Source organism: Motacilla alba, chromosome 13, assembly GCF_015832195.1.
Source record: "Motacilla alba alba isolate MOTALB_02 chromosome 13, Motacilla_alba_V1.0_pri, whole genome shotgun sequence".
NCBI classification, from domain to species: Eukaryota; Metazoa; Chordata; class Aves; order Passeriformes; family Motacillidae; genus Motacilla; species Motacilla alba.
This window is the reverse complement of record NC_052028.1, coordinates 15,976,614-16,035,609: the sequence shown is the minus strand read 5'-3', so window position 1 is coordinate 16,035,609 and position 58,996 is coordinate 15,976,614. Positions and strand designations below refer to the sequence as shown.

General features: G+C 50.0%; 3 protein-coding genes across 5 annotated transcripts; 2 read left to right on the top strand and 1 right to left on the bottom strand.

Moving 5' to 3' along the window:
• Window positions 1-1,180: 1,180 nt before the first annotated feature.
• CREBRF (CREB3 regulatory factor) lies at window positions 1,181-27,870 on the top strand. 3 transcript variants are annotated; one of them, XR_005258507.1, is made up of 10 exons: window positions 1,181-1,330; window positions 10,527-10,704; window positions 11,628-11,753; window positions 12,619-13,702; window positions 17,769-17,963; window positions 19,646-19,835; window positions 20,301-20,374; window positions 20,754-20,876; window positions 21,947-25,924; window positions 26,397-27,870. XR_005258507.1 is itself a non-coding variant. In XM_038149829.1 (9 exons), the coding sequence occupies exons 2-9, from the start codon at window positions 10,696-10,698 to the stop codon at window positions 22,060-22,062; spliced, it is 1,917 nt and encodes a 638-aa protein (XP_038005757.1). In that variant the 5' UTR covers window positions 1,181-1,330; window positions 10,527-10,695; the 3' UTR covers window positions 22,063-27,534. The 3 variants fall into 3 exon arrangements, 2 of the variants coding, with proteins under 2 accessions (XP_038005757.1, XP_038005758.1); XM_038149829.1 differs by having other exon boundaries at window positions 21,947-27,534; XM_038149830.1 differs by having other exon boundaries at window positions 1,204-1,330; window positions 10,530-10,704; window positions 21,947-27,534.
• Window positions 27,871-29,870: 2,000 nt separating this feature from the next.
• Window positions 29,871-34,673, top strand: BNIP1 (BCL2 interacting protein 1). Its single transcript, XM_038149831.1, has 6 exons — window positions 29,871-30,029; window positions 30,110-30,202; window positions 30,507-30,598; window positions 31,400-31,501; window positions 32,179-32,297; window positions 34,010-34,673. Exons 1-6 carry the CDS (start codon window positions 29,943-29,945, stop codon window positions 34,204-34,206), a joined length of 690 nt encoding a protein of 229 aa, XP_038005759.1. The 5' UTR covers window positions 29,871-29,942; the 3' UTR covers window positions 34,207-34,673.
• Window positions 34,674-52,037: 17,364 nt separating this feature from the next.
• NKX2-5 (NK2 homeobox 5) lies at window positions 52,038-54,699 on the bottom strand. The gene is made up of 2 exons (XM_038150648.1): window positions 54,006-54,699; window positions 52,038-53,340 (listed from the first exon to the last, which is right to left on the bottom strand). The coding sequence occupies exons 1-2, from the start codon at window positions 54,310-54,312 to the stop codon at window positions 52,733-52,735; spliced, it is 915 nt and encodes a 304-aa protein (XP_038006576.1). The 5' UTR covers window positions 54,313-54,699; the 3' UTR covers window positions 52,038-52,732.
• Window positions 54,700-58,996: the final 4,297 nt, after the last annotated feature.

Below are 58,996 nucleotides of genomic sequence, written 5' to 3'. Positions count from 1 at the left end.
ATGGAAAGAGCTATTCCAAGCCAGGACAAAGCAATTTTCACCTAGATGCTTCCCAGAAAGACATTCCCCTTTTCCAGAGGGGTTGATATTTCCTCTGAAGGAGATGCCAGGTGGTGGCATGACTGAAGAAGCTGAAAGAATAATGTTTTGTGTGTGTTCTGCTGGGGAGTGGTCTGCTCCTTGTGTGCCAGGAATTGACACTGCTTGGGATCATTTCTCTTTTTTTGCATGACTGCAGGAAATAAGAATGGAGGGATTCAGCCACTGGTGCTGAGCAAACTGCAGGCACCAGAGCATTTATCACACATCCCTCTTGTCTGACAGCAGAAGAGAACGCAGAATGTTCAAGTATAAAAGAAAGAAGTTTGTGCTTGCAGTGGAAAACCTGTGCCTGTGCTGAAAGATATTGGGGTAAAAAGTGAGGAAGGTGAAGGAAGCTGACTCCACAGTCAAGTTGGGAAGACTTTCAAGTCATAAACTCTGGCAATGTATAGAGAGAATTCAGGTCAGGGTAATTTCAAATGCTGCTAACTGCTTTTGTTCATATTGTTTAGGAAATGCAAATATCTGCATCTCTGCCCCTCACAGGAAATTGTTCTGCGGAGTTTATGAAGTTTCCTTTTCCTCTAGTGGAAATCATGGAAGCATTTTACTCCTGTGGAGGGCTGAGTTATCAGAGGTGGGTGGCTGCTCCCTTGTTTCCAGAATTAAATGCCATGGACTCTCTGAGGCAAAAATAGAATAAATGGGGTGAAATACAAAAACTTCTTTAAAGAGTAGAAGACATTCTTTACAAATATCCAGATAAGAACAGGTAGATCTATTTTTTATTATATATATTACTAATAATTTCTCCAGTTGAGTCTGAACCAGTCCAGGCCAGCCAGCTATCACTGTGAAAGGTGGCTAGGCATGTAGCTGAAGACAGTAGGAAAAATACAGAGCTGCAGGGAGCTGGACGGACGGATGAAGGGGGGTAAGTGCGTGAGGAGAGCAGCAGGACGGGGCTGTGGGACGCGAACTGAACACAGCCTGAAGAGCACCGGCCGCGCCTCCGCCCCGCCGCGCTCTGCCCGCGGGCACCCGCCTCCCCGCCTTAAATACCCCCCGCGCGCCGCGCCGCCCTCACGTGGCAGCGACAGCCTCCTGCTATTGGACGGCGCGGCCCTCTTCCCCCCGCCCCCCGCGCGCGCCCGCCCCCTCGGGCCACGTGAGGGTCGAGTCACGCGATTTCCGGGAACCCGTCAGGAAGGGACATAAACAAACAAACCCGGGGCCGCATGGAGGGGCCGGGCCGGGCCGCGCGGGGCTGCGGCCCCCGCTGAGCGCCGTGAGTCGGGGGCTCGGGGCGGCCGCGGGGCTCCGGGGGGCTGCGCGGCACCGAGGGCGCCGGGGGTCGGGGGGCCCGGGTGGTCCGGTGGGAGGAGGCGGTGCCGCCGGGCAGGGGGCTGCAGGGAGGGAGGGAGAGCGGGACGGAGGTGTCTGCCCGGCTGCCGGGGGCAGCGGGACGGGGATGGTGCCAGCGGCCCCTCCGCTCCGCTCGCCCGCCGGGGGGGTGTGGCTGCCGGGGCCCCGGGAGAGCAGCGGTGCGCGGGGGGTGTCCGCTCCCGGAGCGGGGCTCTGGGGCCCGGGGCAGGGCTGGGGATGGTGAGGAGGGGCTGCGGGGACGGAGCGCGGGCTGAGCGGAGAGTTGTCGGCGTTGTCCCCTCCAGCCTCCGCCCGGCGGGAGCGGCCCGTGCCTTTACAAGGAAAGCGAGTCTGGCAGCGAGCGCCCGGGAGAGGAAAGCGCCGTCCTGCCGGGGGAGCCCGGCCGCTCTGGGCGTGCGGGCAGAAGGGCTGCCCGGGAAGGGAGGGAAGGCTTCGGCAGCTCCTGCCCTCCTGCCTTTCGGGCTCGTAGTCGCCTCCTCCGTTTGCGACCTGTTTGAATGCCCGGGATGGCCGGGGGTGACCCGTGGCCGTGCGGGGTCTCCGTGCCCGGCTGTGTTGGTGCCCGACGGGCGGCCCCGCTGCGGAGCAGAGCTGGCAGAGAGGGGTCACCGCTCTGCGAGTGCGGGGCAGGGCAGGACGGGACCGTCCCGGCTCCGGCGCGGCGTTTATGTAACGCCGGAGCGGCGGGACGGCTGTTCGCTGCGAGCCGCGGCCCCGGGAAGGCGCTTCTCCCGGGCGGCGCGGCTGCGCTCCGGCTGCCCGCAGCCCTGGCGGGGGTCGCCGGGCGGGGGCCGCCCCCCGCGGGACGCGGCTCCCCGGGCGGTGTGTCCGGCGCGGCGGGGCCGGGGGCGGCCGGGCGGGTCCCCGGAGCGGCGGGCGCGGCTCGGGGGTCGCGGGGCCGCGGCCGGGGCGGCGGGAGGGGGTTTGTTTACATGTCGCCTCACCCTAGCTTGAAAGGGCCGCTGGGCGGGTGAGCGGCGGGCGCGGCGGCCAATGGGAGCGCGCGCGGCGGGGCAGCCGGCCAATGAGCGGGCGCGGAGGGCGGGGCGGCGGCGGCCGGGGTAGGCTGCGCTGGGCGGCGGGGCGGCCATGTTGGCCGGAGGTGTGTTAGTGGGTCAGGGCCGGGCCGGGGGACGCCGGGGGGACGCGGGCTCCGCGCGGGGCCGAGGCCGCGGGGGTCACCCGCTCCGCCCGTCCCTCCGCAGCGCTTTGCCTCGGGGGGGCTGTCCCGCCTAGGCGTCGGGACCGGCCCGGGGCGGTGCCCGCGCTCAGGGGGTCCCGTTCCCCGCGCTCAGGGCAGGACGCGCCGCGGTCCCGTCCCCGCAGGTTTGGGTTATAAAGCACCCGCCGGTTCCCCGGGCCGCCTCAGGAGCCGCCCGCGGCTCCCAGCGTGTCCCCACACGGGTGTCGGACACCTCTCCGTGTCTGCCGTGAGCTCGCACCGGTTCCTAGCCGGGAACACCTTGATTAAAGCCCCTTGTGCCCCCGAGGGCTCAAAGCCAGTCTTTATTATTTATTATTCACCTTTGTCCCCAGGGTCCCCGCCCTGGGCGTCATTCCCCACCCGCGGCATCGCTGCCGTGCCTCCCTCGCCCCTGGCAGCCCACGGCATTTCTGGGCCGGAGGGATCCGGTGTCCGGGGTAATTCCGCTGCCGCACTCGCTGTCAGACACTCGGTGTTTGTTCGGTGTTTGTTCAGGCTTCCCCGTGCAACAGGCTGAGCTCGGAGCGCTCGGCGCTGCCAGCCCAAATGTGCGATTCTCACTTAAAGCGATCGTGATCTTTCTGTGGCTGCCACTCCAGGGGTAACTTGTTGAAATCAGGCTCTTCATAACAGAATAGAATCAGATACTCCTGTTGTCTTTTATACACTCTAAACGTTTTAAAGATTGTGTTTAAAACGCCTCTAAGGTTGCTTCTGAGCATCCTTGTGGGGAAGGCTAATTATTATTATTAAATGTGTTTTCATAGTAAAAATTACAGAGAGGCAGATGCAGGTGCTTTAGAAACGTGGTCGGTTTCTGTAGTTGGCTGTTTAAATGAGATGTCAGAGTTTCTGTGGAAAATAAATCATAGAATCCCAGAATGGTTTATGTTGGAAGGGACCTTAAGGATTATTTAATTTCAACCCCCTGCCATGGCAGGGACACCTTCCACTGTCCCAGGTGCTCCCAGCCCCATCCAGCCCGGCCTTGGGCACTGCCATGGATCCAGGGGCAGCCCCAGCTGCTCTGGGTGTGATCCTTCTGCAAGAAACCTTTCCTGCCAAAATAATCTCGGTGAGATTCCTTTTGAAATGCACAAATCACAGTAGCTCAGAGACCTCAGGCATGTGCACAGCCAGCAGTCCACCTGAGCCGAGAAGGAATTATCCTGAATTGATGGAAGCGTTCCCTGAGAAGAGCAATCTGCAGCAGAGGCAGCAGCCCCCTGAGCATCCTCCCCAGGTGGTTTTTAAATGATGAGAGAGGCAAACAGCCTGTGAAGGACAGAGACTGAAGTCAGCATTAGCAGGAATTCATTGGGGAGAACCAGAAGCTTTTGTCCCCCTGATCGACTGATGGGATGAGTAAGGGAGCCCAGGGTTTACACGCCCGTGGGCTGCAGGTCTGTGCCCTGCGGTTTGGGGAGTTCAGCTGGATGTTTAACAGCAAACCTTGGTCAGGAGATTTGGCACTGCATAAGAAGTGCTCGAGAGTCTGCACTGGCATGAAAGTCAAACCAAAAGTTTTGTTAAAATTGTAAATTTAAGACCTGCCTATAAAAATATACCTGATTTTTTTTAATCCTTCTGGTTTTAAACTCTCAAGCCACAGGGTTTTTTACTTTTCGGACAATTTTGGCTGATGCATTTTTTGAATTTTCTGCTGGCTTTGAAGTATTTGGTACAGATGCCTCGTTTCTAACAAGAGTACAACAATTGTAATTTCACAGTATGAAGAGTAGACCAGACTGTACCGTTCCCTTCATCATAAGACTTGTGTTGCTTTTTGTTTTTTCCTGGAAACTACAGAAATAATTTTTCTCTTAGTCTGAAAGACTGTCAGAAAAAAATGTAGGAGCAGCCGTCCTGTCAGGATGTAGAATATTACTGGAGATTGGAAGCTGAATCCTTGTTTAATTTGGCTTTTGTTTTTTGCCTTTGCTTTCAACCCCACTCTGATTCAGGGGAAAACTAGAGCTAAAAAAAAACCTTAAATGTTAGTTTTACTACTAATTCTCATGCAAACAACTGTCCTAACTCTGCAGTGTTATTTTAATAAGGTTTATACTACGACTGTTTTAAATTTAACCATTTTTAAAAATTAATTTCAGTCTGTTAATAGAGTTCTAATAAGTTTAACATGCTGCACATCCCACTCTTGGCACTAAAATAAGAATAAAATCTCAGTCTTTGTTCCAGAACATACAGAAAAGTGTTTCTAGTAGGAATATATTAATCTGGGCATATTTGTTATAAAACACGTGGATGCAGAATGTTTGTTAGTATAAAAAGTCATCACTTTTGTTTTTGCTTCTGCCTCTTGCCTGATGGCATCAGTGCAGGCTGGGATACAAACACGGGCTGGGGATGCACAGATGGAGCAGCCCTGGAGAAGGGTCTGGGGGTGCTGCTGGCCAAGAGCTGGACCTGCCTTGGCCCCAGGAGCCCCCCACGGCCTGGGCTGATCCCAGGGGGCAGCAGCAGGGGCTGGGATTGTGCCCCCTCAGCTGAGACCCCACCTGCAGAGCTGCCCAGCCCAGCAAGGAGCTGGGGCTGCTGGAGAGAGCCCAGAGGAGGCACCAGGATGGCAGGAAAGGCTGGGAGAGCTGGGATTGTTCACCTGGACAGGAGAAGCTTTGGGGTGACACAATTGTGGCCTCGCAGTGCCTGAAGGGAACCTACAGGACAGATGGAGAGAGACTTGACAAGGGACAGGACAAGGGGAAATGGCTTCAACTGACAGAGCAGGGTTAGATGGGATACTGGGAGGAAACCCTTCCCTGGCAGGGTGGGCACAGGGTACCCAGAGCAGCTGGGGCTGCCCCTGGATCCCTGAAAGTGTTCCAGGCCAAGCTGGACAGGGCTGGGAGCCACCTGGGACAGTGGAAGGTGTCCCTGCCATGGCAGATGACCTTTATCTCCTTTCCAGCCCAAACAGACTCCATGATTCCATCAGATCCTGGGATCTGCCTGTTTGCTGACAGCTGGGCCCCCCCAGAGCTGGAACTGGCGTTGGCACGGGGGCTCCGTGAGTTCTGTGCTCTGCTGGGGGCTCTGCTGCCTGGGGTGCTGATTGTGTGATTGCAGACCAGAGCTTCTCTTTGGAGCTGTCGCTTCCAGGTCTTGAACTCTGGCTGCTGTGGGTGAGTAGGATTGGAAAAATACCACTGGAGGGGGAAGGGATGGCCAGTGGAGGAACAGGAACAGAGACAGTGAAGTAACAGTTTCCCTCTCCTGAAGGGAAGAGGCTTAGAAGAAGTGAAACAATCTGAGTATCTTTAGTTCTTTCAAGTGGCAATGCTCCATCAGACTCAGGTCTGGGGGTTTTAAGCAGGTGTTGTTTTCTCTCCAGGACCAAACAGCAAAGAGCATAATGCCTTAGATGCTTGTGGTGGCATTTTAATAGAAATCCGTCACCAGCAATCCTTCATCAACGAGGGGGACTTGGCTGCTTTTGTGAGTCCAGGAATGAGACTGCAGTGGGTGGAAATACAGGAAGACATTTTAAAAGAGTGTCTTTGCTCACTGCTATGAAATAATAATAATAGTACTAATAAACTTAATGTCTTTGTTGTGGGGGAGAAAAATAAAAGAATGTTTTTAAGTCTAGATAATCACTGAGGAATCATGTAGAAAGAAAAAAACCAGGAACATTGTTCAGAAACAAAAGTAAGAAACATAAACATTGATTGAGGTTGGAGAAGTCCTCCAAAGCCATTGAGCCTGACCTGTGAATGATTGCCACCTTGTCACCCACACCAGAGCCTGGGGTGCCATTTCCAGATGCTGCCTGACACCCCAGGGATGGACTCTCCTCCCCAGGCAGTCTGCATGTTCTCAGCTTGAAGACTGCCCTGAGCAGAGGGTGTTCTGCAACACAAAACAAGTTGGCACAGACTGTGGAAGGAAAAAAATGTTTTTAAGAGACGTGCAGGAGAACTTCTTGCATCTCCACCTCCAGTGTTTCATAAAATATCCAGATACCACAAACAGTGCACGGTACGTGATGGTTCTTCCCAAGCACACGGGGTAGTTTCCGTGCTTTCTCTGAAATTCAGAGCTGGCCGTGAATGTTTCAGCCTGAGCTTTTAGGTTTAGTGCTTGCAGGCTCTCATGGTTTTTTATACCTGCATCAAAACTGTGACTTTGACGAGCTGTGCTGTGTGATGCAGTCACCGTCGTGAAAGTGTAATTGTTCCTGTAATGCACTTACAGCAGGCATTTAGCTGCTGGGATAATGAGCACTGTGCAGCCAGCAAAACAGCACAGCCACGCTGCGTGTGCCTTTCCAGTGGTGCAAAATACACAGCTGAGCTGGGCCAGAAATAGCAGCTTTAGTTACAGCCGTGGTACAGATGATTCACGCAGGTGACCGAGGAAGACTCTCAGAGGTGCTAAGCTAAAAGCTGAATTTTTGGGTTTTCTCTTCTTGGGGCTTCTTTGGAGGTGCTGTTTTGTGGCAGGAGGGTGTTTTAGTGGCCCGCATGCACAGGAGCTGCACTGTGTGTCCTAAGTGCTGCATGTTTGGAGTTAGGCTCCTGCTGTGGGCTGGGTTACACCAGTAATCCCAGGTAATGCACCTGCTGCTCCCCTGTGGGGAATTCAGGCTTCCTGGGCATCCTGGAACCACTGCTCCTCTTCAGAAAGTAGATATTAAATACAGGGGATTGTTTTTATTTAGGATTTGTCATTAGATTAATTAGGTGTTACTCCACAGAACGGGCTTTGGTTCCTTGTTGATGACTGATGGGATTTTAACCAATGTACATGTGCATGCCTCCATCAGTAGCCCAGATTCTTAAATGTTGGAGGAACACAGTTGTTCCCAAGATCACAGAATCATGGAATGGTTTGGCCTGGATGGGACCTTAAAGATTATTTCATTTTAACCCCTTGCCATGGGACACCTTCCACTGTCCCAGCTTGCTCCAAGCCCCATCCAGCCCAGCCTGGATCACTTTCATGGATGGGGCAGCCACAGCATCTCTGGGCACCCTGTGCCAGGGCCTCCCCACCCTCACAGGGAGGAATTCCTTCCCAATCTCCCATCTAACCCTGCTCTCTGGCAGTTTGAAGCCATTCCCCTTGTCCTGTCACCCCATCCCTTGCAGAGTCCCTCTCCATGTGTGTTGCAGGCTCCCCTCAGGTGTCCTGCCCTTCCTCAGGCCCCAGTGAAGGCAGGAGCCTCCTCCCAGGAGCAGAGCTGGGCACTGATGTGACTCTGCAGACACAGAACCAGCTCCAGGCCTGGCTCCTTAATCACTTTAATCTGATTTCCTTGCAGGCTGTTTGTTGCCAGAGGAGCAGGCACCCTGCCCGCTGTTCGGGCTCTGTATTCCACCTGTGTCTGCATTTGGGAAGGGCTGATGGAAGGCATTAATGGAAATTGTCCTGAAGTAGAAATTCCTGCTATATTTGTCTTCAGTAATTCTTCGTGCTGCTTACTTGAGCTCTGCCACAGCTCTTTCAGTTCATTCAGAACTGCATTCATTATGGATAACACAACAGCTGGACTATTCTTTCCTAACTCAGTCTTGGGCTGAAAGTGCCACTAATGATAAATTCTGGAAGAATGGGACTTGAACTGCAGTCTACAAATTACTTTCCTTCACAGCAACTTCTGATTTGACACCTGTGCTCCCATATGTGTCATTGACTTGTGCCATACATCTTTATTTACCAGTTCATGAGGAAGCTCTGCTAGTTAGGTGTAAACAGCAGGAGGCTTTTAATGGTGACCTTGATCTTTCTGGGAAACTTGGAAGGCAGTTGGAAGCAGGGCTGCTTTTTGGGAGCGTGAAGGATATCTGGATTGTGCAGCTCCCTGAGGCAATGTCTTTCTTTTCATGGCCTCACTGTGTTTTCCACCTCCACAAAGCTACTAAGAAAAATCCTACATTGTGGAATGGTTGACTAGGTGCTGCTGGGATTCAAGTCCCATTTAAATATTAATATTATAAAATGTCAATAATTAAATATAAAGAGAATTATGGGAATAATTGGGTTAGCTGATACACTGCTTTGACCTGAGAGGACATGCACTGGCATTCTTAAATAGTGCAAGAAGTTTATCACTCCAGTCTTGGAGATGGTCAAAGTATTCTGAGCCTTGAATGTTTGCTTTGAGGATTTGGAGGTGATCTGAAAGCTGGCCCCTGGAAGTGTTGGTTGGTAGGTACTGAAATCAGTGACAGTAGAGATGAAGTTTCTCCCCCTTTGCTGGCTGTGTGGAGCAGCTTGAGGCCCATGTTCTGACAAAAAACACAACAAAGAATGGCCAGTGAAGAAGCAGCAAATGTTTCCTTTCTGTGCCCTTTGTGTCATGGAGAACTCTGGTGATGTCCTTGTGAATGCAGGAGGTGGTTTGGTGGTGATGAGGAAGCATTCATCTGATGTGCTGATGAAAAAGGCATCAATCTGCATGCAAAGAAAGTGTTCAGGTATTTAGAATCATAACCTTGCCTCTCTCCGTGTGTCTGAGAGCATCCCTGTGTTTGTTGTGAAGAACAGACCCCTTCTCCTGGCCCAGGTGAGGCTGAGAAGTGACTCAGTCCTTCCTGCCACGTCCCCACCTGGGAAGGACCATCCTGCTGTGGTGTGGCCTTTGCTGGGTGAAGGGAGCTGGGGCTTGCTGAGGCACAGACTTCACTTTTAATGTCACTTTTAAATAAGTAAAGGGTTCCCTGGAGGTTGTGGAGCAGAAAGGAGCTTTTCTCCCAAGGAACTGGCTCGTTCACCACAGGGCTCTGTGGCAGGGGCAGCGAGGGTTCAGCTGAGAGCTCCTGTGTAACTGGACCTGGAGCTGTTGTTCTTTCTATTCCAGCTGCTCTTTGCAAAGCAGGCTGTTTTGAAAAGTAAAGACTTCTTTGCATAGTGTCTGTTTTTACCACAGTCTGATAGTCCATATGCTAAAGAGGACAAACTAGCTGAGATACCATCTGAAAGTGGGAATAATCACGGGGAGGCTGTCATGTGCTGCTGGGGGAGGGTTCTGAGCTGTGGGAGAACACTTAGAGTTTACTATTTGTTTTTGAAAAGAGGAGAATAAACACAGCCTGAGCAGATTGCACCAAAGTCTGACTGAGGAGCAATGCTGAGGGAGGGTTTTCCTTGCACCGTTCAAAATGCTGGGTCAAGCTCACAAGAATCATTAGACAAACATCTGAAGTAGAGCTGGTCTGTAGAAACTCCTAAACTGGTAAAACTACCCGTAAATAAATCGCTCCAATTTCAACATATGCCTTACTTGAATGAATAGAAAAGATATTTCATTAGACAGCTGTGGATTTGGCAGTTTTTAATTTGTTCTCTTGGGGAAATCTGTCTCTTCTGCTCTGCTGCTGGATGGTTCCTGTGATCCTCTACCACTAGATGTTGCTGTGTGAGTGATTGATGTCATCTTATCTGATGCTGGATGGATTCATCCCTGAAGAAAAGGAGGAGATACCACTGAAACAGCTTTTCTGCCTGTTTTGAAATTGGTATTTTGAGACTTTTGCCTGAGACATTTTTAGAGTTTATTGGCTGTGTTACGTTAGTCATAGAGGTTGTGTCTCTCCTGGATACCCAGCAGTGTGCTGATTATTGTTCCCAATTTGGCAGGGTTTTCTCTTCAGGTGTGTCTGTAGAGCTGCTGGTCTCAGCAGAGAGGAAAAAAGGCAACAAAATGTAACTTGGCCAAAAATGGTTTTGCAGCAGCTCTGTTCTGTAGCATCTGTGGCTTTTCATTCAGTGAAAGATGGCAGGGGAAGAAAATTTCTATATATTCCAGCATGAGGGAAAAAAAAATCAAATTTCAGGGTAAATTCTTGCCTTTGACTGTTTTTTAAGCTTTCACCTCGTTGGTGAAGGATTACTCACCTCCTTGGGGGTTTGCTGTGTTTATTCTGCACAGAAGTCAACAAATAGAAAAGCTCCATCAGGGTGAACTGAAGTTATCCTAAGGAAAAATTTCATTGCATGGATAGTGTAAACTCCCTGAGACTGAAGTAAAGCTGGAAAGGAATCTACAAGTGAATAAAACAAGAAGTTTGGAATTGGATTTGGGGAATCTGGGCTTGGAAATGCCTCAGGTAAGTCTGGTAGGATTTTATTCGCTTCTGTAAATAATTTTTGCCTGTGTTTAAGAACAAATCTGACCAGCACTAGGAGGGAAGATGTGTAGGAGATTAAAGATGTGCATTTAGTAGGGTCCCTGTAGTGTCTGTGGTAGAAGCTGTGGTGCTGCTCTTGCTCCTGTGCTTGTTCAAGCTTCAGCCACATTGTGTCTGGGTGAGGGAGGATGCCTGGAGAGCAGAACAGCCTTTTATTGCTGCAGTGATTCACCCTCAGCACACTCAATGACTTTCAGCAGCACAGTGCCTCTGCCTTCCCAGCCCTCAGGGTGACAGCGTCTAGAAGAGAAATTGAGGTCTGGGATTAAATGTAGCAGAAGGCCTTGCTGCCCATTCCCTGCATGCCCAGTCATCCTGCATAATGCTTTTTTTGCCAAATTTCACTTCTTTCTTGAGAGAGAGGTAACAATCTAGATTTAGTTGTCATAAATTTTGCTTTCCTTACCGTTTTATATGGAATTTTTATGAGTTCTCGTGGCTCTAAACACAGTCAACACTGCTTTAGTACAAGATAATTTGTATTTTGAGAGAGAAGGATTTGTATTTTGATAGAGAGACTCCCAGATCTTGCCAGTACTGGCCCTCATCTTCTACAAATACCAACCTATTCCAAAACTTGGCTAACATAAGACTTTCAAAGCAGCAGGGAAGAATGAAGGAGCAGTGAATGCTCTTGCAGCTCTGTGGTGGATAGAAATGTGTCCTTTGATTGCTCCTGCATCTTGTCAGCTGCTCCTGCAGCGTTCTCTGGCTCTGGGGAATGATGTGCTTATCTGTGGTGACTTCTGAGGCTAGGAGGAAGGGTGATCCTCGTTGTGATGTTGAAGATGAAAATGTGCCTTTTCATTCTGTGTTTGAAATGTCTGCCTGCTGTGTTGTAGCCCAGTGTGAGTGGAATGGACCCTCCTTTTGGGGATGCCTTTCGGAGCCACCTGTTTTCAGAGCAGACCCTGATGAGCACGGATCTCCTGGCGAGCAGCTCGGATCCAGACTTCATGTATGAACTGGTAGGTCACCTGTGTGTGCCCAGAATTTCTTCTCCTCACCAGTTCCTGTAGGAATAAAGGGGTGTTGGTTCAAGAATGCTGGAAATGTATTTATTTATTATTGCTGGCTGCTGATTAGGGAAGAGCTGGACTGCTTGCCCGGCAAGTGTGATGCTTCCTCAGCAGGCACTTCTTCAAGCAGGCTCAAATCCCCCTTCCCCTAGTGCTCCAAGCCCCATCCAACCTGGCCTTGGGCTCTTCCAGGGATCCAGGTGCAGTCCCAGCTTCTCTGGGCACCCTGTGCCAGGCTGCCCACCCTCCCAGGGAAGGATTTCCCCCTGCTATGCTCTGCTTCACCCAAGCCGTGAATGCAGGGGGAAGGGAAGTACAAGTTGACTCACAAGCTACTTGTATGAGCATTCCCTTTTTCATTTTCTCCCCACATCAAAGGAGAAAGGTCACTCGTGGTCACTAAATGGTCGTGTTAGAATGAGGTTTTCCAGGAACTGCTAAACTCAAGTGTGTTCTGTGAAGCACACAGCAAAGATTGACCTAGATTATAGAGGTGCCTGTCATGTCTTTCATATTTTAAATCCATGGATATTGGCACTGGTTTAGTTCCTGATGAGCAGATGGATTTGCAGTAGCAGGAAAATACAGTGCTATAGGAAGAGCAGTGTCTTCAGAAAGACCTGTTGCTGAAGCACAGGAGCTGAACTTCATTCTGACCTCAAAAGAAGCTTTTAGTTGAAAGTTGAGGTCTCTTCCTAGGTCACCACTCTCTCATACTTTACCAGAATTGAGCTCTCCTTACCAGGTTAAGGAGAGGAAAGAGATGATGGATGCTTTTTTTGTATTAACTTTTAACTTACCTTACTGTGCCCAGGACAGAGAAATGGACTATCAGCAAAGCTCCAGGGACAACTTGCTTTTCATGGAGGACTGCAAAGACCTTGAGAACTTGGAGTCTTTTACAGACATCCTGGACAAAGAAGCTGCTTTCACCTCCAAGTGGGAGCAGTGGGATACCTACTGTGAAGACCTAACTAAGTACACTAAATTAACCAGCTGTGACATCTGGGGAACAAAAGAGGTGGATTACCTGGGCCTCGATGACTTTTCAAGCCCATACCAAGACGAAGAGGTGATAAGCAAAACACCCACACTGGCTCAGCTGAACAGCGAGGACTCCCAGCCTGTCTCAGATTCCCTCTATTACCCTGATTTGCTCTTTAGTGTAAAACAAAACCCTTTAAATCCTTTGTTACCTGGCAAAAAGATGGCGAGCAGAGCGGCGGCGCCGGTCTGTTCCTCCAAGAACGTGCAGGCCGAGGCCGCGCTGTCGGACTGTGCCCAGAAGGCCAGCAAGCCTGGCAGCCAGCCTGCTTCCAGTACCCAGATCATGGCCAAGAGCAACGCGTACGGCAGCGAAAAGGTGAACGTTCACGTTGAATGTAAAGACTATGTTAAAAAAGCAAAAGTAAAGATCAACCCCTTGCCGCAGAGCAGGCCCGTGCTGAGCCAGGCGCACGCCGACGCAGCCAAGGAAAACACCTGCTACTGCGGGGCTGTAGCAAAGAGACAGGAGAGAAAAGGACTCGAGTCCCCCCACGGTCACAGCACAACCCCTGGTTTGCCTTTTAAAGAGACTCAAGAGCTGCTCCTCAGCCCTCCCCAGGAGAGCCCGGGGCTGGCTGTGGGGGAGAGCAGCCTTTCCGCCAGCGCGTCCGTGTCGGACTCCTCGCAGAAGAAAGAAGAGCACAATTACTCTCTTTTTGTAACAGACACTTTGGGTGAGCAGTCGGCCAAAGCAGAGCCCGAGGAGGAGGAGGAGGATGAGGATGATATTGAAGATGAGGACCACGATGAAGGATTCGGCAGTGAGCACGAGCTGTCTGAGAACGATGATGAGGAGGAGGATTACGAGGACGATAAGGACGACGACATCAGCGATACCTTCTCAGAACCAGGTACCAGCGTGGCCGAGCTTTGGTGACGTGGGGGTTGCTGGCTTTGCCCTCTGAGTGGGAAGGAAAGCTTTTGAGCTCCTGGTAGTTACAGATGAGCAGCACTGATGTTAAGTTGTGAACTCTCCTCGAAGTGCTTTGCAAAATGCAATTTATTCAAAGTTTACGAAGTCTCTGTTGCCCTGTTTCATGAAAAACTGCACAAACTGTGGTCGTGCGACAAAAATAATAGAGAATACAGGAAGCCCAGCTGTAGCCTGAGGTTAGAGCAGCTGCCTGCAAGTGTGGCCTTCTTTTTTCTTGTAGCTCTCTGGTAGGATGTGCAGAGCTTTCTAGCACTTCTTGCAGCTGTGACTTCATCCAGAGTTGGGTCTGTCAGGATGAAATCACATCCTGAGTGAAATGATTTCATAATTACTGAAGTCCTACTTTCAGGTACAGTTTTTCCACAGAATGCAAAGAATGACTGAAATTAATAGAATAATTTCTAGGTGGTTTCAGCAGTAACACTTAGTGGGGCTTCAGAGAGTACTGAATTCCTCTCTCCTGCCTTTAAAAATGGAGCTCTAAGAGCAGGAATAAGAACTCACCTTCACCTCAAATGTAGCAGAACAGTAACATTGTATAGAAATAAAATCTTCACAGGATTGCACCCAAGTATTAATTTCATTTCAGAAAGTATTACAATATTCACATCTTATAAATGCCCTGTAGTAGAGAATAAGAATTAAAGCATTCAGCCATTTGGCAATTTGTAACTTCAGGGGGATAAAGCAGCTGAAATTTTTCCTTGTTGAGAGCAGCAGCTTCCCTAAAGCTTGTCAGTGTTTGTCATAATGAACTCTCAGATGAAATTATTTTCTAATTAGATTTCCTGTGCTGGCATTAAACTCGTTAAGCATTCTGCCCTTTATGCTACTTTCACATGCACACAACACATTTTTATTAACATTTTGCAGCCTTTTCCTCCCTTCTGGAGTGAACTCCCTCTGCTTTCTGGGGCCCTGAGCAGCTGTTCCAGCTCTGCAGCCCGTGGGGGATGTGTTGCACTGGGAGCTTGGGATCCCTGAAAAAGAGGGGTTGTGTTAAATGCTGTGGGTGGAATTAATTAATTAATGGTTTTATTGACCAGCAATCCACATTCTGCAGCAGTAGCTGAGGAGCTGGGCTTATCCAAGCTTGCCAAACCCTTCCATGAATGAAGCCCAAAACCATTCACCTCAAATGTGGTGATATTAAAAATGTTATCATCTATTTTGCCTGTTTTAGAAAATAACGTCTCCAGCTATTCTAATCATGCCACTTTTGTATTTTGTGTTGCTCTTTTACCTCTAAAGGTAAATACGATGGGTAAAGTATCTAAAAATAGGCACAGGAAAATTAAACCTTCCACGGGTCTGAAAGCAAAACCAGGTGGTATTTTGAATGAGGATGTAATTTACTGAAAGGACAAAAATATTCTAGTTATTGCTGACCCTCTAATGGTTTTTTTCTACATAATTTGCTTTTGGTTATTCTTCATATATGCTTTTAGAGTGAATGAAATGCTTTCTTTAAGTGTTATCTGAGGAAATATTTAGATATAGTGAAGGAAAAATAGCTAAAAATGTGACTGGCTCTCAGGCAGGTTTGGACAACAGTGTTTTTATTATCACCACGACACAGATTGAGCAATTTTGGTCTCCTGCAAAGGTAGTTTATTATGGGAATTACCAGCCCAGAGCTTTTCTAGCATTTAAACATGGTGGTTTTGCTTTTACTGAGTATATTTTTCATATCTCATTTAGTAGAGAGACTTTTAAATGACTGTTCCTGCCATGAAGTAGTCAGGAGGTTCCGGAAATGGGAAATGCAGCAATTTATTCAGCTGGCAGTAGCACTGGAGAAGAAATGAGTGAAAAAGTGCTCATGGAGACACAGAGATTGTTTTAAAAAGCTGCACTAGGTCAGCCTGAGCACCTGGACCATCAGCTGGGGGAAGAGCCCTGGGAAGGATTTGCCAGAAGCCTCGGTGGGGAAGGGCTGCAGAGCAGGAGTTCTCTGGGCTGCTTTCAGTGGGGCTATTTTTGGGTTTCACCTGCTGAGATGCAGGAGTCACGTGCACCCTGCTCTCTGTTCTGCTTCATTTAACCCTGGTGAATTTAAACCCAAAACCACAGCGAGGGATGTGAAGGAGAACTTCTGGGAGGGGGTTGTGAAGCGCTTCAGAGTTAAATGCAAGAACCCTTTCAGATTGTTAGAAGCCTGCCCTGCTGTGTGATCTGTGCTGAGGGGAGGAATAAATGCAGTGCAGAGCAGCTGAGCAAGTTTGTGTGTTAGCTTAGGACACTGCTCTGGGTTCTTTTCTGTAACTCTAGAGTGGCAGCAGGTCAGCGCTGGGCTTGCAGGGCAGGATGTATTAAGTCAATGTAATTGAAGTTGCTAACTTAATTGCAGTTTGAATAAGCAAACAGGAAGTCCTGATTTTAACCTTGTTGTACATTTGTACGCTTCAGCTCTTGCAGAGATTTGTTTTTATTGGTTGGATTAATTCTGTGTTATTATGAAGATGGGCTCAATTTATATATTTCTGTATAATGAGTTACAAAGCTCTTTTTTTAGGTGGGAAGTCAGTGGGCTTTTTGAGTGTATTTTGATATTTATGTCAAACAGCATTTGAGTAAAATGGAACTACAGTTACAAATATTTATGGTATTTGAAACTGTATTTAATGTAAATTGTCAATAGCTTTGGCTATACAGCACAAATGTTTTATAAAGCATGATTCATTGTTTGGTTTGCCTTTAAAATCCTGCCTTTCCAATAGACCAGAGAACCCAAGTAAATGAGTTGATGAAATGATGAGAAAAAGAACTTCAGGGTGGATTTCATCCTTCTGCATACCTGACTCCTGTTTGTGCTTTGGGTTATGATGTGAGAGACAGACCAAAGCAAGAAAGTTTGTTTTTCCTCTTTCAACTGGTTTTTCAAGTGCAAACAGACTAATTGAATGGACTGTTTTAAAAGGAAGAAAGTGTTCTTTGTGCTGCTGGAAGATGAAGCAGAGCTGAAGCATATGGGGTCAAGGCTGGCTAAGCCTGCAGTCCATGCATGGGTGGCTTTTCCTTTAGCTCCATCACAGTATGTGATGTTTACAAATGCTCCTTTTTGAGTAAATGTAAACTAATATTTAGCATTTTAGCACAAAAGGTCATGCAGTGGTTTGAGATTTTTTTTAAACCTTAGTATAAATGATCTTTATTTTCTAAAGCATATCTGGGGTTTGAAAACCTGTGGTTTGGGTTTAAGGTAAAATACTTCTGTGATGTGAGCAGTGGCATTACAATTTCCTTGTCCTTCATGAGCAATTCATTATATCAAGGCATCATAATTCACTTCTACAATACTGTACAGCTTTATTGAGGGTCATTCCTTCTCATCCCACTAAAGAGGAGGAAGAGGTTGAACAGTGGGTCCAGATCCCTCCAGCTTAGATGGTCCTTTGGTCACTGTCCTGGTAACAGAGCCCCTTTCTCCAGCCTAGGAGGGATCAGTGCTTGGATTTATTCCCTGCAGGTCTTTGGACTCAATCCTCTGGGCCTCTTCCAACTCACAGTGTTCTATAATTGAATAATTTTTTTCTTTATTGTCTTTTGCTAATCCATCTTTATTTAATCTGCTTCTCTTTCCATGCTTTTTGTCAAATGTGGAGGTGAGTTAGGATTGTGTTCCTGCCAATTCATGGAGAAAATTGTCAGGATGGGTGAACATGGTCCAACATCTGCTGTCTGTACTTGGCACTGCTGGGACTGTGGGGAACTACAGCTTAGGGGGTCAGAGAACATAAAGGTTCCTTTAAATGCATAAATAATTTTGGTTTTTTCAACTAATGAAGCCCCATCAGTGGCTCAGTGTCTGTCCTGGATTTAAGGCAAGTACCCAAGAGCAGTTGATGCTGGAAACCAAGTGTGAGATAATGCAAAACAGAGCTGGCTGTGGTTTTGCTCTCAACTTGAATCCTCAGTCTGCTGCTAAAGGGCTACAAACAATTCTGTCACCAGTATGTCAACAACCCCCTGCCTCCTTTTAGGGTATGAAAACGATTCTGTGGAGGATTTGAAAGAAATGACTGCAATATCCTCTCGGAAAAGAGGCAAGCGGAGATACTTCTGGGAGTACAGCGAGCAGCTGACCCCGTCCCAGCAGGAGAGGATGCTGAGGCCATCCGAGTGGGACAGGGACACCCTGCCCAGCAACATGTACCAGAAGAACGGGCTCCACCATGGTAAGAAATGCTCCTTCTGGTCACAAGTGACTGTCTTCTCCCTGTGACACCATCAGCAGCCAAATTCCCCTCCTTGCGAGTGCTGAGAAGTTTTGGCCGTGAAGGTTCAAGCGGTGTCAGTCTGTTACTCTGCAGTGCCCAGGCAAGGCACAGTGAGCACACAGTAGGGACTTTCAGTGTGGTTTCTTCCAGAGGAGTGTGGATGAATTGAGAATTGTGATTTCCAAGAGCTCTCAGGGAAAACCCCGAGAGTTCAAAGCTTTCTCAGTGTGATACTGTAAATATTGGATGGGGCCTTGACTGATGTTTGCTGCTCGTGGCTGTTCCTGTCAGTGCTGCCTGTGTTAGCAGGAGGCTGGGAGGGCTCTGGGGTGCCAAGTTCAGGGACTGGTATGAGCTGAGGACAAGCACTAAGGCACAACTGTCTCTCTCTGCTCCTCCCTCCTTGTTTTCCCCCTGTGAATGCAGCACAGTGAAGCAGTTACTCCTCTGGGAATGAACTATTTCCTTAAGATGCCCTCTTAGAAACTTAAACCAGTTGCTCTAATAACTGATTTATTCCCAGTGAGCAATTACTGCACCACAGACATGATTAACATCACCCAAAACAAACCACCCTTAAGGGTATTTTTGTTTTCTTCTCACAGGAGCCTCTTTTAGGCTGCTCCATTTGATTTTGGCTTTGAAGGAGCAATTTCAACCAACTTCCCTGGTTGTAAGGTTAATGTTCCCTTAGAGTTGAAAATTACTGCCTCTGACATGGCAATTGGCCTTCTCTTAAATCATAAGATTTTTTGTTGTTGTTGTTGCTGTTACCTGTAGATTTATTCAGGAAGAAAACATTTTTTTCTTTGAATGTCCTTAGTTTTTAAAAGCTTCTTTATTCTGTAGTGAAATACCAGTACCTAAAGTCCCTATCACTGCTCTTTCTCGTGATGGGGCTCTGAGCAACCTGGTCTAGTGGAAGGTGTCCTTGCCTGTGGCAAGGGGGAGAAAAAGATGAGTTTAAGGTCCCTTCCAACCCAAACCATCCTGTGATTCCATTATTTTATATTTGTTACCCAACACCGAATAACCAAACATGCTCTGAGGACTCAAACCTACCAGATACTTGGCCACTTGACCTTTAATCAAGTGCAAAACCAGGCCTTAAATAGCTTCAGATACATATAATAAAAAGGGTTAACTGGCATTTATGTGCATCATTTCATCTCAGCATTGCTGAAGATTTTTTTCAGCACCAAGCCTCAGCACTCTTTTTTAGTACAGGACTTTGGCAATAAGATTATTTAGGAGTTTAATCCACCAGAGTGTGCAGGAGGATATTTTGGCTGCACGTGAGTTAACAAGTTTACAGCTGCACCAAAACAACAGGGCTTGAACTTGTGACATACATTTTTCAGCAGAGTTGTGTGTATGCTCTCTGTCACATCCAGTGGCCTTGCCAGCAGTATTTGCTCTTATCTGATCTGGATAGAATGTGAATTGTGCCAAGCTCTTTGTGTGGAAATGCTCTTTCTATTGTGAGAGGCCACGGGGATCACCTGATTCCGGCCCATTCTTCTGCAGTGCACAAAGGAACTTAAACTGCACCCAAAAATGCCTGGTTTAGAGTGTTTTCTCACAGGTTTGGGTATGTATTATGTCACTTCCCTACCCATTTTTCTGCATATTTAAAACAGGAAAATACGCAGCAAAGAAGTCACGGAGGACTGATGTAGAAGACCTGACTCCCAACCCCAGAAAACTCCTCCAGATTGGTAACGAGCTGAGGAAGCTGAACAAGGTGATCAGTGACCTGACACCCGTCAGTGAACTTCCCTTAACTGCCAGACCCAGGTCAAGGAAAGAAAAGAACAAGCTGGCTTCCAGGTACGCATTGGGTAAAGCTGCAGGGATGAGAAAATTTGGATTGCCACAAGTAAATTATAAAGATCTAAATCATTTTTGCCTGAAGAAATCCTGCTCCGTGTGGAGCAATGGGAGCTGCAGTTTATCAAATGGGAGTGGCCAGTTTATCACAGGGGAATTTCCAGTTTATCAGAAAGCAGAGCAGCTGGCACCTTGGGAGCTGTGGGCTGTCTGTCCCCTAGATAAGGATGTGTTTCCACTGGAATTGGCCTCCTTAGCTGTGGGGCAAACAGCTGGCACAGTGGCAAGTTCCACAAGTGTCAGATGTGAGCAGATGCAGGTAGCAGAGCGTTTTCAGTGCAGGTGAGTGAGGATGGATGCGTTTGTGCATCACAGCTCTGGGAGGGTTGGTTGATGAGTTCATGTGGCTCTTACTGCTCTGGAGTTTCTGGTAGTGCTCTAATTCTTCCCCTCTTCTTGCCATAGGGCTTGTAGACTAAAAAAGAAAGCCCAGTATGAAGCCAATAAAGTTAAACTCTGGGGTCTCAACACGGAATATGGTAAATACAACTCTTTGCATCTTAATTTTCCTTTTGTTTGGACAAGTCTGTGTTTTGCACCGTGATGTAACCTGGCTCATAGAGAAAAGAGTTGGTACAAACCCAGCAATTCTGCTGGTACAAAACCAGCTCATTGCATGAAATGAATGTAACTTGGGTTACCTGCAATGTTGAGCTACTTTGCAGGTGTAAATTATATAAATATATGCATGTTCTGTAAATATTTTTTTTTAATATTGGTAATATTTGATGTAAACTATTACATTTAATTTTACAGTGAGTGTGATGTGACACCTTTGACACAGATAGCTGTGTGGGTAACTGTGAATCCCTTCCAGGGGAATGTGATGTAAAGCTAATCCTTTTTTTTTCTTTGCAGATAATTTACTCTTTGTCATCAACTCCATTAAACAAGAAATAGTTAATCGGGTGCAGGTACCTAAAGATGACAGAGGAATCAACATGGAACAAAAGTTGAACATACTTATTAAAGACACTCTTGGTGAGCAGTGAACTCTGTGTATTTACCTGGGTATGAAGATACAGAATCATCAATGCCCTGAGGAGCCCCAAAGCTCATCCCATTCCACCAGAGACACCTTCCACTATCCCACGTGGCTCCAGGCCCCAATGTCCAACCTGGCCTTGGACGCTTCCAGCGATCCAGGAGCAGCCACAGCTCCTCTGGGCACCCTGTGCCAGGGCCTGCCCACCCTCACAGGGAGCAGTTCCTTCCCAATATCCCATCTAACCCTGCTCTCTGGCAGTGGGAGCCATTCCCTGGGTCCTGTCCCTCCAGGCTCTTGTAAAGAGTCTCTCTCCATCTTGTCTTACTCAGGCACTGGGAGGCCACAATGAGGTCACTCCAAAGCTTCTCCTCTCCAGGCTGAACAACCCCAGTTGTCCCAGCCTTTCCTCTCAGCTCTCTGATCATTCTGGTGCCTCCTCTGGGCTTGCTCTATTTGATTGCATAGAATTTCTGATCTAGAGGAACAAATGAGCCCTTTCCTGATTCCAGTTGTCCCAAAAAAGTGTCCCCTGGCTTTGGTCCCCTGTAGTGATGCCTCGTGAAGGCTGACCCGGAACAGAGGCTGGGCAGAGCTAAAGAATAAAGCAGGGATTTATTCAAAGGATCTCCTCCATGGATCCACCTTGGGCAGCACAAGAGCCCAGCCAGGGCTGCACCCAAGAGGAACCCAAATGGTCCCAAAATGCACGAGCGCTCCCGGGGTCTCTGCCTTGGCTCAGCTCTGCTCCATTTGCACCTTGCAGTTCATTGTCCCGTTCCAGCTTTAGCCCAGGCACTCCCACCCTGCTTGTTTTCCTCTCTCCAGCCCACGCTGTTTGTGCTCCTGGGCTGAGCTTTGGATCATTTGTCCTTGGTGCCCAGCTGGAGCAGGAATTGTTTTGTCTCCCTGCTCTGTGCAGAGAGCTCAGCATCCCCTGATGTGAAGCCAGCCCCACACACTGAAGCAGCACAGAGTCTGAAAACAGAAAAGCCAAACCTGAGGCATCAGCAGGAACGTGCCATGAGCAGTGACCTGAGAACAGCTTCTCTTCCCTCCCTTTCAGGACTTCCTGTAGCTGGACAGACGTCGGAGTTTGTGAACCAGGTGCTGGAGAAGACAGCAGAGGGAGACCCCACGGGCGGCCTCGTGGGGCTGCGGATACCCATGGCCAAGGTGTAGGACAGGGCTGGAGCTGCTCGTGGGGCAGGTTGTGCCTGTGCTGCCGAGTTCCTCGCTGTAAATGGCGTTCTGGTCTGCATGTCAGCTTAGCATTCTGTAAACACTCACCTGTAGGTTCCATTGGTTTCAAGTAACAGTGTAGGAAAACAAATCACGGCGTGGTAGAAAATGCTGCGGAGCATTTTTGGACCATAAACCGGATAGTTTCAAAGCTGCTTCAAGCTCAAGGGCAGAAATGAGAGTTCTCTTTCAAATGATCTAGGACCAGAATATATCACTTTTGTTTTAGAAGCAAAACCGTGGGTTGGCTAGAGAAAATATTTTAGCATTTGCCAGACATTGTGACAGGTTTATGGTCCAAGTGAAGTAAGAGGAAGCATTTTTTTGGTGAAGCTGTCGATGTAGGGAGTTTTTTGTTCTTTTTTTAATTTTATTTTTAAATAATTGGATTTTTTTTCCTTGTTCTTAAAAAAACAGTAAGCTTTCTTTGCAACCATTAACTTGTACATAGCACACGCAGCAGTAGAGCTAGTGTGCCATATAAGACTTTTAATTTTCTGAGCTTAATAGAGTATTTAAATGTTTGTGCAAGCAAGAGAAAAAAAAAGTATATTCTTTGTGCCTTGTATTTTGTGGGGAGAGCTATCAGTATAAGCTGGTAAAGTTTTGTATGAAGAAAACCCTGAGGGGCAAAACCGAGCTGTATAGATGGTGAGATTTTAGGTTTTAATGTATTTGTTCCAGCTCTTAAAAAATTTTTGAATGTATATAGGAATATGTTGAAAATGTAGATATATGCCACAGAGTCTATGTATTGTATAAAAGATGGCTCTAGAAAACTCAATTTCGGTACTTTGGCCGGAAGAAAACAAATACTTGCACATTAATGCGATTGTTTATTTTTGTACCAAAGACAAATGCAACTGATATGGCGAACTGCCAGTCTAAGTAAAGTTTTGCACAGCTTATATGATACTGTACTGAATGTAAAAACAAAAGAAAAAAAGAAAAAAAATTAAAGGTCAGGGTTAGGGATCTTACTGAACTGTGAATTTTTTTGTTTGGGTCCAATTATCTACAGAAGGAGCATTCATACATAACAATATTATTTTGCTGTTCTTGTAGTTCGCTTCCATGGTAGATAAGTTGGTGGCCGTCTTGGAGTCTTTAAATCTTTTTTCTCTGCACTTACTGTAGGAGATTTTAATATATTTGGATTTTAGTAAGCTATTGGTAAAATAGTTTTCGACTTTGAGAATTTAAAAAAAAAAAAGTATTTAGCTTGTTGTAGTATACTTCCACCAAACAACCAAAATAAAATTATTTTTATTGTAACGTGTATATATGTAAAGAGGAAAAAAAAAAGAGCTACAAATATCTAATTCCTTAGTTGCCACTTTTCCAGTTGATGTATTATTATGCATGTGATGTTTCCAAGGATCAACACAGGCTTCAAACAAAACAAAAAAAAAATTTATAGACTTTTATATTTTTGTACAGGTATTTCGAAACTAGCTTCTTCAGACTTATATGTGACTTATTCTTGTTAATTCAGTAGTTTCTATGATTGAAGAATATTAACACAAAGTTCTTATTTGCTCTTCTGCTAATAAGAGTTGGCTTTGTAGTCAGTGTTAACGTACAGATAAAAGCTTTAGCCTTTGATGAGAAAGTCCTTTATCTCAAGGCAAGATCATTCTCTGGTTTCATGGACCCCCCCCCCTCCTTTTCCTCCCTGTTCTTTCTCTCCCTATTTAAAGATGACAAAACACTGTTTACTGAAAATAGAAATACCAAATATTTTCAAATGTAGCTGCTGAAAAAAAAAAAATGCAAAAGTCCATGAAGGCTTTCTCCCCACTCCCTTTGGGGAACTTCTCCACTTCGTTTCTGGTTTGTCTGAGTTTGTTTGTACTGTGATTCCTTTTTGTTTATGAGTAGATTATTTTTGTATCCAAGCTTGTACTAGAAGAGAAAAAAGCCTGAGTCGGTAACAGTGCAGGAGGAGTGGCCGCTGAAAGTGGTGGCCCTGCCACACTCACAGCTTCCTTTGTACCTAAATGTTTTGGAAGACTCAAAAGGGAGGAGGAGGCCAAAATACCACTACTGAGCTGTACAGAAAGTCTTTCCTACAAGAGACTGAGCAAATACCCAGGGCAATTTAGGCAAAACTTTGTAAATCCACTTAAGGCTTGCAAAATCGGAGTGGAATGTGGGTGTTTTCCTTTGAGGCGTTTGTGGTGGTGTTGGTGTTGTTCAGGTGAGGTGAGAGTTGGCTGCTGCTTTCCACGGTGGGTCTGGTGTATTCCTCTTGTTCTTGTGGAGCTGCCCAGGGCCCCGAAAACCCCGACAGAGAATGTGTCCTGTGAGGTGCAGGCTGTGCCTGAGCAGGGTGGCACACAGAGCTTGTCCCTGTGCTCCAGCCAAACCCTGCAGGCGAGGCAGCATCTGAGCATTGAGAGAGAGCAGTTTGAAATCAGGTAGAAACTTCTGGGACAAATTCAACTGACAAGGTATTTAAAAGCCCCCCCACCTTTTTTTACTGCCTGGGAATCCTGGGCAACACACAACTTTATAGCTTTTTATTTTTGTCTGAAAACCAGACTATGATTTTGGTCTCGCATTTCAAAGTAGACTTTGAATCTGTAGTGAGTTCCATACCCTCGCATTTCAGTGTTTCCTATGTATTATTTTAAGTTAAAGCTTTGAAATAGTTGAGCTTTTTAATGTTGACACTTTATTTTGTAACTATTTATATGTATGTATATCTTAGAAAAGCACTTTGTTTAAAAAAAAAAAAGAGGAAAAAGCAAAAAAAAAACAAAAAAGAAACCGCGTTTTATATGATTCCTGCCACTTGCTGCTAACTCTGGGCTGGTCAGAATGCTGCAGCGATACTTGAGATAAATAAAACCTGGCAGTAAAATGTAGAGTAAAGAGAAGACCTTTTGCTGGTTTAACTTTATCATAAAGGTGACATAGGCAAGCTGTGCAGCTTTACATTTTAACCAGGGGACTCTGTGGCATTTAAACCGTCTAGAAATGGTTGTACTTTAATGCCAGTAACAATCTGCTTCCTCTAGTGTCATTAAAATATATACATTTAGTGTATACTTATCACAAACAAAAATCTTATAAGGGTATAAAAACCAACAAATGTACATGTTCTGTTTTTTGGCAATTGTGGCATGCGTTTTGGGGTGATCTTTAGAGAAGACCATTTTCTAAAGATTTTCAGTGTTCATACATAGTATGTGGATCTTAACGAAGTCCTGGGTTTAATTTTTTTGTTTGTTTTTGAGTGTAGGCATTGTGAATATTCACTTTTAATCCTATATCCAAAAACAATGATCTATTTTTTTTGATTTAATACAACCAGAAAGCTCTTCCTTTTTCTGATACACTGGATTCTCTAGGATTTGTTTCCATATTAAAAGCATGCTGTCATAACTGCTCTTGTCGAGATCTCGTCAGTCTGAGCGTAGGTGCCACACTTGGAATCGATGGGCTGCTTGTTCTGCTGTACCATGTATGACCCTCGTCCTTCCCCTCCCTTCATGACAGATGATGATGTGGCTTTATATTGTGCCTTACTTGTACATCTAGAACTAAGTGTTTTTCATTCCCTCTGAACTCGTCGAAGCTTCTGAGGTGGAATCGGAGCTGGTGGGAGCGTGCCGGAGCGCGTGCGGACAGGGCTGATTGCAGTTCCTCTCTGTAGTCCTTTTGTATTTCTGTGGAAGACCAGTTTTTGAATGGCCTTGCAAAACGTGGGGGTGCTCCTGAAGGGTGTTTTTAAACCCAAAACCCCTTTTGCTAACGCTTCCTTTTATGGTTTATTGAACACATTTACTGATACTTGGTGAGTACGTTTTGTTTTTTTGGGATGAGAGAGACTTAACTACTAAAGCTATGTTTACGTGTGGATGGGCTGGATTTTCTTATCATACCAGTTGAAATCATTGTGATTTAATAAAGTTGTATTGCTGTAAAGCTGATGTGAGAGTCAGGCTCAGCTGTGTTCAGTTCCTAATTTATAGGTTGACTCTTTTTTCCATACTAAGAGGGCCAGGGAAAAGTTGGGGTTTTTAAAAAAAATAGCAAACAAACAAAAAAACCAACCTAAAATGGATGAAAGGTCTTTTAACTAACCTAAAAGCAAACAGACACTTTGGAAATGTAGTGGTGTCAGCTTAAAATTTATTTTTAAAAGATACCCCCCAATATTTATCTAATATTTGCCTTTATTAATGAAACAGCTTATTCACAGCTATAATGACTGGATGTGCTTTTCCATAAATCATTTAAACATAGCTCTTTTTTTTTTTTTAAAGAAGCTCTAAAAGGTTTTATCAGGAGAATTTCCAAGGGTTGTATCCAAGCTGCCTCCAGCAGAAATAGCAAATGCAGTTCTGTTCCTCAAACGTGCTTGCTCGTCTTCCTGAAATTCTGCTGAGGCACAACCCAGTTCTGGACCGTGAATGTCAGGATCTGTACTTGGCCTTGAGACCCGAGTTTCAAGAGTGCATCTAAGCATGATTTGATTTTCTTTTGAGGTTGGAGGCTTCAGTTGGAATCGCCTAGTGGAGTGTGCTGCTAGATGTGGTCTTGGCTTGTTGACACAGCCTTGCACACAGCTGAGGTTTATTTTGTTTACCCCAGGGATCGTGTGAAGTACATTTCAAACAGTTGCTGCCTCAGTGACTGATCCTTCTTGTAACTGTATTAAGGGCATTAGTCTGTTGAGAAAACACCACTCTTGAATATCTCCCAATGTAAATTGGGATTCTTCAGCGTCGTTAATCAAAGATGGCACTTTCAGGCTGTATCTTCTTTGCAGCAAACAAAAATCTCTGTCTTTCTACAACTTGCGTTTCACAATATGCCATGTTTTCCCTCCAGTGCTTCGAGAAGGTGTCTTTGCACTCTCAGTATAATCCTCAGCCTCTTAGACATCCATGAACTTCCATGGGAGCAAATACTGACTCGGAATTTATTCTTTCTAACAAGCTAAAAGTGGAACCAGAGCTCTTTTAAGCCACTCTTGCATCTTTTGTTTTCCCCCATTAAAAAAAAAAATACCAAAACAAAATTCCAGACTTTCTAGATAACATCATTGTTCAGAGTTTTTCTGGAGTTTAAAGTAATTTTAGTTGGGTATATTTAAAGTCAAATTTGCGTGACTGTAAGGAAAACTTCTGGATTGGCTTTTCTGGTGTTGGAAAAAGCACATCCCACCCTATCAAAATCTTCTGATTAGGAAACAGAACCTAGTACAAAAACTTAATTTTAATCTCTCTTATAATGATGGATATTCATACATTCTGATTGGAATCACCTATCTTCCTGGAGTGTTATATATCCAAGGAAAACTTCTTGCTCAGTATTTGTGGTTGGGTGAACTCTTAAGGCTGATGGCACATGCAGATGCAAAAAAAAAAAAAAAAAAAAGAAAAGGCATTTTAAACAAAACATGGCATCCTGTTCTGCCTATGCTTGGGGTCATGATTGTAATGCTGTCCTTGATATTCTATAATCAACTTCCAACTGGAGCTCAGAAAAACTTACTGAAAGTCTTGTCTCTGTTAGAAAATAAATTTACCTTGTTCAAAGCATGATCTGTTAAGAGTTGCAATGTTAAATGTTGGTTAATAGTTGTGCAGTTTTATTTTTTTTTTAAAAAAGGCACAATTAAACTATTGACTTTGTTTACTCTGTCACCCTTGATCCCTAGCACTTCTATTCAGATACAAATTCATCAATGTATGCAACATCCTTTGTAATTTAAAATAAAAATTGTGGAGGAAATATTGTCTCGAGTCGCTGTGTGTGTGGAATGATAGTGAATGGTATTCATTCCATTCCTGCTATTTCCAGGAACTTTCCTTTGGAAGGGATGGCAGCTAGGTAAGGAAGCATCTGGTTTTTCCTTCCTCATGCTCGCAGCACTGCTGGGTCGGTGTGGGACCATCTGGAGAAGCTGCGTTGGTGCCTGGAGAAGCTGTTCCCTGCAGCTCCTGTGGAAATGGTCTGAGGGCAGCGGGGAGGACACAGCACCAGGGGTGAGTTTGTGAGAAAAGCAAAGGGCATCGCCTGCTTCTCATTTTGGGGTGCAGAAGTGACCCCGTGTTCCCCCACCCTGCTCCTGACCAGTGTCAGCCCTGGCCAGGAGCCCGAGGAGGCTCGGGATGTAAACCTGGAGCTTCTCCAGGGGAACTTCTGGCTCTGCACGACTCCTGACAGAGGGGACAGCCAGGGGAAAACGGGCTCTGCTCCAGGGAACAGGGACAGGAGAGGGAGCGGCCTCAGGCTGGGCTCAGGGTGGACAGCAGCAGGAATTTCCCCATGGAAAGGGTGCCCAGGCCCTGGAACTGTCCAGGGAGGTTTGGAGTGCCCAAGGAAGGGCTGGAGGTGGCACTCGGAGCTCTGGGCTGGGGATGGGGCACAGCTGGGACTCGATGAGTTTTGGAGGTGTTTTATAACCTCAGCGATCCTGGAATTCTGTTGTTCCTCCCTGCGGAGCGGCCCATTCCCTGCGGAGCGGCCCATTCCCTTCGGAGCGGCCCATTCCCTTCGGAGCGGCCCATTCCCTTTAGAGCGGCCCATTCCCTTTAGAGCAGCCCATTCCCTTTAGAGCGGCCCATTCCCTTTAGAGCGGCCCATTCCCTTCGGAGCGGCCCATTCCCTTTAGAGCGGCCCATTCCCTTCGGAGCGGCCCATTCCCTCCGGAGCGGCCCATTCCCTGCGGAGCGGCCCATTCCCTTTAGAGCAGCCCATTCCCTTTAGAGCGGCCCATTCCCTGCGGAGCAGCCCATTCCCTTCGGAGCGGCCCATTCCCTTCGGAGCGGCCCATTCCCTTTAGAGCAGCCCATTCCCTGCGGAGCGGCCCATTCCCTGCGGAGCGGCCCATTCCCTTCGGAGCGGCCCATTCCCTTCGGAGCGGCCCATTCCCTTTAGAGCGGCCCATTCCCTTCGGAGCGGCCCATTCCCTCCGGAGCGGCCCATTCCCTGCGGAGCGGCCCATTCCCTTTAGAGCAGCCCATTCCCTTTAGAGCAGCCCATTCCCTTCGGAGCGGCCCATTCCCTTCGGAGCGGCCCATTCCCTTTAGAGCAGCCCATTCCCTGCGGAGCGGCCCATTCCCTGCGGAGCGGCCCATTCCCTGCGGAGCGGCCCATTCCCTTTAGAGCGGCCCATTCCCTTTAGAGCGGCCCATTCCCTTCGGAGCGGCCCATTCCCTTTAGAGCAGCCCATTCCCTTTAGAGCAGCCCATTCCCTTTAGAGCAGCCCATTCCCTGCGGAGCGGCCCATTCCCTTTAGAGCGGCCCATTCCCTTTAGAGCGGCCCATTCCCTTTAGAGCGGCCCATTCCCTTTAGAGCGGCCCATTCCCTCCGGAGCGGCCCATTCCCTCCGGAGCAGCCCATTCCCTTTAGAGCGGCCCATTCCCTTCGGAGCAGCCCATTCCCTTCGGAGCGGCCCATTCCCTTTAGAGCGGCCCATTCCCTTTAGAGCAGCCCATTCCCTTTAGAGCGGCCCATTCCCTCCGGAGCAGCCCATTCCCTCCGGAGCAGCCCATTCCCTTTAGAGCGGCCCATTCCCTCCGGAGCAGCCCATTCCCTTTAGAGCAGCCCATTCCCTGCGGAGCGGCCCATTCCCTTTAGAGCAGCCCATTCCCTTCGGAGCGGCCCATTCCCTTCGGAGCGGCCCATTCCCTTTAGAGCAGCCCATTCCCTCCGGAGCAGCCCATTCCCTTTAGAGCGGCCCATTCCCGGCCCCTCCCGGCCCCGCCACGTCCCCTCAGGCCCGCGCGTCCCCGCCCGCCGCCCGCAGGGGGCGCCCGCGCGCGCCCGGCCCGGCCCGGCCCGGCCCTGCCCGGCCAAGATGGCGGCGGCGGCCGCGGCGGTGCCGCTGCGCGTCTGTCACCAGGAGATCGTCAAGTTCGACCTGGAGATCAAGGCGGCCGTGCAGGTACCGCCGCCAGCCCCGGGGCACCCCGGCACGGCCGCGGGGAGAGCCGGGCCCGCGCTGACCGCGCCGTTGTGTTCCAGGACATCCGGGACTGCCCGGGGCCGCTCAGCGCCCTCACGGAGCTCAATGCCGCCGTGAAGGAGAAGTTCCGACACCTCCGCGGCCGCATCCAGGTGAGGAGCCCGGCCGGGGGCTGCTGAGGGCACCGAGCTGTGCTCCGGGCCCGCCGGCTGTGGTTTAGGGCCGGAGGATCCCGGCTGTGGGTTCTGGCCGGGGTTTGGGGGCTGTTCTGCGGGATCCCGGCCTCGGGTTTGGGGGTCCCGCCTGAGATCTGGGGAGTCGCAGGCCTGGATTGGGGGTTTATCAGGTAAATCTGCTCCTGTTGGGGGTTTATCAGATAAATCTGCTCCGAATGGGCTGGGCTGGGCGAGTTGCGGGTGGCTGGTGAGGTTCTGCTGTTTGTGCTCTCCGCCGAAGGAGCTGGAGCAGATGGCCAAGGAGCAGGACAAGGAGTCGGAGAAGCAAGCCTTGCTGCGGGAGGTGGAGAACCACAAGAAGCAGATGCTCAGGTGGGTCTGGCAGCTGGGGCTGCTCACAGCCCGCTGTAAGCAGAGGTTGGCTGGCTTTGGTGCAGCGTCTCGCAGAGTCTGGAAGCACAGACCCTGACACGTGTTTAGTCCCAGAGCAAGAGGTCAGGGACAGGAAGGGTTCAACTCCCTTCTCCAGTCCTGATTTCTTAATTCTGGTCTGTCCCTTTGAGCTCAAAGAAGGTGGCTTAGGAGGGGGTTTTTTGACAGCTGGCACAGTTTTCTTCCTCCCTCGGTTTTTAAATGCTACACTGAGGAGTGGGAATGTCAGGATAGAATGTTTTTGTTGTGTGTAGGAATACCGAGAAAGTGAGGGGCTGAGGGAGCTGGGAAGGGGCTCAGCCTGGAGAAAAGGAGGCTCAGGGGGGGACCCTGTGGCTCTGCACAGCTCCTGCCAGGAGGGGACAGCCAGGGGGGCATCCAGGATGAAACAGCCTCAAGTTGTTTCAGGGGAGGCTCAGGGTGGGCACAGCAGGAATTTCCCCATGGAAAGGGGGCTCAGGCCCTGGAACTGCCCAGGGAGGTTTGGAGAGCCCATCCCTGGAGTGTCCCAGGAAGGGCTGGAGGTGGCACTCGGGCTCTGGGCTGGGGACAAGGTGGGGATGGGGCACAGCTTGGACTTGATGATCTTGGAAGTATTTTCCAGCCCAAGTGTTTATTGGATTCTGAGGGTCTTTGCATGAATCAGGGGTGTCCAGTTACAGTGGCGGTTGCTTTGTGAAAATTGTCTGTGCTTGCAAGGTGTTGCCATCACATTACAACACTCTGCTCTTGTGATTTCAGCAACCAGGCAGCCTGGAGAAAGGCAAATCTGGCCTGCAAAATTGCTATTGACAACTCTGAGAAAGATCAGCTGCTGCAGGGAAGAGACGTCTTGAGACAAAGGTATTGGACTGTCCCACTCTGCTGTGGGATTTGAGCAGTGTCTCCCATAGTCACTCATTTTAAATCAAAGTGACATCATATTTTTAATTTATTTCATTATATCGAGCGTAGCTTTTCTTTTATAAGTGCATTTCCCTTTTGTGGAGATTTGGGCTGTTAAGGGTTGTGATGGATTCAGGTTTTCTTGGCATGTCTAAGCAGAGAAGGGGATAAATTAACCTTCATAGCTTTACATATTGTCTTTTATTAACTCCAGATAGGTTCTGAACAAGACCTGGGTCGTTGTCCAAGCTGTTTTCACATCCAGAACTGGGTGTGAGTGTGTGCAGGCTGTGTGTGGAAAGCAGCAGCTGGGATACTCAGGGTGATACAGTGGCTTTGTGTTGGTGCTCCCATAGCAGCTCATGGACTTACAGAGCCCTGGGTGAGCAGCTGGTGAAGTCCAGGGCCCTGTGAGATTCTGGGCTGTTGTCTGGGCTCGGGACTTTCATATTTTGTGATTATTTTTTATTGCTTAGTGAACGCATTTCTCATGCAGTGAAAACCAGTTGTGTTTTTATACACTGCAGAGATGTTTAGTGCCAAGCGTTGGTCTCATCTCCCTATCAGCAGCATCTCCCCAGAGCATCCAAGAAAATAATTTTACCTCTTCCTGCTTTGCTTTTTTGTCTTTTCAGGAAGACCACAAAGGAAAGTCTGGCAGAGAGTGCAAGCAGCATCACAGAGAGTCTGATGGGCATCAGCAGGATGATGTCCCAGCAGGTGCAGCAGAGCGAGGAGACCGTGCAGACCTTAGGTACAGCTGGAATTCGGGCATGGAGGAGTGGTGGAAGCACCTTTGCTCAGCTCTGGCAGCCTGGGGAGAGGAGCAGAGTAGGAGAATGTGCTACAGGGGTGATTAAAGGACTGGCCAGCAGAGCTCCTCTAACAGCTGCACATAAACAGGAAATATCAGTGTGCTTTGTGTGGAGTTTCTGTTTCTGATCATGAGAAGGAAAAGGGGTCAGGATGAGGTTGAGTTTCTTGTAAAAGCAAACTGAGCTCACACAGTGCCCAGAGTGGGTTTGGTGTTACTCTGTGCCACTGCCCTGGCACGGGTTTGGGGACAGCAGAGGAAACAAAAGGATCCAAGTCCCTGCTCAGAGGAATGATGTCTGGAGAGCTGCTTCCAGCCAGGCTCCAGCTGGGAAGGCTGAGACACTGGGATCAAGTGCCTTGAACCCGAGGTCACTTGCTCTGTCAGCAGTGCATCAGGGACTGTGAAACCAAGATTTCACCCAGTTCCTTGGCTTCAACTCCTAAACAATAAATCAAGTGACCTGTCAGAACTGGTGATTCATGGAGCATTCAGAAGTTGCTGCCTGGGCCTCTTCCTCGCTGTGCTCTTGGGCAGGAGGGAACTTTAAAGACAAGGATAAATGACACAAGTTTGCCTCCTTGCTTTCTGCCCCATGTGAGGGTGGCAGCTGGGCACGGGTTGCTGCAGGAGTAGCATGTTCCTTCTCCCGTTGAAAGGACAGTTTGGCAGGCACGTTTTCACCCTGTTTCTGAATGAACAGCACTTGGAATTCATCAAGGGAAAAACTAGCAGAGGTCGTTTACAAACCCCAGCTGCAAATTGTGAGTTAGTAGTGGGAATTGCTGCTTCCTGAGCATTCCCTGGGATGCAGTGAGTGTTTGAGGCTGTGGAGCAGGGAAGCTCTGCTTTGTCATTAACTCTGGGAAACAAATATTCTGTTTTCACTTGGATCAAAATGCCTCTTGAAATGGGATGGGACAAAGTGTTTTGCAAAATATTGCAGACCTCTGTCTGCTCTGTTTTTGTGAAGCAGACCACGCTGGATTTGACCTTTCTGTGAGCAGCCAGGGCAGTGTAGGGTGATGCACTGTCCTGCAGGCTGTGCTTGCTGTAAAGCAGAAAAAAGGGCATTCCAGGGCTTCTGCTTCTGCTTAGCTGTTTGAAAGGAGCAAGGCTGAGAAGGCTGGGACATGTGTTTGTTTTCTCACACACTTCTAGTTGACCCTTCTCATTTTTATTAGGCAAAAAAAATTGCTGCGTGTGTCAAAAATAACTGTTAAAAACTGTTTGAGCTGAATAATTCTACAAGCCCACACTGCTTTACTGCTGGGGCTTGGGGGAACACTTCCAGTGGTGCAATTAATATATTCAGTTATTACCCTGTCCTGCTGCTGGTGATTTCCCTCTCTAGCACCGTTCCCATTTCACTCTGCTTCCAGCAGTGCTGACTGAAAAACCTGAACTAGATTGGACCTGCTAACCCAAAAATTCAAAATTCAGGAACTTCAGTAGGATCTTTAAGCTTTTCAGTGCTCGTATTTCACTTTGCACCCTGAGCTGTGAGAACTCTGTGTGTCAGTCTCACCCAGAAGGATCCCTCAGGCACTGTCTGTGTTACCAAATCTCTCATCCTTACACACTTTGCTGGGTATTTTTAAAGCACAACATGCTGATTTAATTTTTTTTTTTCTGTTCCCCTTTAATTTCAGCCAATTCTTCCCGAACCATCCTGGAAGCAAACGAGGAATTCAAGTCCATGTCTGGCACCATCCAGCTGGGGAGGAAGCTGATCACCAAGTACAACCGCCGGGAGCTGACAGACAAGCTGCTCATCTTCCTGGCCCTCGCCCTCTTCCTGGCCACAGTGCTCTACATCCTCAAAAAGAGACTCTTCCCATTTTTGTAAAATCCCAACAATCACTGAACTATTAAAAAAAAATAATCAGAAGGAGCTGGTTGATACCGGTGGGGCTTTTAAATGAAATGATAAAGGGATGTGGCAATAGCTGGAGGAGCGTTAGAGTAGGCGGGAATTGGTGCTGTCCCCACGGAGCTTGGGAGCTGCCTCAGAAGAGATTGATAGATCATGCTTGGAAAGAAGAAATGCCAGCTTGCCTCTGGGTTTAGGGAATCAAACGCTTGAGGGACTGGGCACTCAAAGGTGCCAGTCTGAACTTTCAACCTCTCACTGATTTCTGCCTGAAATGAAGTTTTGTCCTTGGCTTGGACTGGAAGCTGCTCTGACATCTGTGTGTAAGGTCCTAAGAGTAAGAGGAGGGATGGAAGAGAAAAACTCACACATTCCATTAATAAAATATTTATTGTATTCATGTCAAGAGTTTTGTTTGAAAACACTCTGATGGCTTGAAAGAGCCTTTCAGTGTAAACATTCTGCTTTTTCTTTAGCAGCAGTGGTTGCTTAGGGATTGTTTTTCTGGGAGCAGGACACAGGCTGGCTCTGTCCCTCTGGCCTTGGGAGGGCTCTGAGCAAAGCAAAAATGGGAACTCCATTCACACAATAGTTAAGAGAATTGGATTGGCAATCTACTAAATTAAAAACCCTTTTCCTTCTTTTCTTTATATAACTTGACTTCATCCTTCATCTTTGCAGTATTACTGCCAAGGTGTGCCTTTGGAAGTTGCAGGGTTTTACTCCTGTTCTGGGGCCCTGGAACGGGCAGACTGGACAGAGTGGATGTGCTTTCCATATTGTTCATTCCTTGTATTTCAGGGTAGTTCTTCCTCCCAGCCTTTCCTGAGATACAGAATTGCACCAAGAAGGAAATAAATGTATTATGTGCACACTGGGGGTTTGAATAAGAGAAACGACTCAGCTTCAAAAATCTAATCTTTGTAAATAAGCCTACCTGCACAACCTGTCGGTTTACAGAGAGACAATTAGAGACAAAGGAATTAGGGAAAAAATAGCAAGGACTGCTGGATTTTTTGACAGAGGAGAAATTCCAGGATGCAACAGGTTGCTCTGCAGCACTTGGTCCTTGAATCATTTCCTTGAATCATTCCCAGGCTCCTGATGGGCCCCGGACCTGGCAGGAGACGATCAGTGGGGACAGGGAGATAAATGTCGCTTGTGTTTGGGGTGAGAAGGGTGATTTGGGGCTCAGGAGGTGCCTCAGCAGCCACCTGGGGCAGAGCACAGCTGGGGGTGACTGTCTGCTCCCTCCTGGCACGGCGGGGTGCCCCAATCAGCCCTAACGGTGCCCAGCTGGGGCTGGGCAGTGGTGCCCAATACCCTCCCTGCAGGCTCACTCTGCTCCCTGCCCTGCTCCTGCTCACAGGCTCAGCTCCTGCAGCAAAGGTAGGACTGGATTTCTCTTTTTTTCTCCAAAGTGAGCAGGAGCAGCATTTTTGGGGAGAGGAAGTGGTTGTGCCTGGCTTTTTGTTGCCTGATCCAGAGGATGTGGGAAGTTGTGCCTGGGAAGTTTTTCTGTGTCTGCAGAGGGTTTTATATTTGCACTCAGGATGTTGTGCCTCGGGGTCTTGCTGCTGTGTGCCCGAGGTTGTGTTGTGGAGGGTAAAAAATGGCATTGTGTTGGTTTTCTGGAGGGTGTAGCATTTTCTTTGGTGTCTGCATTACCAGGTGCAGCAGAGCCATCAGGGATGGTGAGAAGGGAATGGCCTCTGCATTTTTGGCCTTGGGGGCCAAGGGCTGGAGCCCTTCTGAGACCAGGGACTCCAGGATGCAGGAGTAGAAAGAGTTTGGGAAGGAAGGAAGAAAGAGGCCTCTGGAGAAGTTCAGGGCTGTGCTGGAGGATCATACACAAGTGAAAGCAAACAGGAGTGCTCCTGTTTCTCCTGGGCCATTCTCCTCCAAAAGGTGCCAGGTACCCTCCCTACAAGTGGAGGGTGGGATTTATTGTCCTGAAACACTTGCAGTAAAAGTATTTTTCCTTTGAAGAACAACACTTCTTTAAAACCAGGACTAAGGATCCACTAGGAGCTTAAAGAGGGCTGGAATCTTGCTGTGGAGTTGTGGGGCTGAGATGCACAGCCGGCAGCAATCAAGTAGCTGTGGGTTAATGAACTCGGGCTCACTGGCTGGGTGGTGCCTCGTTAACTGTGTCCTGCAGGCAAAGGGGGCTGCAGCCCCTGAGGGGACTGGGGGGGTTTGCCTGAGCAGCTGGAGCCACTTGGGGATGAGGACGAGGCAGCTCTGATGCCTCAGCTCTTTTAGAGGCTTGGAACTTGGAGGTTTGTGGTGAATTTAAGGTCCTGCTGTGGAGTCTGACCCACTGAGAGCAACTTGCTTAGTCTGAGCACCTGTGGAAAAAGGGTGGAAAAAGGGGGGGAAAGCCTGGAAGTTGCCCCTTGGAGTGTCAGGAGCCAGGCAGTGCTGTTGGATGTTTGGCTGTGGGTGCAGATCCGATCCTGGTCCCCATCCCCACGTGGCCGTGGTGGGAGGGCTGTGGGCAGGAGCAGGTGTCATTACATCCCTGAAATCTGCAGCATGAGGGTCACTTCCAGAGCATTCAGTTAGGTTTGTATTTCCTTGGAAAGTCGCCTTTGAATGGTTGCAATAAATGTGGGTCTGAGGAGCATTGGTAACTTAACATACACTGTAAATGTGCTGAGAGAGACTGACTTGATTTGACTCATAATTATTTTGTTACTGTGTTGTTATCAAATACAGAAATATTGCCGGATAACTCTGGGAAAACAAATGAAAAGGATAATACTATTTATTCCCCCCTCTTCTCCAAGAATCAAGGGGAAATGAAGTTTGTATTTGAAGTCGTGCTTTTGAAATGCTTTCTGCATAACTGACTTTACCAAAATGGAAAGGTGAATTCATAGCTTGGAGGTTTCTAAAAATGTCTCTGCCAAATGTGCGTGGCTGCTGTCACATGCCAAGTGGCCCAGAGCAAGCCAGGCTGGAATCTTTGGGGGCTGAGAATATCCAGGGGACATGTGCGTGCTTGTCTGCAAATACGTGGGGCTCTCCCTCAGAAAAAGGGGAGGATGGCAATCAGCTTTAACATTGCTCTGCCACCCTGTGTGGAATGGTGTGATTCTCACAGGAGAGAATCTGAAGCAAATCCTCTCCCCAGATGTGGTGTCTTGGTGACTGTACATTGCTGCCAAGCCCTTTCTGTCACTGAGTGAATGCTTGTTGAGTTTCCTTCCCACAAAGGTGAGAGCTGTTCTCCAAACAGGCTGCAGGTGCTTTGTACCACGACTAAATGCCACTCCCAGGCTCTCAAATCATCCTGCTGCTATTGAAAGCTGATTGTGGACTTGTCCAGGCTGAGGCTGTCGAATAAACACAATTTTATTATCTGCAAGCCTATATAAAGTGGTACAGACTCTGTGCCACAAAGGGAATGACAATTCCACCGAGCTGAGGTTTGGTTTTCTCACAGGAGCCTGTGAGGAATACTCCGTGCCAGTTTCTTTGGTGATGGATTGAGAGAGGTGGTGGCTCACTGTACCTGTGCCTTGAAGTTTTGATCCTCTCCCACATAAAGAAACCTGCAGGCTGAGGAAGGGACTGGGATCTTTATTAACTTAATTGCATTTAGACCCAGGCCCTTCATGTGTTCACTGAATCTCCACTCGGTTCAGCACCTCCAAGTGCTGCCTTGGGCACTGAAATGCTGCGTGAATCAGGAGGCTCCTGCAGCCTTGCAAAGCCACTGAAAATAATTGGGCTGGAGTTGGGGGGCTTGGCTGGCCCGGGGAGTTGGGGGGCTCGGCTGGTCAGACAATTGGGGGCTCGGCTGGCCGGGGAGTTGGGGGGCTCGGCTGGTCAGACAATTGGGGGCTCGGCTGGCCGGGGAGTTGGGGGGCTCAGCTGATGCTGATGACTGGGCTGTTTACTCAAGAGTTGGGCTTGATGACCTGTGAGGGTCCCTTCCAACCCTGAATATTCTGTGACCGACTTGAGAAGCAAATCTGGTGAGGGTCCCCAGACACTGCCCCAGACCCGTCCAGCCCTGCCCTGGCCGCTGCCGCTGTGGCACCACGGGGCTGGCGGTGACCCTGGCCAGCTGGGGGACAGTGACCCCTGCCCCGTGAGCGCACAGCCTGCTGCGCCTCCTTGCCGATCCTCAGACCGCTTCCACTTTTGCTTCCTTTTATTTTTAACCTGCGGCGCGGGGCGGGTCAGCTGCCATCGCCGCAGCATCCCGCATCCCGCTTGTCGCCGGGGCCGTGCCGGAGGCTCTGTCCCGCTCCGGGTGTCGGGGATGGCATGAAAGGAAAATGCCACTCGGCTGCTCTGAGCCCGGCCCGCCGATAAGGCCGCGCGTGTCCCTCGGGGCCGCGATAAGCGCCCAAAGGGCAGGCGGGGAGAGCGGCTCCGCGGGCATCAGCGCACACCCGCGCCCGAGATAGGGCCAGTATATATAGCACCACATGAAAGCTTCGCGCTTTCTTCTTTTCAACAGCGGCAGGGCCGAGTGTCACATCCAGGGACGCTTTGGGACTGACCCCGCCGGGGTCTGGGCTCGCTGTCCCCGCGGGTTCCCGGGTCCGCGGTATTTGCGGGGACGGACCCGGAGCGATGCTCTGCCCTCCTGATAACGCCTCAAAGGGCGCTCGCTGCCCCTTTATCTCCAAACCGGACAGCGGGACTGAGCTTTCCCGGTCGGGTTATTGGCTTTTCCTCGGTGTCACCCCAGCGCGGAGCGGGCTTTGCCGCTGCTGATGGCAGATAACTCTGTCACAGGCATCTGGGTGCTGACATTAGGGCCAGCCGGCCCGAAAGCCAGATTAGACTTTTCTATATTGAGCAAGTCTATTGATCCGGTCGGCCTCCTGTCCTGTGTCTGATGATAACTTGATGTTTCCAGGAGAAACAAGGCTCCCCTTGCTCAGTGTATTCACAGAAATATAATGTGTATATATATATATAAAATATATTTATTTATTTATTTATTTAAAATGGTAACTCACTGTTTCAAATCTAAGCAAGCCTTCCCCTGTTCTGTATGTTGATATAAATAAATCTATAAATAAATCTATAAATAAATCTAATGTCTATCTACCAGTGCAGTGTTTGGATTAAATAATAAAGGATTCCTTTCTCAGCCGTGTTCTTAAAAGATGCTGCTTTTGCTGCTTCTCATTTGGATATTCTTAGCAGCATTTGCAATTTCTTCATCACATTATTCCCGTTTGTTTAAATGACAGAGATGATGTTTGAAAGTAGCTACAGCAAAAAGGAAAAGAGTTTAATGTCAGTGGCTCCTGGCTTTCACTGACTGGCTTGTGCCAGTAACCTGCTTATTCAAAACAAACCAATAAAAGTATTCTTTTAAAACTGAGGAAAAAGAAAACCCAAACAACCATTCTCTTTATCTGTAGAGTTGCTTAAAATAGTTTTGTCTTTGGTCTTTTTGACCCAAAGTTTGTTCCTGATCTTTCACAGACTTCATGATAAATAAGTTTGTAAGCAATAAATACGGTAATGTTCATGCTGAGAGACAGCAAGTGGGAAATTGCCTTCTCATTACTGAAAGTTAATTAATTTTTGTGAAGATGTGGGTTTATATTTAGGTTTTGCAGATCTCAACAAGAGCTTCCTGGTCTTATCACCTTGTCAAAAATGTGTCTGTCAGAGGATTCCAGAAAAGATAGTGAGGAAATGCCAGCGGAGAAAGCCTCACTCCAGCAGCAACAAACAGTAAATATAGAGGGAGAAAAACCTTTTATGTTCAGTACTTAGCTGCAGATGAAAACTTTGCTTCTGCCCCTGTGAGAGGGGAATGGCAGCAGAGCTATTTTGGTGGATTAAAGCCAAAAGATAGCAGCAGCTCTTTGTGCCCTGGCCGGGGCACTGCATTCGGTGAACTGCAGCACGGAGCACCGTGTGCTTTTAACTCGGGTATCTCAGCTAATTGCAGCAATGAGCACCAGTGCTGATGATTGGGTAGGTCAGTGAATTGTAGCAAAAACACCCGTGTGTTTTTAATTCGGGATCCTAGAGAATTGTAGCGATGAGCAGCGTGTGTTAATTTGGATATCTCAGTGAATTTAGCAATGAACACCCTGTGTTTTTAATTCGGGTATCTCACTGCATTACAGCCATGAACACCGTGCGCTGTTAATTTGGGTATCTCAGCCTCGTCCCTGGGAGTTCCTCGTCCCTGACCCCACGGGAGAAGTTCCTGGGGGTGAGCAGAGCCCGGGGTCCCTCGGGACGAGTCCATCAGCCCCAGGCACTGCTGGTGACAAATGACATTTTCTGTGCCTGTGTACTGCGGGGCACAAGATGTGACGTTTACATCCCAGATCAATTATTTTTAACTGAAGAACGATAGCCCTGCGTCGGAATTATCTCGGGGCTTAATTCACATCAGTTAAAGCTTTTCAAAGGCTTATTAAAATTCCTTAAGTGTGTCCAGCTTATCAGCAGTTGAGTGTCGATGGCATTATACAAATGCTGCTATTGGAAATAACTGCTAAGTATTGTTTGGCCATATTCTTCTCATATATATATTTTGTGCCTGGGTCTATTAATACTACTTAGTACTTACATGATTCCTTTCATCTGGTGATCCCAGGGAAGCAAGGACTTCTCTCCCCCTTTTAAATAGAGGAAAACTGCCAGGTGGCAGCTTGGGTTTAACATCTTCCACTGGGTGCTGTCAGATTTGAACAGGAATTTATTAATTTGTGCTGCTGCGCCTTTGTCTGGTGTGGGCAAACACGGGGCAGCCGAGCTGCTCCTCTCCAAGGCACCTGTGGTGCTGGAAAACGTGTGGATCAGTGTGAAAATCCATCTAAGCTGGCAGCAGGAAGGAGAGGTGACCCTGAGCAGAAATGGGTGCTGCAGCCCCTGTTATGGGGCAAAGGAGGGGTTGAGAGGGAAGAAAAAGGGTTTTTGGAGGGGAGGAGGGTTTGTCCCTCTGTGTCCCTGTGCTGGCAGAAGTTCTGAGCCCAGAGCTGGGTTCCCACTGGTGCTGGGAGAGGAGAGGGGCAGGGACAGGCTCTGAAGGGCTGGGGGTGCCACTTGCTCCGTGTCCCTGTGCCAATCCCTGGCAGTGGCGAGGGAGGAAAAATCCTGGTGGAAATATAACAAATGTAATAATTCCTTTCCTGGCATCTGTAGAGCTGTGGGAGGTTGGGATGGGATTGTTGGTGTGTTCAATATCCACTCAGAAACCTTTGGGATTAGTTTGCAAGTGTGTTTTCCTTTTGTTCCTTTTTTTTTTTTTTTTCCTCCCCCCCCGCAATTCAACTCGTTTCAGGCAGTGATGGAAGTTTAGATTTTTATCGTCATCTTTATTTACTCCACACCGAGGTTCTGTCTGGAGGAGCATTTCGAGGAGCCGATCATTTATGGCAGGAACCACTAGGTAGCACTGTGAAATAAAGTTCTGCACCACGTTCTGCTTCCCTGAACAAAGACCTGCCAATTCCAGCCTGGCTGGGCTCAAAATGGAATGAAGACAGCAAGGGTGGCTTTAAAACTCTCCCCACTCTTGGGTTCACAGTCAGCTGTGGGAGAAATGAAGCTGTCAGGGGAGGTTTAGACAGGATTTTAGAATAGGGTTCTTTACTCACAGTGCCTGAGCACCCTCTGGGGAAGAACCTTTTCCTAAAGCCCAGCCTAACCCTCTCCTGGCACAGCTCCAGACATTCCCTTGGCTCCTGTCACTGCTCACCAGAGAGGAAATGCAAGGCCCTGATCTTATCTTGATTTAATGTGTTAAAGGTTGTTTTTCCAAAGGGACAGAGTCAGGTAAAAATTTGGTTTTGATCATTAATTGGTTTTCATTGAAACGACTTCAGCCTTTGCTTTATTAATCCCCCAAAATTACTCAAATAAGGTAACTTGTCAGGTTCATTTTGTAGTTTTTGGGCTTCAACAAGCTAGCAGGTTATCCTTCTGCATTTGAGCTCCTCGGAGTCGGGGTGCAGCAGCCGAGCTGCAGAGCAGAGCAGTCTGTGCCCATTTCTGTCCCAATTCCCAGCAGCCAACTGCAACGTGTGTTCCTGCAGCAGCCCCGTATCGCTGCTTTTTAAAATTAGCCCTGCCTTGGCTGCTGCAGGCAGAGGGGACGCGATAAAGGGATTGAGCATCACGCTCTGCCAGAGCCGCTGGGCTGAAATCCTCCAGTTACAGGAACCCTGAGCTGGCTCTGCCTGCTCCCCGGCCCCAGGGGCCACGGGGGTGTGTGGGTCACTGTCAAAGGCTTTGGGGACCTTCAGTGCTGCCCGAGGAGCTGGAAATTCAGAGGAGGGGTTTCCTTTTATGTGTCTGCTGTGGCTGCAGCTGATGCGAGGGGTTTTCTCTCTGCAAAATCGAGGAATTGGACGAGATGGTCTTTGTAGGTTCTTTCCAACTGAGTTATCCCATTCTAAAATTATTCTAGAAGGACGTGGAATTGTTGCAGCTGGTCCAGAGGAGGCCACGAGGTTGATAAGGGGACTGGAGCACCTTCCCTTTGGGGACAAGCTGGCAGAGCTGGGAGTGTTAAGCCTGGAGCAGAGAAGGGTGTGTGGAGACCCCAGAGCACCTTCCAGGACCCGAGAGGGAGAGGAAGGAACAGGAGTGTCAGGGCAAGGAGGAATGGGCTCAAACTGAAAGAGGGGAAATGTAGGTCAGGCACATGGAAGAAATTCTTCCCTGTGAGGGTGTGAGGCCCTGGCACAGGGTGCCCAGAGCAGCTGAGGCTGCCCCTGGATCCCTGGCAGTGCCCAAGGCCAGGCTGGACAGGGCTGGGAGCAGCCTGGGGCAGTGGAAGGTGTCCCTGCCATGACAGGGGTGGAATGAGATAATCTTTCAGGTCCCTTCCAACCCAAACCATTCTGTGGTTGTGCACAAAAGCACTTTTTGGGGTGGGTAAAATTCCCCACCATCAGGGAAATGACCGCAGAGTGCTGAGCAAAGAGGTCACGGTGTCTGTACTGAGGCTGCCTCCAGTCCTGGGCAAACCAAATCCATCCCAGCTCCAGCTAAAACAGGAGAGCCTATTTGCCCTGTCAGGGGCATGAATTGCTTGATGCTTTCACCTCTTTATAGGTTTGGCCACCCTGGCTTAGAGCAGAACACGGTGGTGGCCTCACCTGCTGCTCTGGGGGTGTCTGTTCACACCTCTGGGCAGCTGCTTTCCTTCACCCGCCTCCTCCTGCAACATCTGCAAGCGACTTACGTGGGATTTTCACCCCCTGAGGATTTATGGTGACCTCTCAGAGACCTTCATCAGAGGATCAATACTCTCCTGACACCTGTAGATCAACATAAACTTGACCCTTGGTCTTGACAGATCCATCACCACGGTGTCCTTCCTGTGAGGCGTCCTGGGCTGGGGAGGAAGCAGCGCCGGTGGCACAGCAGAGCCCCTCCAGCCCGAGGTCAAAAGTCAAAATGATAAAGGAAGGCTGAACCTGTGGTACCCAGGCAGAAAATCAGGGTAATAACGAGGGGGAAGGTCCCTGCAGGGTGATTCACCCTGTGGGTGATGCTGGAGCGGAGGCAAAGCTCTGTGGAACTGCACATTGTGTGGAAATGCTGCTCCCTCCCAGGGGTTGTGATAAGGAGGGATCTGCTGCTTTTAAAAGCTGCTGCTTGTGCTCATCCTATCTTTAGCTCAGGGCAGCAAAAGCCTTCTCTCCTCTGAAAAGTCAGCTCCTCTCTGTGCAAAAGTTTCCCCCCCATTTTCCCCCCAGACCAGGGATTTCTGTCTGGCTTTGCAGCCTGTCCAGGTGAGGGAGGATCCTTGTTCCTCACTTGAGCTCTGCCTCTGTAATGCCCTACATGAGGTGAAACCACCATCTCAACCTCCCACAAGTGTCAGAGCTACCATTAAAATTGGTTTCTCAATTTCAAGACCTCAAAACTCTCGAGTTTACCCAAAAAAAAGCAAAGCAACAAGCAGTGGTTGCTGCAGCAATGACAAGCACTCTGCAGAGCTGGATTTTCCCAGACTGATTTTTTAAAAGATTTTATTTTATTTAAATTATTTATTTATTTGTTTTATTTCTTTTAATGCAAGAAAAAAAAAGTTCCACAAAATGTCAATGACTCAAAGAAACAAATAATAAATCCAGTTATCAATTCTGTATTTAAGGAAAAAAATAAAAATACAAAATGAAGACCTGGAGCCCACCCTTTCTCCCAGCTGATTTTGAACCTCCTCTACTTTCATTCCCCTCAAAAGTGAATGGGGTGTTGTAATCTTGGGTGATAAAACAGGAATGATCTCAAAGAAGGCTTTTTGAAAGCATTGGGCTAGGGAATTTTGAAGGCACACATCAGAATCTGCAAAATTTGTGAACTTACCTTAAAAACAAGATGGTGTAAAATTGAATTAAGTAATTAATGGGTAAATTATTATTAATTGCTTAAATGGCCTCTCCATTCCCAGCCACCTGACTCCTGCTTTTACCTGAGCCCAGCTCCTGTTTCTGGACGTTTTGGGGGTGAAATGCTGGTCCCAGGATCTTGCAGGGATCAATAACAGCATCAATAACCCTGTGTGTGTGTGTGTGTGGGGCTTAGAAACTCTAATCAGAGGGAACTGGGGAAGGGTGGGCAGGAAATCATCACTGCCAGGACCCAAAGCAGGTCCTGGGTGGCTGCAGCTGCGGGATGCTGGTGGTGCCCTGCTGATCCCAGCCCAAGGACGGGGTTGTGCCCCACAGGAGGGTTTTTGGTGGCTGTCATCTGCACAGGCACTGCCCGGAGCCATCCATCATCTCCTGCTGTGACCTTGCACCACCTGTCTGTCCCCGGCAAGGCCAGCAATTAAACCTGAGCTAACGAAGACAGCAGGACATGAAAGGGCTTTGCAGGAGCGGATCAAAGGGGCAGAGCACAGCGTTTGCACTGCCAGAATATTGAGGCAAACAGGGCTGGAAACGTGGTCAGGAAAGGAAGAAAATGGAAGAGGATATTTAGAAATGAACCTACAGCTGTTCCTCTCGTTCCATGTGCTGCATGGGGGGTGATTCTCTCGTGTGCTCTTATTTTCGGGGTTTTTTGGTAAATAAGTGGGTGTTTATGTGCACCTTGGTACACGGGAAATAATCTCTGTGTGTACAAAAATGAAATGCTGTAGATAATGAGGACTGGAGTGGGAAAGTTTCAGTGCCTCACTGTATAAGCAGTTATTTAGGTTTCTGTTCTCAAGGTGGAATATTGGTGAGCTCTAAAGTGGTGTCTAACCAGGCAAATGGTCACCTCTGGCCTGACCCTCAGAGAAGCCAATAATCAGCAGCTCTCATTGGTTTTGGGGGTTTCTAAATGAATTTTCCTGTGTGCCTCTAAGAGGGGAATGTTTGATCCCAGATGGACACACTGGTGACTGTGACTGTTGGATGGCAGATAGGGTTGAGAATCTCTTTTTACAGCAGCAATTATTCTTTAATTATGCTTTAATTTCTTCAGAATTATTCCTAAATAAAGCAAATTTTTTTGGCATTGCTTGGAAAAAGCTGCTCCTACAGGCAGCAGTGATGGACCTGCATTCTGAGCAGGGCTGGGTGGCTGCAGGATGGGGAATCCTGCAATGCCCATGGATGCACAGGCTGTGGATCGTTTCCTGGGCATGGAACTGGCTGGTGGAACTCAAATAAAACCCAGAACAAACAGGGAAACGCCTCTAACCCCCAGAACCAGCAATAAACAGCAGGAGGACGCTGGAGCCTGGGCATGGGAGTGTGCCAGACAGGAGCAGGGTGTCGGAGTGGCTCCTGCTCCCCCAGCCCTGTCCCTGGGGAATCTCCAGTGGGATTAGCCAGTCTGTAAAGTGAAGTGTGTGATTGCAGGCCAGACCTGGCCCCGGCTCTGAGGGCTGTACACAGAGGGGAGCAGCAGCTGATGCTGCACAAAGCAGCACCTGAGACCTGGAGCCGAGTGAGATTTAAATTTTCCTCCTTTGAAACGGCATAAATCATCTCATTAACACCATAACACTGCTGAAGTTGAGGCAGTAGGTTTTCACCCTGACTTTTTGGTGCTTAAAACCATGAGAAACGTGTTCATTTGATTGAAATGAGTATGAATGGGGTTTGGTGACCTGTTTTTGCCTGGCTCCTCTTGCTGCCAGCCAGCGCTGCCCATGTCTGAGTGCTGCTCCTCCACTGCTCTGGCAGCAGCTTTTCTTCTGCACGGGGCACAGAAACATCCTGGGCCAGGAAAATGGGATCTGGGGACAATTTCTGGGAATAATAATCACAATTTTTGTGATTATTTCTGAGCTTATGCTGGAGGACAATGCAATCTACTTAGGAAACAAAATAAAATAAACTAAACTCTGGTGTGTTCTTGTGGCAGCAGAGAGCACCAAACCTGCTCCAAGAGCCCAGAAGCCCTGCAGAGTGTGTGAGAGCAGGTGTTTTGAACTGTGAAAGTTAAGAATCTGTTCAACAACCAGATTTGTTGGTTCTAGGGCTAAAACTCTAAAATGCCTTTCTAAATTCTGTTTGTTTCTTACTAACTCGTTTTGGGATCAGTTCACCTATTTTGAAATACTCCACAAATCTGCTTTTCTTTTTCCCTATTTGAGCCTGTTAACTCCTGACCTTGCCCACTCCACAGCAGTGTCCTTCATGCCTTCAGCCTACCCATCTCCACAAGTAATAATTTAGCTGCAGGATGTCTTCCTAAGACCTATCAATCTTAGCCAATCCTAGGAAATAAAATTTTGACCACTAAAAGATTTATTCCCGTTTAAAAGGGTTGTGGTGTGGAGTTTTTGTAGGGGTTTTTTTGTTTGTTTGGGTTTTTGTTTTGTTTTTTGGCTTTTTTTTTTTTTTCGGGGGGGGGTGTATTTTTGTGTGCTTTGGGGTTTTTGTTTTTGGCTTTTTTGTGGATTTGTTTTTTTTTTTTTTTTTGGGTTTTTTTTTTAAGGGACAGCTTATTTTTCCAGCCCTCCCACGGAGCAGGTATTGAGCGAATTCTCCCCATTGTGTGGGAAAACCCCTGGACTGCTCACCGTGGGCAGGACTGAGCTGAACCTGCTGCAAACTGAGAAAAATCCCCAATCCCCTGGCTTAGACCTGTGATTTAGCCATTTGACCGTGATTCTTTGTTGACACCGAAAAATATGTTCTTTTAAGCAGGGATGAGTTAAGGGATGTGTTACAGCCTCAGTGGGCTCAGTGCTCCAGCTGCTCACACACAGAGCTGGTTTAAAAATGCTCTTCTCGTGTGAATTTCTCTTCCTGGGTACGCCGTTTCTGGGAAAGAGTTTTTTTTCTGTCTCAGCACATTGATCCAGCCCTCATTGAAATAATTCCTATTTCATTTGAAGTTCCAGCAGCTCCTTCGTGCGGAGGAACTCACCCGGTTTTCTTCACCCCAGCAGCCCATCAGCTCCAGCTCTGTGCAGGGCAAGGGGAGATGTGGCTGCTCGGGATGATCCTGTCCCCAAATGGGTCTCCCTTGCTGCATTTTTCTGTCCCCAAATGGGTCTCTCTTGCTGCATGATCCTGCCCCCAAATGGGTCTTTTTTTGCTGCATGGTCCTGTCTCTAAATGGGTCCTTTTTGCTGCATGATCCTGTCTCCAAATGGGTCTCCCTTGCTGCATTTTCCCGTCCCCAAATGGGTCTCCCTTGCTGCATTTTCCCGTCCCCAAATGGGTCTCCCTTGCTGCATTTTCCTGTCCCCAAATGGGTCTCCCTTGCTGCATTTTCCTGTCCCCAAATGGGTCTTTTTTTGCTGCATGATCCTGTCTCTAAACGGGTCTTTTTTTGCTGCATGATCCTGCCCCCAAATGGGTCTCTCTTGCTGCATGATCCTGTCTCTAAACAGGTCTCTCTTGCTGCATGATCCTGTCCCCAAATGGGTCTTTTTTTGCTGCATGATCCTGTCCCCAAATGGGTCTCCCTTGCTGCATTTTCCTGTCTCCAAACGGGTCTCTCTCGCTTCATGATCCGGTCTCTAAATGGGTCCTTTTTGCTGCATGATCCTGTCTCTAAATGGGTCTTTTTTTGCTGCATGATCCTGCCCCCAAATGGGTCTCTCTTGCTGCATTTTCCTGTCCCCAAATGGGTCTCCCTTGCTGCATTTCCCTGTCCCCAAATGGGTCTTTTTTTGCTGCATTTCCCTGTCCCCAAATGGGTCTTTTTTTTGCTGCATGAAACGCTGGAGTGGCAGCGTTTGAAATGACTGCAGGAGACAGGCAGGGATCTTTCAGTGATGTGTTCTGTGTCACTCTGCTGAACCTTGACTGGTGAACTTTCACAAATGCCTTGCTTGATCTGCTGGGAGAAATCTCCGCTTCTCTTCTCTGCGCCAAAATGCAGCGTGAATTTCGTGTTTTGGGCAATAACAAACCGCCCAGGAATGAAAAATCGGACTCCAGCCTGAAAGCCCGTCCCTTTCTCGCTCTGGAGCGGCGTTTTAAAGGTGTTGATTCTTCTTAATAATCCCCATTAACAAGAAATCGCTTACTGCTGATAGGGATCTAAACCGATGTCAGGGAGATGGATTAGGGGCCGGGCAGAGAGGGTTGTTGATCTGTTGTTTTCCTGCAGAGCTTCTCAGGAACACTGAAACACTTAATTCCTGCCAGGACCGTATCTTGTTTTGGGACTCCAGAGAATAACTTCCGACATGAAAACTCCTTGAACTTAAGGAATAAAATTCTGGCGCTTTAGGAACCGTACGGGTGTTGTTTTTTTTTGGGATAAACAATGACTTCAGTTCCTACACAACTGCCACAGGCAAGGGATTTGGTATCGGTCCCTTACAGCTGACAACTCGTTCCTGTACAAATTCTGAGAATTCCAAAGGGTTTGGATAAACCTGCCATGTGCAGCTCGTCTCGAGAAGACTGAGCTGCTGTCACCCTGTCACCTTCAGGTGGAGCTGGGGCACTGAATTCTCCGAAAGAATGAAGCTGGGTTTGAGCAGAGCCGTGAATGCCAGTGCCTGCGTAATCCCAAAAAAAAACTGGGAGGGAAGAGCGAGATCAAATCCAAGTGCAAATCTCATTAAAAGCTTTTCCCCTACACCCCTAACCATGCCCCCGGGCACTGGGAGGATCCCTGATTTCAGCTTCCCTGGGGAAACGCCAGGATCCTGCACTTCCCTCTGAAATAAGGGAAGCACAGGCTTTTCATGCTGCTCTAGGGATGGGGCAGGACCGGGTCAGATTTGCTCAGTGTGGTTTTCCTGAGCCTTTCAGGGGGCTGGGCTCAGAGAGGCACAGCCCCGCTGCTTCTGCAAGTCCTGGGGGGACCTTGTGCCCCTGCCTGACCCTGTGGGCTGAGCTGGTGTGGAGCTGCAGCTGGAAACGGGGCTGAGCTGGAGAGCAGGAATGGGAGAAATGGGGTCTGTGAGCACAGGGAGCCCTTGGCCAGTATCAGTGTGCTCGGGGCTCTGATGCCGGGTGAAGGCTGACCTGGAACAGAGACCAGACAGAGCTAAAGAATAGAGCAGGGATTTATTGAAAGGCCTCCATGGATCCACCTTGGGCAGCAGAACACAAAATGGTCCCAAAATGCACGAGCGCTCCCGGGGTCTCTCCCTTGGCTCAGCTCTGCTCCATTTGCACCTTGCAGTTCATTGTCCCGTTCCAGCTTTAGCCCAGGCACTCCCACCCTGCTTGTTTTCCTCTCTCCAGCCCACGCTGTTTGTGCTCCTGGGCTGAGCTTTGGATCATTTGTCCTTGGTGCCCAGCTGGAGCAGGAATTGTTTTGTGTCCCTGCTCTGTGCAGAGAGCTCAGCATCCCCTGATGTGAAGCCAGCCCCACACACTGAAGCAGCACAGAGTCTGAAAATAGAAAAGCCAAACCTGAGGCATCAGGCGGTTCCTCCTGTATCCCTTGCACTTCCCATTCATCCAGCTAATGGAAGGTCTTTAACCGTGGCTGCTGTGCCCTGGCAGCTGTGCTCGTGTCTGCTCCCAAATCACTTTCTGAGCCGGCTCCAGGGCTCCGGCTGCTGCTCCAAACCCCGTCTTACCCTGCCCTGCATCTGCTCGTGATGCAATTCCCGCAGGAACGGGGGAGCCTGGGAGGAGGGGAGTGTGTGAGCGGGAGCTGTGGGACGCTCATCCCTGCTGAGAATGAGCGCAGTGCAGCCCTGGAAATCAGCCCCAAAGCTGGTGCCCAGAGCAGCCTCTGCAGGGAAAATCCCACCCGACAGTCAGATTTCTTGATAGCCATAGCTCGGAGTTATTATGGGAAGAAAATAAACATGTTTGGAGAAAATAACAGCATCTGAGGAAAGGAAAGGATGTGGGGAGTGTGTGAGAAGGGTTCTGTGTTGATGTGGGGAGTTGCTTTTTCTGAAGTTTCACTGCTGTCTGTCTTGTTTGCCCACTTAAAGGGCCCTGCTTAGGGCTGGTTTCTGAAAGTTCGAGTTTTAGCTAACTCTCGACGCCTGCCCCCATGTTAACTCGGGACTTGTCCTTCCTTTGAGGGCTCCCTGTGTGCTCTGAGCCTGGCTGAGCTCTGCGGTGGTGACAGCAGGAGTGGCATGGTGGCCCCAGCACTGTGACCATTTGACAGCTCAGGCAAACTGTGGCCTCAAACTGTGACTGCCCCCACCACTCCCCAGTTTAAACCCAGCTTTACTCCTGCCCCCCTCCAGTCTCTTTTCCCGGAGTTCTTGGGACACCCTGGCTCTCTTCAGGCAGGGCCTTTCCCGGTTGTTCTGCTGCCTCTCTCCCACCTGGATCCTGTGTCCTCCTAAGGCAAAGCCCTCATGGAGCCCTGGAGATGGTTCCACACGAGGAGAAGTGGCCTTTGCTTCCCTCTGGCCTGCCCAGGTGCCCTGTCCCCCTGCTTCAGGCTGGCAGACTCGGGTCCCCTTTGTCACAGACCCCATGTCCTGGGTGTGGGGTGAGTTCCCCGAGGCAGATTCCCCTCGGGATGAGGCTGAAGGTCCCTCTTTGCCCAAGCCCTGAGCCCCAGACAGCTGTCTGCACTGCACTCCTCGTTAGGGGCTTGGTGGGCAGCACCCAGGGCTCCTCTGGGTTCCTCCGGGGGTTGGAAGGAGCTGGGAGCTCCTTATCTGTGCAATCCTAGCCCGGGGGGCTCTGTGGGGCTGGGAGCGAGGGAGAGAGGCTGCAGGCAGCTTCCATTCCCCGGCAGCCTTTCATCCTCTGTCCCAGGGCCACAGCCACCCTGTCTCCATCCCTGTTTACTGATGGGGCCGATAGGGCCGAGGCAGGAGGGGTTGCAGGTCCCCCTAATCGCCCTGTCACCGGCCGGACAGCCTCAGACACTCTCGGAGGATGTTGTGACTGCGCTGAATTACAATGTTTGTTGTTTCTCACTCCCAATAATTGACATTTGATAGCGACTACCGTAAAAGCGGCCGAGGGGCTGGGGCTGCGGCAGAGGAGAGGCAGGAGCCGGGCGCTGGGGACACCGCTCGCTGTCCCCGGGCAGTTTGGGGACGGGCGGGGGCTCCTTTGTGCCTCTCCCCGTGGGGACAGCGTGTGCAGGGGCCGTGGAAACCTCCCGCGGATGGGCTGGGGGCGGTCTGGGGGCTTTGGGTTATGATTTGGGGTGTCGGTACCTCTCTTTGCACTGATTTCTGTGCAGGGAATTCTAAATGAGCCCCGCGCTCCCGGAGACTGGGAACGACGGGCTCGGTCCCGGTGCCAGCCCGGGGACACGGGCCGGTGCTTAGCCAGGCTGGCAGCCGGAAAAGCGGCTTTAAAAACATTCGGAAAACTCCTTAAAGTACAAACAGCGTTTGCGGGCGGCAAAACGGGAATGCCGAGCGCACGGGAGGGCTGCACGAAGCCGGGGAGAGCGGCAGGGAAAGGCTCCCGGAGCGGGGGCGGCCCGGGAGAGCCCCCGGGATGCTCAAGAACGCCAGGGACGCCGAGGTTCAGCCACTCTCTTTAATGACAACTCGCTGAGCTCCGTCAGCTTGTACAGCAAAGGGCAACACGTACGAAGGGGCAGACAGTGCATTTCCACGCTAACTCAGGTTTTAGTGCAGAACCCTACGGGACCTGGCGGGCCGGAGTGTCTGTGTCCCTCGGGAGTCTGTCTGTCTGTCCTCATCCCTGCCCAGGCCGGCAGTAGCAGCCTCGCAAGGGACACCTGGGGGTGCCGAGATGCCGAACTGAGCGAACAGCGGGGACCGTACGGGAAGTGCAAAAATTAAATGTGGATGTCAATAATAATTAGTATAGAGTAAAAGTTTAAAAAAAAAAAAAAAGAGAGAGAGTTGCAGGGCTCGGCCGGGTGTTGTTGGGAACAAGTCATGCGAAATGACCGGCTGCTTTGTAGGGAGGAAGGAGGGGAATTATCAGGGTGATGACACGGGTGGAAGGGAGCGAGAGGGGCCGGGAAATGCGGGCGTCCCCCGCCGGTGCTTGCCTGGCTCCGCAAGAAACACACAAAGCCGGCCCGTCCGTGCCACCCCGCTGGTGAGCTCCGCCGGGATGCTCCGCTGCCCCGTCCCCAGCCCCGCAGCCCGGCAATGTCCCGAGCCCGGCAATGTCCCCAGCCCGGCAATGTCCCCAGCCCTGCTGGCGGGCGCGGGGCGGCTCTACCACGCTCGGATCCCGTGCAAGGTGGAGATGCCCGCGTTGCCCTGCGGGATGGGCGTTTGCACCGGATTCAAGTCCCCCACGCTGAAGTTCATGAAGTTGTTGGCGGGCGCCGAGGGCTGCATGGGCTGCATGGAGGGGTAGCTGCAGTTGTAGTTGGCGTTGCAGGCGGGGCTGTTGTAGTTGCTGTACGCGGGGTAAGCGTTGTAGCTGTAGGGGTTAATGCTGACATTGTAGGGCGAACTGTAGGGGGAAGACTCCCCCAAGCAGGGCTTCCCATCGCGCACCAGCACCGGCACGGCGATGCGCCGCGGGGGAGGGATCCCCACCATCTCCAGCGTCTGGTCCTGTCTCTGCCTTTTGCATTTGTACCTTCGATTCTGGAACCAAATTTTCACCTGGGTGGAGGTGAGCTTTAGGACGTTCGCTAGGTGGTCCCTCTCGGGGGCCGAGAGGTATTTCTGCTGCTTGAACCTCCTCTCCAGTTCGTACACTTGGGCTTGGGAAAAGAGGACGCGAGGTTTCCTCCTTTTCCTCTGTCTGGGGCGCTCGGGATCTTCCAGGTCTCTTTTCTCCTGCTCCAGGCTCTTGTGTAGGGAACACAGCTCTGCAGCAAAATAAACGGGCGAAGGAAAAAAAAAAGGGGAGGAAAAAATTGTGCAAAAATTTATAAATCAGTATTTAATAAAGAGGGTACAACGTGAGCGAGCCCTGGCTCTTCCTCGGCCTCGCGGGCCGCTGTGGCCACCCGCTCCTGCAGCAGCGAGGGCCCGGCCCTGCCCTGCTCTTTAGGTACCTCTGCAGCAAATTTTCCGTGTTTTTGTTTGAAAACAACGGTGCCCCGCGCACTGGTGCGAGTCTCGCCCTCCTGCGCCCCAGCCTGGATTTATGGCTGCTAGCTTTGTGCTGCAACCCATCCCGACCCCCGAGCGAGTCAGGAATCGCATTTGTCACCTGGTTTCTGTCCAAACTCGAGGCCTCCCCTGTCACCCTGCAGCTCTGCCCGTCCCGTCGGGGTCAGCGGGACCCTCCCCGCGGTGGGGTCAGCCCCGCTCCCGCAGCGCCCGGCACGGGATAACGATGCTGCCGCTCGCCCTGGGCACCCCCCGGCCGAGCGCCCTTCTCGAGACAAACTGCACACGGCAAGTTCATCCAAACCCTTTGGAATTCACAGAATTCGTACAGGAACGAGTTGTCAGCTGCAAGGGACCGATACCGAATCCCCCTGCCCTCCCTCGCTCTCCCAGCCCCTCCAGCAGCTCGTGGCTTTACCTTTCTTGTCTGCCTTGGCCTCCTTGGCCGAGTCCATCTCCACGTAGCTTTTCACGTAGAAGGAGCCGGGGAAAGCGGCCGCGGTTTTGCCGGGGGGCGGCTCGGGCAGCTCGTCCCGCAGGTCGGGCAGGGCCGGGGGCTCGGCGCCGAACGCCTCCTGCTTGAAGGTGGCCAGCATGCAGGACGGGGAGGCCAGCGAGGCCAGCTCCATGGAGCCCAGGCCGCCGTGCTGCTGCTGCTGCTGCTGCTCCAGGTTCAGAATGTCCTTCACCGAGAACGGGGTGGTCGTCACAGGGCTAGGGAACATTGCGGAGGACAGCGGGGCAGCGGCCGCAGCCCAGGGTCATGGAAAAGGAGGTGGGGAGCGGCCAAGGTGGAGCAGCGGTGGAGCGTGGGCTCCCGGAGGGGGCACATAGCATTCCCGACAGTAGCCCTGGCTTGTGCACTGCCGCCAGGTAGGAGCGGACCATAAGGCGAGGGAAGGAGGGACTAGGCAGTTTTTGGGTGACTTTAGCTTTCTATTGGCCAACATTGCGGTGATGGTATGAGAGATGCAAAGTTCCATGTCACCTAATATAGTAATACATCTCAAAAACAGCTCCGCTCTTTTAAAGGGGCGGCACTGCATTTATCCGGCTTTGCAGCCGAGGGTTTGTTCATCCATTTGAAACAAAGAAAAAAAACCCCAAAAAATAATGGCCGAATGCGTACAAAGTCACTATCTGATGCTATCTATCATGCAGTCAGATTAAATAAACAGGCCGGGAGGAAGCCATCAACCAAATATGTGCTGATTTAATATATTTTTTTTTAAGCGAGAGAACGGAGGTTTCGTTTTTAGTATTCTGCAATATCCGATGGCAGGAACTAAGAAACGGGAGTTCACTGCTGTGTGAAGCGCGCTCGAGGGGAAATCCGCGCTCAGGGTTTCTACAGATTTTCAAAAGCAGGCAGTGATTGCAAAGCCCAGCTGACAGCAGAGGGACCCTGAGCAGCCCCTGCCTGGCTTTGGGGAGGGAAACGCCGATTGGGTTTTCCTCTCGTTTGTTTGTAAAGCTTTCAAACAAAAATGCAGCACTGTCTGGGGAGGAAAAAAAAATAAAATATCGATCTAAACAAGCGCGGGTGAAGGTGTTGCAAAATACACAGGGGTAAGGGAGGGGTAGGTAAAGCAAGGGGCCGCGGGGGCTGTCCCCGGCCGGGTCCCGCAGCTCGGGTGGGCGCACGGCCCCGGGTTCATGCGGCAGAGGTGGGGCTCGTTCATTTAACTCGCGTGGAGCCGCTCAAATAAACCTTAGCTGCACAGTCGCAGGTTGCGGAGGGGCGGATCAGGGCTTCGTGGGTTAGGGGGGCGAGAAAAAAAAAATTAGAAATAAATAAAGAATCTCCTTTAGCGCTCCCGCGCCCGGCTGAGAGAGGCACGGGGATGGGCTCGGTGGGAGCAGAGAAGCCCTAAAGGGCCGCGGTGAGTTTGGGGGGCCCTTGGCTGAGCCCCGCTCTGCGGAGCGGCGAGGTCACAGCTGTGCAAACCCTTTCTCCTCCCGCAGGAAGGGACCCTCCGGGGCGGGAGGAAAGGTGAGCGCCTGCCCACCCCCAGCAGCACGGACCCGCCGCTGCCCCCCGGGAGTTTGGCACCCCGGGATCTCCTCCGGGCAGTGAATTTCGGATGTTTCTGCGGGCGGCGCTGCCCGGAGCCGCAGCATCCCCGGCGCTGCAGCCGCGGGGAGCGGTTTGCTGGCGAGCCAGCCCCGGATCTGGCGATGACAGTCGGAGCGATCCCTGCGGACGGGGAGGCCTGAAATATTGCGATTTAATGAGGGGAGGGGTCGGCCGAGCGGCCAGCTCCATCTTCGCGGCTGCGTTTCCTGCAGGCTTCCCTGGGAAATAACTCCCGGGGATGGATGCTCCTCTGCGGCGGGAGCAAGGGTGAAGTGCCCCGGGGATGTGGGGGCAGCGTCGGGAGAGGGGACTGCGGAGAGATTTTGCGGAGTGTTTTCGGCACCCCTCGCCCTCTGCGGGCTTTCTGAACCTCGTTGCCTCATTTTTATTACAAGCTTAGAGGGGTAGGTTAGACACGGGCTGAAACAACGAAGCGATCCCCATCCTCCCCAAACCCAGAGCCGCCTCTCAGGTTCTCCTTGGCGACATCCCCAGCCTGCGGGATGGCAGAGGCGCCTTCCAGCGCTCCCTTCCTTTATCCCGGGCCAAAACTCCCTTCCCGGGCCAGGCTTGGAGCTCTCACGGCCGTTCCTGCCCCGGAGGTTTCCCGGGGTCCGGAGCCGGGCCCGGAGCGCGTCCCGGCGGGGCGGGAGCTGCCGGCAGCCCCTCCGGGATGAACTGAGGATTGCCGGGCTCCCCGCAGCCCCCCGGTCACACGGCGGCTGCCGATCGATGTGGGCCCGGCTGCAGAGGGTGGAAGTGATTAATTGAACGATAAGCCGGAGCTATCATTTGGAATGTCATTAATGCGTCGGGGAGACATTCATTGGAGACAGACAGCGTTATCTCCGCTTTATCTTCAACAATGCATCACTTTTAATACTGCAGTTTAGAAACAAATGGGGGCTTTAGCCTCAGCCCTTCTCTTCGTGTTTATATTTTTGGAAGAATCGCAACTAGTGGGAGTCCCGGGCCCGGCCCCCTGATAAATGAACATTAGCACTTTTTAGAACTACTGTATCAACAAAAAGAGCTGCAGGGCCGCAATAATTGGTGAAAAAGCAAACACTCCGCAAAGAGAGGCCAGGTCTGCTCTGTGTCCGGCTGATTGATGAATAAGTTACTGACGTACAGCAGCTCACGGACTTTCCGGGTCGGGGCTCAGCACCCATTCCCCCCCCCTTCCCCAGCCCCTCTCTCCCTTTCCCGGGGCTCTCCAGCCGCCCGCTGAAGCCAGGCTCCGGCTGTCCAGCGGAAGGGACAAAGGCGACAGCTTCCCCCAGCTCCGGACACTGCTCGCAGCCCGCAAGGTCCTGCCCGGCCCCGGGGGGACCTGCCCGGGTGTCCCCGCGGGTGGGGACCCCGAACTGTCCCGCATCACTGTTAACTTTTGCGAACTCGTTTTTGATCGCGTTTAAATAACATTAAAAAAACCCAACCAACCAACCAAACAAACAAACAAAAAAAACCCCAACAAAAACAAAACAAACAAACAAAAAAACCCCAAAAGAAACCTCTCAAAAAACCCAAAAAACTACCCAAGACCCCGAGGAGCGCTCTAAAACCCTTTCTGTAGACCCAGGGGTGTAGGTGGAGGAGAGAGGGCGAAAACCCGCTGCTGTTTTTTCTGGCTGTCAGGGGAAAGTGGGGTGTCCTGTTCCGTCCCCGCTGCCTTCACTCTGTTTGCAGGTTGCTCTCGCTGCCCCCGCGGGACTGAGCCTGCCCTGGCCTCTCGCAGGCGAGGGTTGTCGTCCACACCCGCTCGTTGCTTCTCTCCGGGATTGCTGAACGTGATTAATGTTGGGTTTGGTGTGGTTTTGTTTTTTAATTTTCCTTTCTAATTTTTCTTAAAAAAAAAAAAAAAAAAAAAAAAGACACCGAAAACTTTTCCTGCTGATACCAACCAAACAAAGAGAAAAAAATTCCCAACCCCGCAATTAGCTCCAGAGGGCACATCCTCTCTCCCTCGGAGCTTTCGACACCTCGGACTGTTTAGAGAGAGAGAGATGGTACCTTTTAAAAAAGTTTTCCTCTTAATCCCAGCCGGTTAAGATGTCCAGGGCCCCCTCCCGTTCTAATTCCCAGCTATCTCCCGAGGACTCTGTTTATGCCTCGCCAGTAAACGCTGGGGTTTGAAACCTTGTCACTAATTGAGTGCTAACACTTCAGGTGCTATAGATTTGTTAAGAGCCAGTAGTCCAGAAATAGCCTATTAGGGTTTCCTTGCGAGAACCGGTGCCAATCTCCCGCTTCCCCCCGTGGCGCCGGGAGCCGCCGGGACCCCGGGATCTCTGCGGGTCCCCGAGGGCTCCCCAGGGTCCTTTGGGCAGCAATTCTTTCCAAGCCGTTGGGGAAGGGTGCTGCGAACCGGCGAGCCGCGGCTGAATAAATGCTGGGGAGCCGGGGTCCCACCGAGCTCAGGAGGGCGTTTGGGGGCTTCTGGGCACGGCTGGGGCCAGGGAAGGTTTTGCTTTCACTCCTCTGGAATTCTGCAGAGGGGAAAAAACGCTTCGGAGCTGTCCAGGCACTCCACTCCGCCGCAGCTAAAATCTCCTTTTCTTCCCACCATTTTCCCCCCTCTTCATTCCCCCCATTTTTAAAGAAATTGAGGTTTTTATTCTCTTCTTTCCCCCGGTCCTTCCAAGCTCTAACAGCGGTGAGAAAAGAGTTTGGGCCTTGGCGAGGGGCCTCTCCTCTGCCCGCTGCTCGGGACCCTGCGCTGCCAGCCCGGGGCTTCCTCAGGGACAAGCCCGGAGCCAGGTGGCCCCTGCCACCGCCCCCGCCACCGCCGGCAGTCCCAGCTCACCCCGCCGGGGATTTAGGACACAATCGCGCCCCTTCCCTCCGGGCAAACCGCGGGGAGAGCGCGGACGCAGCCGGCTGTCGGGGCACAGCAGCCGGACAGCACCGCAGAGGCTCCCGGTGTCACAGGACAGTCGGTGCGGAGCCCCGGTGAAGCCCCGGTGAAAGGGCTCTGGGGCTGCTCCGCTTCGGGCACCGCAGCCTGCTCCCGCGGGCCGGGGGGCGCGCCCGGGGCTGGCCCGGCCGCCTCTTTCAGCCTCCGTCGGTGACTTGGGCAGGAGGACTTGGAGAGCAAACGCCTCCGTGGAGTTTCCCCTCCTGCCCTGGGCTCCGTGCCTGGAATCTGACAATTCAGCTGGTTCTTGCACCTTGGGTGCTGGAAGCGTTTTCCCCCCGCGGCTGAAGCGAAAGCCGGGATTTGGGCAGATAAATGAAAAGCTTTAATTCTACCCTGCCTGTAATATTTTTTTTTCTTTCTGCTTGTCACCGAGCTGGGTTCGCTGGTGGGCAGAGCGATGGGGGAGTTCTCC

Bases quoted from the DNA above. Each gene is read 5' to 3' on its own strand.
- NKX2-5 (XM_038150648.1), bottom strand. From the start codon at position 54,312: ATGTTCCCTAGCCCTGTGACGACCACCCCGTTCTCGGTGAAGGACATT. The intron at 53,341-54,005 runs GTAAAGCCACGA...ATTTTGCTGCAG, and splicing joins GGCCAAGGCAGACAAGAAAG to AGCTGTGTTCCCTACACAAG.
- BNIP1 (XM_038149831.1), top strand. From the start codon at position 29,943: ATGGCGGCGGCGGCCGCGGCGGTGCCGCTGCGCGTCTGTCACCAGGAG. The intron at 30,030-30,109 runs GTACCGCCGCCA...GTTGTGTTCCAG, and splicing joins AGATCAAGGCGGCCGTGCAG to GACATCCGGGACTGCCCGGG. The intron at 30,599-31,399 runs GTGGGTCTGGCA...TTGTGATTTCAG, and splicing joins CACAAGAAGCAGATGCTCAG to CAACCAGGCAGCCTGGAGAA.
- CREBRF (XM_038149829.1), top strand. The intron at 13,703-17,768 runs GTACCAGCGTGG...GCCTCCTTTTAG, and splicing joins CGATACCTTCTCAGAACCAG to GGTATGAAAACGATTCTGTG. The intron at 20,375-20,753 runs GTAAATACAACT...TTTTCTTTGCAG, and splicing joins GGGTCTCAACACGGAATATG to ATAATTTACTCTTTGTCATC.